This window comes from Cnephaeus nilssonii, assembly GCF_951640355.1.
Source record: "Cnephaeus nilssonii genome assembly, chromosome: 11".
NCBI classification, from domain to species: domain Eukaryota; kingdom Metazoa; phylum Chordata; class Mammalia; order Chiroptera; family Vespertilionidae; genus Cnephaeus; species Cnephaeus nilssonii.
This window is the reverse complement of record NC_137082.1, coordinates 2600718-2668597: the sequence shown is the minus strand read 5'-3', so window position 1 is coordinate 2668597 and position 67880 is coordinate 2600718. Positions and strand designations below refer to the sequence as shown.

Genomic DNA, 67880 nt, shown 5'->3' with positions numbered 1-67880 from the left:
TTGACTAGAGGCCCAATGCATGAAATTTGTGCAAGAGTAGGCCTTCCTTCCCCCGGCTGCCAGTATCAGCTTCCCTCTGGCACCCAGGACCCAGGCTTCCCTTGCAGCCCTGGCTTCGTCCAGAAGGTCATCCAGAAGGACGTCTGGTCTAATTAGCATATTACACTTTTATTATTATTGATAGGTACTTATTTATTGCCATTTTAATTCTGTATGTCTAGGTGTCTCTCTCTGTTTCTTCTTCTCATTACATCAGTCCATTTAGCATTTCTTGTAATGCTGGCTTGGTGGTGATGTACTCCTTTAGCCTTTTATTGTCTGGGAATCTCGTTATCTGACCATCTATTTTGAATGACAGCCTTGCTGGATATAGTAATCATGGTTTCAGATCTTTGCTGTTCATTACCTTGAGTACTTCATGCCATTCCCTCTGGCCTGTAGAGTTTCTGATGAGAAATCAGGTGTCAGCACTATGGGAGCTCCTTTGTAGGTAACAGCTTGCTTTTCTCTTGCTGCCTTTAAATTCTACCTTGGTCTTTAATTTTTGGCATTTTAGTCCCAGCCAGTTTTGCTCAGTGGATAGAGTGTCAGCCTGTGTACCAAAGGGATCCCAGGTTTGATTCTGGTCAAGGGCACATACCTTGGTTGCAGGCTTTTCTCCAGCCCAGGCTCTGGTCAGGGCTCGTGCAGGAGGCAACCAATTGATGTGTTTCTCTCACATCGATATTTCTGACTTTCCCTCTCTCTTCCACTCTCTCTAAAAATCAATAGACAAATATCCTTGGGTGAGGATTAAAAAATAAAAAATAATAATTTTTGGCATTTTAATTACGATGTGTCTGGGTTTGGGCCTGTTTGGGTTCTTCTTGCTTGGGGTTCTCTGTGCCTCCTGGACTTGTGTGACTTTTTCCTTTACCAGGTTAGGGAAGTTTTCTGCAATTATTTCTTCAAATATGTTCTCTATCCCTTTCTCCTTTTCTGGCTTTTCTGGCACACCTGCTATTCTAATATTGTTATGTTTCACATTGTCCCACAGCTGCCTTAAGCTGGCCTCATGTTTGTTAATTGTTTTTTTCTTTTTAGTTCTCTGATTGATTTTTTTCAACCATCTTGTAATTCACTGATTTGATCTTCATCTTCCCCTAATCTGCTATGTAGTCCTTCCAATGTGTTATTTATGTTATGTCATTCTTTATTTCCAACTATTCTGTTTTCATAGTTACTATATCTTTTTTCATGCTGTTGAGCATCTTTACCATCATTACTGTGAACTCTGTTTCAGATAAATTTCTTATCTCTTCTTCATTCATCTCTTCTGGAGAATTCTCTTGTTCTTTCATTTGGGAGTTGTTTCTTTGTCTCCTCATTTTGGCTGTCTGTTTGGGTTTCTGACTATGTATCAGTAGTGCCTACTTTTGGATAAATTTGGGCAGAACAGGTCTCATCAACAGGCAGGGAAAATAATTGGTCCATGGAGTTATAGTCAAGCAAGTCTTTTACTCCCGACAGAAGTGGCTGTTGTCCATGTAAACCGACACCAGAAGGGAAGCTCTATGGAGGCTGTAAGTAACAGACTCACAGACGAGGCTGCCAAATAAGCCTCTCTGGAGGAAGAAATTGGACTCTTTAACCCGATCCTCAGTGTTCCAACTCCAATGGTAACAGTAAGGCCCGGGTTTACTAAAGAGGAAGAAAAGGAATTAGATAAAATAGGAGCAACTAAAACAGGGGATGGAAGATGGGTGCTCCCTGATGGGAGAGAAATGATAAGCAAGCCCACAATGAGGGACCTGATGTCCATACTGCATAGGGGGAGTCACTGAGGTCCCCAACCCATGTGTGAGCTATACTTAAGAATTATGGTTGTGTGGGTGTCTATATTATTGCTAAACAGGTATGTGGGGGATGTGTGACTTGCAAAAGAATAAACAAAAAGGTAATAAGGAAACAGATGAAAGGGGGAGACCACCCAGGTTGAGACCATTTCAGAGCATTCAGGTAGACTTCATAGAGCTGCTAGGGTGGGACGACAAAGATACCTACTGGTAATAGTGGATCCCGTCTCTGGCTGGGTGGAGGCCTTCTCCCCTCAACTGCCACAGCAAGGAGAGTCATCAAAGTAGTCTTAGAGCAGATCGTACCTACGTTCGGTCTGATGGAAGATGTCGACTCAAACAACGGGAGTCACTTCACCTCAAAGGTGTTGAAGGGAATAACGGAAGGGTTAGACGTCATTTGGGACCATCACACTCCCTGGCACCCCTTCCTCGGGAAAGGTGGAAAGAATGAATCAGATGCTTAAGAGACAAATTATGAAACTGATCCTAGAAACCAAATTGCCCCGGACCAAATGTCTCCCAAAGCTCTCCTTAGGATTAGAACAGCTCCAAGGAAATGGGGATTGTCCCCTATGAAATGTTATATGGGCTCCCATACTTGGCAGGACTGCTGACCTTCCTACCATGGACACTAAGGATCAACTTTTGAGGAACTATACACTGAGTGGCCAGATTATTATGCGTTCAGAGATCATAATAATCTGGCCACTCAGTATATATTGGCCATATCTCCTACCCTGTCATCCCTCAGGCTCAGAGGACTCCTCGCCCAGATTCTGCCTCTCAAATTCACAGTTCATCACGTCCAGCCTGGTGACCTGGTGCTGATCGAGACCTGGAAGGAGGACAAGCTCCAACTCAGTTGGGAGGCCCCTACCAAGTGCTCCTGCTACCGAGACTGCCGTACAGACAGCCGAGAGAGGGTGGACTCATTACACTCGGGTTAAAGGACTGGCAAAATAGCAAGGGGAGGGAGAACCAGGGGAAGTATTGGAGTCCCCCAATAAACCTCTCCGAATAGTTCTGAAACGAAGAGCTTAGTGTCCATAGAACATGTTGAGCTGGAAACTGCTCTGGGTTGGATGGTAATGATACTGAATGTAAGCTCTCATACTTTGGTTTCTTGGTGGCAATATACACAATGCTGATTATGAGCATCCAATCAAGCTTGTGAGTAATATAACCAAGACCTCTTCCCCTCAGACTATTAAATTTGATACAGGTCAAGTTTTATCTTGTGGGAATCTGGAAAACCAGAGGAGACTTTCAGGAGAAGACAATGCCTTTGTCCAGAACCAGAAATAGGCTATAGAGGCCTTGTCCCAGTTGGAATTAAGTATGATGGAATACTCAGTATCAGGGTTGGACAGCAAATGCACCACAGGTTAATTCCCAGCTAGCACCCTTAAAACCAAAGCTATAGTTACCTAAAGGCATCCCACCTGACAACTGTAAGAATTTGGAGTGTAACCCTATACTCATAACGGCTACTGATCCAGCCGCCCTGGACCAAGCACACAGGGATAGTAACAAGAGTGGATGGACTAGGAGCAGATGTCTCCAGGACGGATCCCTTAGGAAGATTAGCCCTCCAGTTAATTGAGAAAAAGACTAGCTTTATCGGCAGATACGGTGATCAGGAACCAAGTTAGGAACTAGCACCCCATAGGCCAGAAAATGATTCTAAGAGAATAAAGGTAATTGAAGTCAAAGACTTAAGGCAGACTTAAAATAGAAACTGGGTATGGTGATATGAATGCCTGGGTTGAATGGGGTAAGTTTATGGTCCAGGCTCTTAACAAGAGCGATTGCTTCGCATGTGCTGCAGGACGGCCACAACCACAGGTGGTTCCCTCTCCCCTCGGATGGGATACTGATCCCAAAGGAATGTATTGCATGCCGGCCCTGTACCAAGACAAGAATGCATGGGGAAATGAGACCTGTAGGAGTCTGTCTTTACTCTTTCCCGCTTTGCAAAGATCAGACCCTAAGGCCATCCCCTCTTTCTCTATAGGGAATGTGAACTATTCTTCTTGCCTCTCTAGGCAGGGGGCAGAATTCACTAGACCCATGGGAGAACTGACGACTTGCACTGATGGGCCCTAGTTGGTTTGGCTCAGTGAATAGAGTGTGGCCTGTGGACTGAAGGGTCCTGGATTCAATTCCGGTTATGGGCACATGCCCGGGTTATGGGCTCAATCCCAGTAGGGGGTGTGCAGGAGGCAGCCAATCAATGATTCTCATCTTTGATGTTTCTATCTCTCTCTCCTCCCTTCCTTTTTGAAATCAATAAAAATATATTAAAAAAAATAATGCCCTTTAATTAATAAATAAATAGCACCGATGGGCCACGCACTGGCAATTACTCGACTTTCCATATACCCCAGGCACAGGTCTGGTGGTACTGTGGGAAAGGGACCCTCTGTAGCGCACAGCGTCCAATTGGACTGGGACGTGTGCCTTAGTTCGATTGGCTATACCACTCACCCTGGCATTCCACCGAGAATCCAGACAGAACAGTCAGGACATGAAGAGCCGCAGCAGGATCTTTGGACTCCACTATTTATATTGATTCAATAGGAGTCCTGAGTGGGGTCCTAGTGAATTGAAGGCCTGGAACCAAATAGCTGCTGGATTTGAGTCTGCGCTCTTCTGGTGGTCCACTATTAATAAAAATGTAGACTGGATTAACTACATCTATTATAATCAGCAGAGGTTTATCAATTACACCGGGATGCCCTTCAGGGGGTAGCTAGTCAGTTGGATGCCACTAGCTGGATGGTTTGGGAAAACAGAATAGCGCTAGACATGGTACTAGCAGGAAAAGGGGGGGATTTGTGTTATGATAGGAAGAAAATGTTGTATCTTCATTCCCAATAACACAGCTCCCAACCCAATGGCACCATCACAAAGGCGTTCCAGGGACTGATGACTTTGGCTAATGAACTGGCTGAAAATGCCGGCATTGATGACCCCTTCACAGGCTGGTTGCAGAGATGGTTTGGAAAATGGAGGCTTAATGGCCTCAATTCTTACATCTCTCATCATTGCAGCAGGAGTCCTGACAGCGGTAGGGTGTTCTGTTATCCCTGTGTGAGAGGATTAGCACAGAGACTAATTGAGGCAGCTATTAACAGGCAAATGCCCGTGACCAGCAGAATAACCTGTTATTATTAGAAACCAAATTAGACTCACTCTTCCATGATGAGAAAAGTCAATAGATTCTAGAGCAATTTGAAAAATGAAAATACAAGAGTGAAAATAAGACCAATAAAAGTAAAAAGAAAAGAGGAGGAAATTTGTTAGAAATAGAGCCAGAGGTGGTCCATCTTCAAGGCAAGGCATTTAACCCGGAATGACAAATTACTGCATGGCGGCCTGCAGACATGACAAAGCTCGTGCACCTGGAAAGCCCCTGGGCAAACAGGATGTTAGAAAGAGCTCACCAACAGGGAGGATGGATCACGATGACAAGAGGAAGTAGGTAAAGACTGTATACTGTCAGAAGGCACACCCCAGGAAGGCCTCCTGCCACAGAGACAAAGGGGGTGGAGACAAAAGCCCACAGCCCGCTTTTAAAATAGCCCAATAGGTAAGGTGACCAGACGTCCCGCTTTTGGCGGGACAGTACCGATTTTTAACAATTTGTCCCGCGTCCCGCGGCGTTTTAAAAAAGTCCCGATTTTTGGAAAGAATGCACGACAAGCTAGGGAACGGCGGGAGAACGGGAAGGGAATATACGGTTTTCGGCGGCCATGTGGCTGTTTAGCCAGGATATGAGTTTTATATTATTTTTGTTAATTTTATAATGTTAAACTTTAATAATAACAAATAATTGTTGAGAACTGATTATCGAGAACTGCTTATCAAAGTTCACATTGTTGATCAGTTGTTAGAATTCGACCACCATTGTTTGGACTTAATGAACAATGGCATTTTTTGGGATTGGCAACGAAAAACATTTTGTAACTGTCTCTCAGACGATACACATCGTACTGCGTGCTAGTAAGCTAGTTAAACAAGTGATGTCATCACAAATCAGCTATTCAGATAATTTAGGTAAGTAATTTATTTATTTCATAAATACATAAATTTCCTTGAATTTAGCTGACAGTACTCGTATTATTTATATTTTATAGTGGCGGCAAAAAGTCTAGTGCCGGCCTTGAAAGTGACACTTACGACTTACGTTACGGCAAATTCAGAGGAAAAATAATACAAGTTAGTATTGTTATTATTTAGAAAGAAATATAGGATTAAAATAATTTTTAAAATATAGTTACTTTATAACAATCAAATTAATTTAATTTATAAACTAACAATAAAATATGTTCATGTAATTATGTACCTACTTACTGTGTTTTTAAGCAATATGTATATAATAATTTATACTATAATTTTAAATTATTTTTTTTAGATTTTTAACATAATGAGTAAGAAAAGAGGATGCAAATTCAACAATGATCTAAGAAATGAATTTCCTTGTATTAAAAAAACCAAAAGCGCCGGAACCGGTTTGGCTCAGTGGATAGAGCGTTGGCCTGCGGACTCAGGGGTCCCAGGTTCGATTCCGGTCAGGGGCATGTGCCTTGGTTGCGGGCGCATCCCCAGTGCGGGGTGTGCAAGAGGCAGCTGATCGATGTTTCTCTCTCATTGATGTTTCTGGCTCTCTGTCCCTCTCTCTTCTTCTCTGTAAAAAAATCAATAAAATATATTAAAAAAAACAAAAACCAAAAGCGATTACAATATAGACCAAATTTTTAATCAAGGACCCCCCCCCCCGACATGCCCCCCCCCCCCGAGCCGAAACCGGTTTGGCTCAGTGGATAGGGCGTCGGCCTGCGGACTCAAGGGTCCCAGGTTCGATTCCGGTTTAGAGCATGTACCTTGGTTGGGGGCACATCCCCAGTAGGGGGTGTGCAATAGGCAGCTGATTGATGTTTCTCTCTCATCGATGTTTCTAACTCTCTATCCCTCTCTCTTCCTCTCTGTAAAAAATCAATAAAATATATTAAAAAAAAAGAAAAGAAAAGAACTCCCCCCCCCCCCCCCCCCCCAGTCAATGGTGTCCCGCTTTACCAATGTTAAAATCTGGTCACCTTACCAATAGGTAATAATAAAACTTGGGCGGTGTCTGGGAAGATTGTGCATTCCATATTACTCAGCCAATGAGGAGCCGGGGGAGGGACTTGAGCACTAGGGATAAATTGCTAGTTGTAACCACCCCTGGTGTGCCTGCCATTAAAAGTTTTGCTATTGCTGTACTTTGTGTCTCCTAGTCCATTATTTGAGTTTGGACAGGTTAGCGTGTTTCTCACACAGAGATGGCAAGTAACCTGTGTAAAGCCACTAGGAAGTGGGAGCATGTGGACCAGAACCCAAGTTTCCTGCATTCCCAGCCAGGGTTGCACAGCGATCTGTTTCAGCAACATCCTTTTTTTCTAGTTGTGGTAAAAAGAAAATGACATAAAATTTACCATCGTAACCATTAAAATTTTTTTAAAATTGATTTTAGAGAGAGAGGAAGGGAGAGAGAGAAACATCTAAGGAAAGAATCATCTATCAGCTGCCTCCTGCATGCTCCCTACTGGGGAAGGAACCCAAAACCTGGGCATGTGCCCTAACCAGGTATCGAACTGGTGACCTCTTGGTGCAGGGAATGACGCTCAACCACTAAGCCACACAGGCTGGATTCATAACCATTTTTAAGGATACAGTTCAGTACTTAAGAATATTTGTTTTGCCGAAACCGGTTTGGCTCAGTGGATAGAGCATCGGCCTGCAGACTGAAAGGTCCCAGGTTCGAGTCTGGTCAAGGGCATGTACCTTGGTTGCGGGTACAACCCTAGTAGGGGGTGTGCAGGAGGCAGCTGATCGATGTTTCTGGCTCTCTATTCCTCTCCTTTCCTCTCTGTAAAAAATCAATAAAATATATTTTTTTAAAAAAGGAAAAAAAAGAATATTTGCTTTGTTGTACAATAGATTCCCAAAGGTTTTTCATCTTTTCAAACTGATACTCTCCCCATTAAACAATAACCTCCAAGCCCCCAGCCTCTGGCACCACCATTCTACTTTCTGTATCTATGAATCTGATGATTTCAAGTGCCTCCAATAAGTGAATCACACAGTATTTGGTCCCTTTGTGACTGGTTTATATCACTGAGCATAATGTCCTCAATGTTCACCCATGTTGTAACAAGTGTCAGAGTTTCCTTCCTTTTTAAAGATTTATTTTAGAAAGAGAGGAAGGAAGAGAGGAAGAGAGAGAGAGAGAGAGAGAGAGAGAGAGAGAGAGAGAGAGAGAGAGAACAAATACTGATGGGCTGCCTCCCGCAAGTGCACCGACTGAGGATTGAACCTACAACCTGGGTATGTGCCCTGACCAGGAATTGAACTGACAACCTTTCAGTGCAAGGGATGACACCCAACCAACTGAGCCACACCAGCCAGGGCAGGGCAGCTATTCTGCCCACAGGGTGCCCTCCGACAGGCAGTGTGCTCTGGAGCTGCCCAGTGGCTGGCACACCATAGTCGATGGTTCCTCCTGCCCAATCCTGCTCCATCCTTTTCTCCTCTACAAGGTGTGACTTTTTTGAGAAATCTTTAGTATTCCCAACTCCACTTCAGCATCTGCTCCTGGAGACCGGAGGAATTGAGAATAGGAGTGGGGTCGTCCAAGAAAGCAGGCAGTGAATGGGTTTGTGCCTGGCCAGTGAGGAAGCCCCATCCCTGGTGCAGAGGGGTACACATAGCCCCACTGTCCAGAGCCTGTAACTGACACTTTGCCCGGGGGTGACTTGGGAGAAGGTGCTGGTAGAGGGGCCAGTGGATTGGACTGAACAGGCCTAGGTGGCCCAGGATCAGGCTTCAAACTGATTCAGCTATTTGAAAAGTACAAGAGGGAGGGATAATGGACCTGGAGGGCTGTTAACTAAGTCGCACTGATCTAGAGACGATAATGACAAGTGGAGGGTAATTAACAAACAATTGAAAACCCGGGGGAGAGCCCCAAATCTCATTAGCAGCTTCAAAGGGGCCCACATCTCAGGGGGAAGAGCAGAACAACTCAAGTTCAAATCCAGATGCAAGAGCCACAGTGGCTGAGCTTGAAAAGTTATGCCAATGTCAATGTCTGGGCCTTCCCCATTCCCCCAACCCCCTGTGTGGGGACCTGGTGTGCATGCAGTTTGACTCTTAGGATGCCTCTGAACCTTCTGAGCCTGCTGACCGGGGCCCACCCCTTCCCCTAAAGAGCAACCATGCTCCCCTGGGGAGACAACAGGTGCCTCTCTGGAGCTGTCCCCACACCCTGTCCAGGCCTGTAACCAGAGTTAAGTCACAGTATGGCTGGGCTGATACCGGAGGAGAGGGGCTGTACCCCACAGAGGAGCTGCAGGGCTCAGCCAGCATATACCACCAAAACAGAAAGGGGATACTTGTGGGACTGGACAGGTTTTGGGAAGCCTGGACCCTCTGCCCTGGCCTCTGCCAACACTTTATGCACTGGACTTCACTCTTGGGCCTGCAGCTCAGCCAGGCCGGCGCTCATATACCATCAGGCAGGCCCAGCCTTGGAGTTCACATCCTCTGGCAACTCCCTGGGCCCCATCCTGCATCCTTTGCATGGGGTTGAGAGAGGACAGACTGCAAGGAGGGAGCCTCTCAATTCCCTGCGTCCTCCAGTGCCCAGCTGCAGCCTCAGGACCACTGGCCTCTGTGGCAGATGTCACTGCTGGTCTCTGGCCCCACTGAGTGCTGTGAGGCAGGCGTCTGGGTGGCACTCACCAGCCTCACCGGTGGGGCTCTGGCTCGTTTTCTCACCTCTCAGGACTGGAAAGGAGTTAGGTGTGGCCCCGCTGCACTGGGGCTGGCACAGAGCAGGCTCAGTACACACTGGCCACCGTGGCCACTTAGTAAGAGTGTGAAGTATTGGCTCCAAGTTTAACATACATATGCATAAAAGTGCTCAGGTCATGAGTATTCAGCTCGATGGATTTTCACAAATGGAATGTGCACACCTGAGTAACCAGGACCCATAGGCAGCCAGAAAGCCCCAACCCCCACTCCCAGACCCTCCAGCCATTAGGCCCTGGTGACAACCATCCTGACATCTAACAGCCTACCTGCATTGGCCTGCCTGGGACTCTACACACAGGAATTAGGCCCTTCATTTCAGTGTGTGTCTCTCTCTGCTCTCTGTGCTGCTGAAGTCCACTCATGCGCAGTGATCCCGAATCTTCCATTGGGGCACACACCGCCATGAAACCATCCAAATTGTCATTTGATCTTCAGAACTATCTTCTATCTATACTAATAAAAGGGTAATATGCTAATTAGACTGGGTGACGGGACATCTTCCGGACAGTTAGGGGGGCAATTGGGGGACGGCCAGGAAGGCCAGCAGGGGGGCAGTTGGGGGGTGGCGAGGTCCGCCGGCAGGGGCACAGTTGGGGGCCAGCCAGGTCAGCAGGGGGGCAGTTAGGAGGTGATCAGGCAGGCAGGCAGGTGAGCTGTTAGGAGCCAGTGGTCCCAGATTGCGAGAGGGATGTCCGACTGCCAGTTGCGGGATCGGGCCTAAACCGGCAGTCGGACATCCCTCAAGGGGTCCCTGATTGGAGAGGGTGCAGGCCGGGCTGAGGGATCCCCACATGCACAAATTTCATGCACCAGGCCTCTAGTCCTATCTAATAAGGAGGGAATATGCTAATTGACCATCACAACCTCACACAGATGGCAGTGCCCACAGCCAATAAGGAAGGAATATGCTAATTGACTGCCATGCCCTCAAAGATGGCAGCGCCTACAGCCATAAGATGGTGGCGCCCAGTCCCCTCAGCCCCGCCGGGGTGGCAGGCATGCGGCACAGCTGGGCCTGCCCCCAGGTGGGTCTGGCCGCTCTGCACGCCTGACTACGGAGTCCCCCAGTCCCCTCAGCCCCCCAGCTGCCCAGGGCCGGCCCGAGGCACAGGCAAGCCTTGAATGGTGGCTGCCCAGCCGCCCATGGCTGCCCAAGGCTCAGGTAACCAGGACCGGCAGAGGCTTGCGCTGCCAGCAGTGGCAGCAGCAGAGGTGTGATGGAGGTGTCGCCTTCCCCTGATCGCCGGGTCGCCTCCTGCCCCTGAGGGCTCCTGGACTGTGAGAGGGGGCAGGCCGAGTTGAGGAACCCCCCCTCCAGTGCATGAATTTTCATGCACCAGGCCTCTAGTCCTAATAATAAAAGCCCAGGATTGTAACTTGTAAGGACTGATCACGACCAAAGGCCGACCAACCGGAAGTCAGTGCTGGGTTGCCGTGGTGACCTTCACATGCTGTGGGCTCGACTGGTCAGCTCTCCCCAGCCCATAGGACACTGGCGAGCTGCAGCTGGTGGAAAGCAGTGAGCCCAGGCCGAGCCACCCCGCGATCACGGGGAGAACAGGCCAGGCCAAGCTGCCCCACGATCATGGGGCAAACAGGCCAGGCCGAGCCACCCCACGATCACAGGGCAAACAGGCCAGGCCGAGCCTGGCCAAGCTGCCCCACAATCCCAGGCGAAGAAGCCACTCCGCTGACCAACCTGTGCTAGGGACCTGTTCGGGTGTGTGGCGCAGAGTCCGGGGCCTCTAGCCTGCAGCCACGGGAAGTCTCCCTCTCCCCAGAGTTAGGAGCACCAGCCCAGGTCTACCCAGCGGCCTGGTCCTGACTGCGGGGGTGAGTTCCTGCAGGCTGGGGTTTGATCCCCACACATGAGCAGTAGGAGACCAGTGCCTTTGTTATTGCTGTGTGTCCGGGTTTTAATTGGACAGATGCCCGGCGTCCGAGGCGCCAGCTTAGCAAAATCTTTTAGGAGGAGAATTCTGTCTGGGTTTCCTCAAATTCCCTCAGCCCCTACTCACCCCTCTGAAAAGGCACAGAACAAGTGAGGCCCTTAAATAAAAATCATAGGTCTCCAGCAACGGTGGGCCTCTCTCATCATAGTCATTTGGACTGGATGGCATTTGAGTATTTATCTAGGCACCATGACGGAGAAACACAAGCTCAAGTCATGATCTCTGCCCTTAAAAAATTCACAATCTTATTAGAGTGAGTGGATGATAAAAGCACAGTAATAACATCAGAATGTAAGGCAACAATACAGAGGAACAGAGACAATTGCTAGGATGATTTTCCAATAATTAGTACAAAGAGTATGTGCTGTGAATTAAATAAAAAAAAATGTGTGGAAGTAGCTGCTTCATGAGTATGGCATCCCTTCCTATTTTAAAGGAAGCTGAGTTCCATGTGAACTGTGTACTGTGCTATGATATCTGAGGCACAGGACAAGGGAGGCCCCAAGTGTACTATGCTTTGATATTTGAGTCATTCTTTATTGTTTAATGTGATTTATTTCTGTACGCCTCAGTTTTGTAATAAATTACTAGAATAATACATTTTGCTATAAAATATTACTAGAAGATCAAATGATCAGGTGACATTTATTGTTATTTTCTATAAATGAACACAATCTCTGGTATGCTAAAGTGATAGGTATTATAGAAATATTCATATAGGGAGACCTATAGGCTTGATTACAAGTGAGGCTTACTATCACAACCCAAATTTATTGCTTTAAAAAAAGCAGGGAGCCAACTAGAAACTGAACCAAATATAAGCCCTTGAAGGGCAAATGTAAATTGGATAAGCTTTGCTATTACAGGAGCAAGAAGAAAAAATTCAGATGCAAGAATGAAAACCACATTGCATCCACTCTAAGTAGCTGTTAAAGAAAAAGAATGATATACTATGAAAATACTTAATACAGATTATAAAGACATTTGTTCAAAGAGGATTTCCTAGAGTAGGTGATATTTCAGTTAATTTTTTTTTACATGTGAAGAGGTTAGCTAGATAAGAAAAAGTTGTAGGGGTCCCAAAATGCAGAGGGTGCAGGTGGGGCTGAGGGAACCCCCTCCGTGCACGAATCTCCTGCACCGGGCATCTAGTGTGTGTGTGTGTGTGTGTGTGTGTGTGTGTGTATATATATATATATATATATATATATATATATATATATATATATATATATAAAAGCCTAAGAGCCCGAACGACCGGCCGGTAGCTATGATGAGCACTGACCACCAGGGGGCAGACGCTCAATGCAGGACGCACACTGACCACCAGGGAAGTGCCGCTCAGCTGACTGACACACCAGACACTGGGCTCACAGCTGGCGAGCACCTCCCACCTCTGCAGCAGCGCAGTGGAGCCGGGATGAGCGGGAGCGGGCTTCTAGTTTATTGATAAATAAAAACAACCCCACCCTAGCTGGTTTTGCTCAGTGGATAGAGCATTGGCCTGGGGACTGAAGAGTCTCTGGTTCGATTCTGGTCAAGAGCACATGCCCAGGTTGCGGGCACATCCTCCGTAGGGGGTGTGCAGGAGGCAGCCGATCAATGATTCTCTCTCATCATTGATGTTTCCATCTCTTTCCCTCTCCCTTCCTCTCTGAAATCAACAAAAATATATATTAAAAAACAAACAAAACCCAAGTGTGCAGGGTAGTGTGCTCAGGTGTCACTCGGGCCCCACATTCCCCTTGCCCACACCCCACATTCCATTTCCTCACTCTCACTGTGGCCTTGGTGACTATGTCATGTTTTCCCTTCTTCCCTATGGAACCACCAGGAGGCAAGGACCAGGAGGTGACTGTGCTAGAACCCAAGCCCAGCGGTGGGGGAGCTCGTATGGTGGTGGGGGTAGGCTGGGGTCCCCTGAGCTGCTGGCCTCCCACATTTCTGCTGTGGACTGCCCTGGGCCAGAGGCCAGGTGGGGGCACGGGGAAGAGAGGGGGAGGTGGAGGGGGTAGGAAAGACGAGGGGAGGAGGTGGAGAGAGAAAAGTAGAGAAGGGAGAAAGGGAAGGGGGAGAGGAGAGGGTGCGAGGTGCAGGAAGCTGTGGGCACTGCATTGGAGGAGATGGATTTTAGCAGGATTCTGAGCAGGTGGGATCTGGGGAAAATTCCCGCCCTCCTTCCTGTCTTTACCCAGGACCACAGCTTGGGCTAGGGCCTGAACCAGCTCTCTGGGCTTCCCAGCTCCTTTCCCTGCCTCATGATCTTCTAGTGACACCTTCAAAGCCAGCTCTGACCTCCCCGCCCAGCCCACTGCAACCCCTCAGCTCCCTCCCACTCCTTGGCTCCAGCTCCCAGGGTGATGAACATCTGCTCCTCCCAGTGCAGGTCCTGAAGGAGAGGAGGGGACAGGCCAGGTCCTGTCTCACTGGCTCAGCCCTACATTCAGACCACTGCCTTGATTTCTGCTTATCTGTGGGCCACCTACTATTATTATTTTAAATAGTTTTATTGATTTTTAGAGAGCGAGGAAGGGAGAGGGAGAAACATTGATGTGAGAGTGGAACATGGATAGGCTGGCTGCCTCCTGCACACCACCTACTGGGAGTTGAGCCCACAACTGGGGCATGTGCCCTGACCGGAATCGAACCAGCAAGCTTTGGTGCACAGGACAATGCCCAACCCACTGAGCCACACTGGCCAGGGCTGGACCACCTATTATTAACATTTCTTTATTTTTTTTTTCAAATTTTCTTTCTTTTTTAATTTAATTTTTTTATTGAGGTATTATATGTGTACATATCTTACCATTGCCCCCCCCCACCCCACACCCATACATGCCCTCACCCCCCCAGAGTTTTGTGTCCATTGGTTATGCTTATATGCATTTAACATTTCTTTAAATCAATTCACCTGTTCTGTTTTGCTCCTACTAAGCAATACCTTTGAAAACCATGGTCATGTGGTCATTCTTCCTGAAGTTGTATGTTAAGTCACCTGCGGCAGGATATTGGCTGTGTGACTCTAGCTAGACTGGTGATGACACCCAGAGCAGTCACACCTGCTTTTTTCCCTCCCCTTTTAATCCTCATCCAAGGAGTGATGATTTCCATTGACTTCCAGAGACAATGGAAGGAAAGAGGAGGGAGGGAGAGACATCGATGTGAGCGAGACACATTCAACGGTTGCCTCCCGCATGCAAATCTGCAACCCAGGCACATGCCCTTGACTGGGAATCCAACCTGCTACTCTCTACTGAGCCACACAGGCCACGGCACACCTGCTTTCATTAGGGACTGCTTCTCCTCCTACATACAGTAGGCACTTAATAGGTGGCTCAAAGTCGCAGTGGAAATCTCGCCAGCTGTCTCTGTGGTCCTCTGCTTACCAGGTCTCTGATGTGTGGGCCCCTTGGCCTCTCTCAAAACCCTTTATGGGCACTGTATTCTGGGATCCTCCCATCCACCAGTGAGACAGGCAGGTGAGCTATACTCTCCATTTGGTAAATGGAAAAACTGAGGCAGGGAGCCTGACCTGACCAGGGCTTTTCGGCTTCTCACCTCATCTCTCTACACCCCTTTACTCAGGACTGGGTGGGCACCATGAAGAGCTATTTAAGGTGAAGGTGTTTGGTAGGTGTGTCCCGCCTGGAACACAGGCCACATCAATTGGCTCCTGGGTCAAGTTTAGGTCCCAGCCCAACTGCTCCCCTTCTGAGACCTTTGGCAAGCGCCCTGCCCTGCACTCTGGGCAGGACACCACAGGGTGAATGGCACGACCAGTGTTCCGGGGCCTGTGTGTATGTCTATTTTAAGCCTCTGCCCTGCCTAGGTTATTTGCTCTGTGGCTAATGTCCTCAGGAAGCCACCTGGCTGCACCCACACCCAGGAGCCTTGTGAGCTCCCAGTCTCCAGGAATTGCACCCCACCCTGGTTCTGGGGCTCTGGATCAACTCCCTTTTCCAAGATAGAATCAGCTCCTATTAGTGAAGAATGCAGCCTACCCCCAACACACACAGAGGCTTTGGCTCAGACACCAGAGGTGTGAAGCATAGCATCCTTGACCTTGGGCAAATCATGTTCTGGACCTGAAAGTGGGGGTAAGGAGGATGTGAGATGCTCCGGAGAACTGGGGCAGCACCTACTCCAGACAGGCGCACCCGTGGGGAAGGTTGTGCTGTGCTGAGGGAGAGTCCCATGTCATTGATCTCTCTCACTGGGGCTGGGGGAACTCTGTGGCTAGGCTGCCCTCATTCTTACCAGTGAGTTTTCAGGAGCCAAGAAGCAATTGTGGAACATACAGGTACATTTTGGCAGATAAATTTTGAAGACGTTTCCCTTTTCTCAAACTCATTACTGTTCTCTTACTAGACATTGCTGGGTGCAGGAGAGAGCAGGGTTTACAAAGGGCAGGAGCCTGCCCCCTCGACTATCCTGGAAAAGGGGTCAGTACGCCTACCTTGCTTAGCAGGTAAGTTCTCTGCCGCCGCTCGCCCTAGTACTTACAGAAATACATTCACCTCTTAAGCAAGAACCTACTTAAATACTATGTATAAGCGAAATAACTGTTTCACAAAGCAATACTCTAATGTTTTCTTAGTCTGTTTTATTTGTATAAAATACTGGTCACTACCCATACGTTTTTTTCCAGGACCCCAAAGTGGTCCCTGATCTGATGTGCAGTCAAGAGAGAGAGAGAGAGAGAGAGAGAGAGAGAGAGAGGGAGGGAGGCAGACAAAAAGTGAGCGCACATGCCCTAACCGGCTTGGCTCAGTGGATAGAGCGTCTGCCTGCAGACTGAAGGGTCCCAGGTTCCATTCCGGCCAGGGGCATGTACCTTGGTTGCGGACACGTCCCCAGTAGGGCGTGTGCAGGAGGCAGCTGATCGATGTTTCTCTCTCATCGATGTTTCTAACTCTCTATCCCTCTCCCTTCCTCTCTGTAAAAATCAATAAAATATATTTTTTTAAAAAGTGAGTGCACAGTTACTAATGGAGCTGAGCGCTGGACGGGGAAGGTGAATCCAAACCGACTGAGGGCCGCCAGATCCTCCACATCAGAGCCGGGGATCCGGCCAGGCCTGGGCAGCCGGGCAAGGCGGCAGGCAGGCCCGGTCAGGCGGGTTTTGAGGCCCTGGTGGCGGGTGGTATTTACTTTAAGGCACCGGGAACGCCACCCCAGGTTTGGGAGAGGAGCAGGGTTCAATGAGAAGATGCGTTCAGCTCGTTATATCAGCGACTGACGCGCCGAAAGTGCTATTTACCGCAGCTACCACTGCACCCCATGCCCCGAGAGCGACCCCGGTCCCTGCCTTCAGGATAGGGACCTTCTCCCGTCGTCGCCCCCCCCCCTCCCCGCCCCAGAACAGGGGCCCCAGCCTTCGTCCCGCGGGACAGGGACCACCCCTACCCCGGCTTCACCCCCGCCCCCAGGACAGGGACCACCCCTACCCCGGCTTCACCCCCGCCCCCAGGACAGGGGCCCCGGCGTCACCCCACCGCGCAGGGACTACCCACCTCCACCCCGGCTTCACCCGCCTAGGACGGGGGCCCCGGCGTCACCCCGCCGCGCAGACTACCCACCTCCACCCCGGCTTCACCCGCCTAGGACGGGGGCCCCGGCGTCACCCCGCCGCGCAGAGACTACCCACCTCCACCCCGGCTTCACCCGCCTAGGACGGGGGCCCCGGCGTCACGCTGCCGCGCACCCCAGCCCGCAACCCCGCCCCGCGCACGCGCGTTCCGCACCCCCAGTCCCACCCCTCCTCCAGACCCTCCCGCCGCGTCTCGCGCTGCGGCCCCCACTCCGCCCCCGCGCGGGGCCCGCCGGGAGCCGACCGAGAAGGGCGGGGAGAGGGAGAAAACCAGCTGGAACTGGCGCGGCCGACTGCGCAGGCGAGGAGCGAGGGCCCGCCCCCAGGCAGGCGGCGCGGCCATATTTAAAGGGAGGCCAGCGCGCTGAGCCAATGGGCGGCGAGCGTGCGGGCGGGGCGTGGCGAGGCCCCGGATGTGGCTGCTGCGGCCCCTCCTCCCCCGCGCTCCCCTCGGAGACCCCGGTCGCGCGCGACTGCTCGCTAGCTTGTCCCCACACGGGCCCCTCGGTCGGCGGTGAGGAGGCACGGAGGCAGAGCGGACGACGAGGCGACCGCGCGGAGGCGAGCGGGCCAGGCCCGGCCGGGCGGCCGTCGCCATGAGTGGTTCGTCGGGCACCCCGTACCTGGGCAGCAAGATCAGCCTCATCTCCAAGGCGCAGATCCGTTACGAGGGCATCCTCTACACCATAGACACGGACAACTCCACCGTGGCGCTCGCCAAAGGTAGCGGCCCGCGGGCGCCCCAACCGCCCGACCCCGCCCGCCAACAGCCCGGCCCCACCCCCACCCCCGGGGTCCCCGCAGGATCCCGGCCGCATCACCTCTCTGGGCCTTCACGCCTCTGAACCCTTCCCCCCGCAGGCCGTCTCCCTTGCAGGCCCCCACCCTCGGCCATCTTCTCCCCGGCCGCCCTTCCCCCCCCCCGGCTACCCCTCCCCCTCGCGCCCGCAGGGCACACCCCCTGCCCATCCCCTCCCCCGCAGGCCCTCACCCTCCTGGCACCCCCCTCCCTTCGCCCCTTTTCGTTCCGCCCCCCGCCCCCGGGTGTTGTTTCCCTCCCCCGGGCCTCCACTCGGAGCCCAGGGCTCGGCCGGCACAAAGGTCTCCCCCGCCCCGGCGTTATTGTGTGCCGCCGGCCCGCCCAGCCTGTTGGAGTGGGGCGGTGGGGCGGGTCCCGCTCCCGCGGTGCCGCCCCCTCCTCCACGCCGCCCTCCTCTGCAGGTGGGGGTCGTAGCTGGGCTGCTTTTTCCCCACCTGACTGAGGGGCAGCTGGCGCCGACCACCCGGTCCCGGTGGGGGTGGGGCGAGGGCCGGAGGCCCCTCCCTCGGCCCCGGCCTCCCCAGAAGGGGAGAAAACCCGGCTCCTGCAAGCCCTTCTGGAAAGTATTAAGCAGCCGTGGCCTTGAGCCTGAACAAATACCGCGTCTTATCGGAACCTCACGTCAGCACAGGAGCCTTGGCAGCTAGGTGCCCCCTTTTAAAGTGCTTGCTGACCCTACCCCAGACATTGTCTGTGGGTTTACCCTTTAGTGACAGATCGCTCCCTGTAAGCACTGGGAACCACACTGAGCCTTCTGGGACGCTTCGTGGAAGGAAGGTGGTTGGATTGTGGCTCTTTTCTGAGCTTGCTGAGGCAGGAGGTGGCCTCAAAGTTTCTTTGTCTACATCCTCCGAGAAAGATGGCGAGTGTCCTTTCTATGCCTCTTCCAGAGAAGTGCCGAGTGCAGCCAGGTCTACAGAATCCCTGTTGGTTTGGACCTGGGTAGGCCAGAGATACCACCAGAGGCCTTGAAGCGGGCAGAGCTCCCTCCGATGTCAGAGGGAGCCCAGGCCTCAGGGCTCACTCCTTGTAAAGCCTAGTGCTCCAGTCCTGGCGCAGACTGCGCTGCTCAGGAAGATAGTTCAGGGTCAGGAGGTATGCGCTCCCTGTACTCTCTCCCTTGTACTCCGGGCACTTTGCTACATTTACATGACGTTCCAGTTGGAGAAACAGACCAAAGCAGCCCCTGGTCCGCAGCAGGAGTTGTGTGTGCTCAGGTTAGATAGAGGGCGCCCAGAGATCTAAGGAGACCTGGTTGGGCTCCAGCCCATTGGGGTAGAGAAGTCCCTCCATAGACACAGGAGCTGGTGGGGTGAGTCAAGTTCTGGATCCCCTCTGTAAAGGCTCCGCCCAGGCTGGTGTGGGTAGGAGGGCGGAAACGATACTGTCCATGTATTCACTTCTCTCCCAGAAAAGGGGGGACTGCCCAGGGCTAATGTGTCCGCAGGTTCCTATAAAAAAGCAGCTGTTGGGCTTTGAATCTGTCAAGTGAGGTGTGAGGGGGTTCTGCAAAGCACCTTGTTCTCCTGTGAGCATATTGAGCTTCGTGAGGCTGCCAGGCCCGGGAGTCGTTCCTTGTGATTTTTGTGACCTAGAACTTTTTGGAGCTTTGCCAACTGGGGTCTTACCCATTGACAATTGGAGGGGGGAGTAGTTGAAGTGTGGAAACCGGTGCTGGGCTATGGGTGGCACCCGAGGAAGGGGCTGTAGCCTTAAAGGGTTGGTTGAATGTACTTGGCTAGGACAACTAACGTGTTTTCTCCTCTGCTCCTAAGTGAGGTCCTTCGGTACTGAAGACCGGCCCACAGACAGGCCTGCCCCTCCCAGAGAGGAAATTTATGAGTACATCATTTTCCGGGGAAGCGACATCAAAGACATCACAGTGTGTGAGCCTCCGAAAGCTCAGCACTCTCTCCCTCAGGACCCTGCCATCGTCCAAGTGAGTGCGGGCTCTGTGCCTGTGGGACACAGTCTCTGAGGGGCGCTGGAGGCCAAGTGGAACTTGGTGTCGACTGTTTGGCCAGAGCGCTCAACTCGAGGAATGGCCTTTTAATGAAGAGTTGTTTAGTTTTTGTCCAGGCTGTTGGTGTTGCTGTGGAAAGCCTTAATTTAACTCCTGCAGCATCAGTATTGTGTGTGGAGTGAGACAATGCTGTGTGTGTGTGTGTGTTTCAGTGTGTCAGTCAGTGTCAGGGGGGCGGGTGAGTGCGCCCAAGGAATCGGTGGTCAGTCTAAATCCCCAGCGGTATGGTATGCATGGCATAAGATGCTAGCTGGGACAGCAGGACTTGTTCTGTTAACTCTGCCCAGATGTTAAATTGCAGTGCTGTGTTATGGTGTGTTTTGCCCAGGTTTACCAGGGAGCCCAGGTTAATGTTTTCTCCTGACTTGTAAATTAAGTATTCACCAGCTCCTTTGGAGCACCAACTGCAGGGAGAAACCCCTAAGTGGGCCTGAGAGAATGGGGACTCTTGGCCTCCTTCCCATTGGGGGCAGGGCCAAGCCAAGGATGGTGTGTCTTCTCTCTTGCAGAGCCTAGACTACCTGATGCAGGCAGTGGGGAGCCATTAGAGGGCTTAATTGAGTTAGGAGAAATTTGAGTGAGAATTACCTGGGTAGGTGGGGCTGGGGATAAAATGTGGAGAAGGCAGCTGTAAGCTCCCTTAGACCATCCTGGGAGCTTACCCCCCTTAGGGTCACCCAAGCTTCCAGGAAGCGGGCTGGCAGACTGGGGTGTCTGTCCCTGTCTGAACAGGCCGGGTGACGGGGGCCTGGTGCTGCTCTCACTTGTGTGTCCCCTTGCTCAGTCTTCCCTGGGCTCGGGCTCCTCCTTCCAGCCGCACGTGCCTTACAGCCCCTTCAGAGGGATGCCGCCCTACAGCCAGCTGGCCGCCAGCTCCCTGCTCAGTCAGCAGTATGCAGCTTCCTTGGGTCTAGGTGAGTAACCTTTCTTTCTGCTAACCTGCCATGCTGTGGCCTCCAGGAAGCAGGCTTCAGCTCCTGATGGGGACACTGTGCCCTTCGAGTGCTAGGACGTTCAGTGACTACTCACTGAGAGTAGGAGAGGCAGCAGTCTGGGTCCTGGAACAGGTGAACCAAATCCATGTTCATTTGGTGTCAGCCCAGGTCTGGGGGAGGCCGTGGTACATTGCTTCAAAGACCTGATAACTTCCAGGTGTAATCACAGTGCGTCTGACTCCTTGCACATTTGTAAGCCTGCAAATGTGAAACTTAAATACAGCACTGCCAGGTTACTTCGTCTTCATCCTCCTGTCGAAGCCTCGCTCAGAAATTGTTTTCCCCAGTTGAATAACCCTGGAATAAGACTATCCTAACACGTAGTGAGGATCTGCCTGGGCCTGGCCGAAGCTCTTCTGAGCAGTCAGGCCATTGGGTTGGCAGCCTCACCCACCTCGCTCCTGCTCTAACGATAGGGTGTGATCAGGCTCTCAACGGTTGTGTGGGTCCCTTGCTTCTGAGTCCTGTTGTCTTGGCTGCTGCTCCTAGTGTGGCAGTGCCCTCTCGGCCCAGCTGCTTGTGTTTCTAGAACAGGTTTGTGTGAGCAAAGTGTCCTAGGAGAGATGCTTGGCTCTTTCCAAGCCTGCTAAATGCAAGACAAGTGTCTCATTACTTATCTGTGCCCTTTCTTTTTGCTCTTCTCTCCTTTCTCTTCTTTTAGAGAAGCTGGTAAGCCCTCCAGCCTCAGCCGCAGCCTCCAGCCCTAGCTCCTCTCCATCTCCACAGCCCGTGTCAGAGCCTGACATGTCCTCAGAGCCACACCAGCTCACTTCCAAGGGTAACGGCAGTTTGAGAGAACTGCACGCTGTCTTTCCATCCTGAGAGCAGGGGGGTAAACCATAGATAGCCCAGAGGGACAGTGGCTGTGACAGGATTGGCTGAGCCTGTGGATCAGTTAAACTGCGTTTCTGGTTCAGCACATGGTCCTGACTTACAAACTCTGGTTTTAAAGAAGGGCTAGAAAGAACCAGGGAGCCCTTCGCTTGCTGTGCTGTCACTGCCATGTGTGGGCACTGCCCTCTGCTCAGAGGGCTGTTCCCCTGGCTTTCGGCCGGTCCTCCGTGGTCTGGATTGCCGGGAAAGACTGCAGGGGAGCCTGCTGAGCAGCTGCATGCAGCTCTGGGACCTGGGAAACACTCCTCACTCATCAAAATTGGGCCTCACATGGCTGAGTATGATGAAGCCACTTTAAAGTTGGGTGACCAACCCGAGCTCTTGACAGGTGACCAGTGTGGGCTGATGACTGGCCTGTTAATGCTGGTGGTGGTGGTGGTGGGGGGTGGGGGGGTCTGGCCTTGCCTGGCATTGGTTCTTTGCGTTTTGCTGGGGGTCTGGAGTTGACATGCATGACTGGAGGCAGAGCTCTACCCACACCGTGCAGAGACTCACTCGGTCCAAGATAGTGCCTGTCAGCCTGTGTTTTGCATGTGCCCTGCACGGGCGCCAGTGCACTTGTGGTACCAAGGAGTGATGCTTTCTCCCTCCTTAAATGTTACGCAGACACTCTGTTCTTAGGACCCTGAAAACTGCGCCTAGGCAAGATGGTTTAACTGCTCCACCGGTGTCAGAGAAAGCAAAGAGGCCCAAGGTTCTTGCCTGTGCGTTAGAGTGTGAGGACTCAGTTGGGCTGTGCGGCTCAGGGAAGGCTGTGCTGGGGAGGTGACAAGCCAGAGGAAGTGCTCTGGGGCAGTGCCCATTGTAGGGACACTGCAGTTGCCTGTGACAAGGCTGTTCCAGTCAGCCGTAGGAGTACTTTGATTGGGTGACAAGGAATTTGTCACAGTAATTTCTCTGGTTTTTGTCCCATTGGGGAAAAAATTTGTGATCTTCACTTGTCCTGGGCCACCCCTCTCGAACTAAGGACCCCGAGGTTAGGGCTGGTCTTTTCTGTCTCAGACCTTGGTGCACTTCCACCCACAGACCCAGGACCGGGTGAGAGGGGAGTGGACAGCTGATGAGTAAGGCACATCCCTCTGTCCTCTTTCTTTGGAGGACCCTCTTGTGAGGCTCGGTCTGAGCATGTGTCCTGTGCTCAGGGCTGGGAGTGCAGCTCCACTGCCCAGGGCAGCCTGGAAGCCGTCGTTCTTCAGGACAAGCCTGGACCCTCGAGAGCACCGCAGGCCGCACTCCTCTGTAGTCAGCGCTGCTCGTCTTTTCCGCTTTGTTACGCCTTATGCAAAAACAACAGTATCCTAAGACCTTAACTCCAATGGCTGGCCACTGCATTTTCTGGACAGTCCCAGACTGGGATGGTTCTTGCTCAGTGTGGAACAAACCCTCATACGGCATCTCGGGACCACAAAGCCCCCTTGGGGGCAGAGCTTGTGTGGTTTTTTGAAAGCCATTTCTAAACCACCTGGGAGGTGCTCCTTGTGGCCAGGTGTTTTCCCTCGTGGGGTTTCCTCACAGAGCCTGGGGCTCAGCTTCCAGGCTGAGCTGGCCTTGCTGCTGGGGCTAGCCGCAGAGGTGCGGCCTGCTGAAGGGGCTTGGACTGGGTCGGGTAGACCCCTTCTGGGTGGTTGCCTCTCCTCCTGCTTGAACAGAAGTGTCTGCGGGGACCGGGGAGCTTTCTCCTTTTCTCTGTTGTCAATCTGCCTTCTCTCCCCAACTCAGGAGCTGGTTTTCCATCCATCCCAGTTGGCAAGAGTCCCATGGTGGAGCAGGCTGTCCAGACTGGTTCTCTTGATAACCTGAACGCCAAAAAGCTGTTACCTGGCAGCAAGGGCACAGTGGGGGTGCAGCTCAACGGGCGCCCAGCCCCACCAAGCGGCAAGAGTGCCAGCGGTACTGAAACACTCGCTCCCTGGGGTGTGCTCCCTCTTCTCACCGTGCACACTGCTGCCTGGGGGCTCTGTAAAAGGAATTGCACCCCTCCTAAACACCACGTGCATTTGCAGGGCAGGCCCCTGCCGCATGTCCCCTGGGGTGGTGCCACCTGCTTCCGTCCCAGCTTCTGCTCTGGCAGGCGCTTGCCTTACTATCCCCTTTTGCGCCTTAGATGTAGTTCAGCCAGCCGCTGTGCAAACGCCAGGGCAGGTGAACGACGAGAACAGGAGGCCCCAGAGGAGGAGATCAGGTAACAGCTGCTGCCACGTTTTGGCGTGCTCTCTGCCCCCACCCCTAACCCCCCCGCCTGCTTCTCTGGGCACGGTTTCAGGGGTGCCAGGGCTCGGTGGTGGCTTCAGTGTGCTCTCTTCTCTTTTCCTCTCTTTGTCATCTATCTCGCACTCAGTAATATCATGTTGGTGGCTCATCAGCCATGACTGTTGTTTCTCCTCACAGGGAACAGACGAACAAGGAATCGCTCTAGAGGGCAGAGCCGCCCAACCAACGTCAAGGAGAACACAATCAAGTTTGAGGGGGACTTTGACTTTGAGAGTGCAAACGCCCAGTTCAACCGCGAGGAGCTGGACAAGGAGTTCAAGAAGAAACTGAACTTCAAAGGTCTGAGTCCTTTGGAAATTGCCCTTGTTCTCCATGGAGTATCCACAGAGTGGGTCAGACAGCTGGAGCCGTGAGATGGGGGGCGGGGGCGGGGGTGATGGGGGCCAGTGTGGGAGCTATGCCCTGTAGGGTGGATGGCATGGGCTGGAGGGAGAAGCCACTTAGCACAGAGCACTCATTTGGCTGCTGAGTGACAGCGGGCCTGCCGAGACAGAGGTGCTTTTCCCGCCTCCAGCAACTCAGTGGGCTCCACTTCTCTGTGCAGATGACAAAGCTGAGAAGGGGGAAGAGAAGGACCCAGCAGTGGTGACCCAGAGTGACGAGGCTCCTGCTGAGGAGGACCACCTGGGGCCCAACTGCTACTATGACAAGTCCAAATCCTTCTTTGACAACATTTCCTCTGAACTCAAGACCAGGTCGGAGGGCGGGGGTGAGAGGGGTGGGGGTCCGGGTGAGCTGGTGGGGAAACACACTCTGCCTCAGTTTCCAGGACTGGGACGCACTCTCTTGGTGACCACTCAGCTCTCAGGTTCGGGCCCTACTCACATGTCTGCCACAGTGGACGCATCTGTCCCCGTGGTGGCAGCATGGGAGGCCCTGGCAGTCACAGGCACTGAGGGGTCTGCCCGAGCCCTCAGTGCCTCTCACTTCCCTCCTGGCTTCTCTGCCCTGCCCACTGAGGCTGGGCTGGCCCCACTCCCTAGCTGAGTGACTATGGACTTACTTCCTGATTCCCAGCTGACCCTGGAGGCCTGAGGTTCTTGCTACCTGAGTCAACTTGCCTGAGTGTTAGGAGTGTTCTGTTCCGGGTGCTCTTTCACCTGACGCTTGAGGCTGGGACCCCTTGTGTGATTTGTTTTCAGCACCTGACGGCTGGTTACTTAGGTGTTGCCCCGTGAACAAGCTAGACCAGGAGAGAAATCTGCTGAGCCAGGCATGCTGCAGAAACTCCGATCCATCCACTGGCAAGCAGAGTGTCGGGCACACTGCTGAGCATGGAGGGTGCAGCAGAAAGCAAGCTGGGGCTCCTCACTGCCCTGCGCAGGGAAAGTGGATGAGGAGGGGCAAGATACACACACATAAGATTAAAATGCATTGAGGAGAACCGGGCGGTGACTCGAAATGGGCTGAGGAGTGCTGTCGGCCAAGAGAGCAGGTTTTCAAGCCTGTTCCAGTGGGCAGGGCAGGCAGCTGTCAGAGGTTGGGAGCCCAGGATTGAAGCCACCTGACCTTTTACCACGTGAGTCTTCGGTGAGAGTGGCTGCAGGTGGCCGCTTCCCAATAGTTCAGGTGTCTCAACTGGGGCTGGTGATGGAGAGAGGCTTGGCTTCTGAACTGCTTTGAAGGTGGAGCTAGTCGTTTGCTGGCAGGATGTGAGGAGAGCCGGTTGGCCTCAGTGGCAGCTGGGACACAGCTGCTGTTTCTTTAAATGAGGAGGATTGTTAACAGTTGCGGATCTTCACTAGAGATGCTTGGGGAACACAGGGTTCTGGAGCCGTGCTGTGCTGGTTCCCAGCACCCATAAAGTACAAGCACATTCCCGGGGACCCTGCCTATTTAGCCCAGCCCCTCCTCATCTGGTAGAAGCCTGTTTGGAGGGCCCATGGTCTGCTCCAGTTCTTGGAGAGAGTGCAGGCCTGAGCCCAGCAGCAGGAAGGCTTCCATTGGAGTGCAGTAGTACCATGGGCTTGTCTGGGGGACAGAGGCGTGAGCCCTGTGCCCAGCAGCCTAGTTCCGTGAGGAACAGGCCTGGAGCACCTGCATTGTTGGGGATCCAACTGCGGGGGACTAGCTGGGTCACCCCTCCAATGGCTCCAGGAACACAGTGACTGTCCTTCCTCGCAGGCTCAGAAAGCTGGGATGGCTGCCCCTGCAGTCAGTTTTCACAGTCCTTGTCTGGTTCAGTTCCAGGCGGACCACGTGGGCTGAGGAGAGGAAGCTCAACACGGAGACCTTCGGGGTGTCGGGAAGGTTTCTTCGTGGCCGTGGATTCCGAGGTGGACTGCGAGGGGGCAGGGGCAGTGGCACCACCCGGCGCAACCCGACTTCCCACAGAGCCGGGACAGGCCGGGTGTGAAGAGCAGCCGGAGGTGCGTGGGGGACCTGCGGGTCCTCTAAGGGGAGGGCATGGGGACACGGTACCCCCGCAGGGGGCCTCTTCAGGAAGCGTGCAGAGCCGGGGGCCGCCCTCCAAACCTCCAGGGGGCTCTTGGGGGCCCCGGGCCCAGCGTGGTCAAAGTGGGTTCCTGTGCAGGAAGGCTGGGTGCTTGTTCCTCGGGGGGGGGGGGGGGGGGTCAGCCAGGAGAGCTTGTGACAAGCCAGGGTCTCTGCAGCCTGGCCCTGGCTTTTTCACGAGGTCCCGGGTGACGTGTGCCCCTAGGGTCTGGGTGGTAAGTGGGTCATGGTGAATGGGACCCGGAGCTGCCTGCTGCGGCATGCATACAGCAAGAATTTTCCTGGTGGGCTGTGATGGGGGAGTCTGGGAATCCCTGGCCTGCCATGGGGGGACGCCTGCTGAGCGCACTCACATGATGTCATGTTCCCCCTGCAGGCTCCTGCAGAGGCAGCGGCAGAAAAGAAGCTGAGTGAGGACGCTGCACTTACTGGACAGACAGACGTTGGGTCACCGTTTATTACTTTTGTTTTGACGTCATTGAACTTGGACATGATCCGAGTTAGAACTGCTCATGTTCGGGGAGTGTTTAGGGTGACCTCTCTTGAGGTCTCTGGGTCTTTCCTCTTCAGTTACGCACAGTCTAACCTAAGGTTTTGGTGTTTTGCAAAAAGTTTTCTAGAGCGAAAGCTTGATCCTCACTTTGAAAAAAAATTTTTTTTTTTACAACTTTGACTTTTAAAGTGGACCGTGTGGCAGCCAGGCACAGCTGTCACCTAGCTGGCCCTCGTGCTGCTGGCCTGGTACCCCCACTGCCACTGGTGGGCCTCAGGAGCAAGGCAGGGCCAGCCCAGGGGGTGTGGGGTCAGGTGGGCCCCAGTAGGGAAAGTGGAGGTCCTGCAGATCATGTGTGAGCAGACAGACCACCTGATGTCCAGGGTGGTGGTGTCAAGGTTGGGACTGGCAGGCTGACACACTTGGAGGCACAGAAGGGGCCTGAACATGAGCTGGGAGCTGTTGCTCAGAGCCTGGCTTCCATAGGAATCAGGGTTGGGGTGGCATACCCATCCTTTCTGTCCTGCCAGTCAGTGTTGGACTCAGGCCACTGTTCGAGTCTCATCCACTTGGAAATGAGCCAATCTTTTTTGCAAGCTCGGCTGATAGAGCTCCGAGTTGTAAATAGTTGTGTTTGTTTTGTAGGTGGGTGGAGGGAGGTGGGATGTAAACTGTTGCATGAGTAAATGGGTCACCTTAGTACAAGCATGCTCCCCCCTGAAGACAGGGCATCTTGGTGAACATAAGCACCTTGGTAACTAAATTCCCTAGACAGCTATAAAGATTTTGGTTCCGTATTAAGTTACTGTAAAAGCTTGGGTTTATTTTTGTAGGACTTAATGGCTAAGAATTAGAATGTAGCAGTGGGGCTGCTCTGTTGGAGTAATGTATATTGTAATTAAAATAAACACGCAAACTTTAAAATTTTCTTCTCTGCTTTGAAAGTAAGTGGTCCTGTTGACTCTGCCTGAATCCCCTCACACCTGACAGGCTGGCCCCAGGCAGGCCTGAGCAGGTCGGCCTTAGGGGACCTCTGATGCTCGTCTCAGCTGGACTGGGCAACATGTCAGGCCCGTTCACCGTGGGCCACCCTTTTGGGATGAGTGGCTCTGCTTTCCTGACACAAAGTAGTTTCTAAAACTCAGTTCACAAATGAACCTGATTCAGAAATGGCTCCTTGGCCCATCCCTTACACAGCTTCTAAGCCGCCAAGCATCCCTGTTCTCTGCTTTCAAACCTGTTCCAGGGCTGGGCCCTGGGCTACAGAGCAGCCGACAGGCCTCGTTTCAGACTTTGAAGCATCCCTCCTCTCTGAGGGGTTTTGGGCGACTTTAGAAGCAACACACTGGTTAGCTGTGTCTCCTCCATACTTGCCTGTGGTCCAGTCAGGCGCAGAGTTGGACTGAGCAGCAGGCCTCTGAGGTCTGGGCCTGGCTGTCACTTACAATTTGACAAGTTTTTGGCAAACTTCCATTTTTGGGGGGCAACTAACATCCTTGACCAATGAAAACAATCCTCCCAGGTGCACATGCTAGATTCAGATAACCAGGGCATGAATTTGAAATTAGTTGGAAACAGTTGGACTAAAGTATTTTCTGTGCTGAGATTCTACATATTGTCAATTCAGTTACCATATGTGACCAACCTTGCTGCTCAAGTCTTGAACTGAAAACCATTGACAGTTGCGTTTTAGATTGAACTAAAGTATCTGGGCCTCTTGATTCCTTTTTAGAAGGTAGATTACATGTGCCCTCAAGGGGAATGTGGAGTAAGAAAGCTACTGATGGAGACAGAAAGGGGGACCCTAGAATCCTAGCAGAGTTGTAAGGGGCAACCAGCCCAGGGACCCAAAGGCCACCTGTCACCAAGACCAGCGGCCTCCTGCAGAGTGGCAGGCCAATGGGCTTGTTAGGGTTTTCTGTAGGGACATTAAGACTATGACTTACACTGCTGCTGGCCTAGAGGCTAGGACGACGGGTTTTCTGGCTAAAAAGTGAGCGAGGCACTGGTTGGGTGACTCAGTCGGTTGGAGCTTCATCTTGTACACTCAAGGGCTATGGGTTTGATTCCTGGTCAGGGTGCATGTAGGAGACAACCGGTCCATGTTTCTGAACAGTACCCGCCCCCTTCCTCTCAAAATCAGTAAACGTCCTCAGTGAGGATAAAAAGATTAGAAATCGAGAGGGTGGGTAACAGTAAGCACCAGAAGTCTTAGTGGAGAAAATGTGAGAAGTGTTGACCTAGTAAAACCATAAACACAGGCTAGTTCTGAACACAACTGCTACTATGCAAAATTTTGGGGTAAGCAAACTGGGTGCTGTTTGTGCTCCTGTCCTTGACCTTATGTTAATTAGGAGCTTGAACAAAGGTCAAAGGAACAATCAACCTATTTGGAACGTGAAAAGGAGGGTTAGAAGTGCCAGGTGCCCCTACCTACAGCAGCCTCACACTGTAGCCCTGACACCCCTGGCACTGCGTGCGCTCCGACTCCTTGCAGCCCCCTAGCACAGTCCCCAAGGGACAACCCCCACTCAGTCTGTGGCTGTTGTCTTAGAGCCTGGCAACAAAGACGGGGAGGAAAGCTTTCAGAGACTGACCACGAGGGGTCAACTCCATTTCCTCAAGAAATACTGTAATTCCAGCCCTGGCCGGGTAGCTCGGTTAGATACGCCAAGGTTGCAGGATGCCAGTCAGGGCACATACAAGAATCAAACAATGAACGCATAAATAAGTGGAACAAATTAATGTTTCTCTTTCTTCCACTCAAGTCAATAAAAAAAATTAAAAAAAAAAAAAAAGAGCTACCATAAATCCACCCAAAAGACGCAGGGCCCGTAAAAAGGCAAGGTTAAAAACATGGAGTTTATTGTAGGACACAGACGGGGATGTCAGTGCCTGCACGTTGGTTGGTTCTCACATCACCCATGATTTGCATTTAAAAATTGCTCCCAGCAAGATTTGATTGATCATGATGCTTTCTTTTGTTTCTTCTTTTCATTTTCTTCTTTTTCTTTTTCAATTTCAGCCACGTATTTCTCAATTTCTTCAGGATTTAAAATCTACCAAAAGAGAGAGTTTCTGGTTAGCCCCTCAGCCTCCGAGGTGCCCCAGTGCAGTAAGGCCCCCCACAGGGAGGGGGCTCCTGGACGCCCTACAGCTGCTTCTGCAGGTTGACAAGGCCATGTGGCCTGTGTGGGGATGAGTGAAAAGCAGAAGCCAACCTGCACAGCGGCTGCCGGCTTGTCCGCATGCCAGGAGCACATGTGATCACCATCTGTGACCATGCGGTCAGCCCTGGCGTGCTTGCTTCCCACCCGTTTGTGGGGAGCTTTGCCTGGTGCTAAAGCCACAGCAGCGCGAACCAGCACTGCCCTGCCCGTCCCCAGGAGCGCTCCACTGTGAAAACAGCAAGAGGCACGGGTTTACCTTGAGGGGCTGGTCTCGCCTCATGACAGCCAGTTCGATGTTTTTGCCGCCCGACTGAACCACCTTGGGAGGAGCGGGAGAGAAGAGCATTAGATAGCCACGCCCACCTCAGGACCAAACGGTCACCAACCAGCGGTCTGTGAGGTCCCAGACCGAAAGGTTGGCGACCGCTGCTTTAGAGGATCACCTGTGCACCCAAACACAGCACTGCCACTCGGGACAGGCCGGGCACACTGCAGTCCCAGCACCCACAGCTTCTGCGCTGCCTCCTGCCTCCTGGCAGTCAGACCTTGGCTGGGTCTCTGGTCCCTGCTCCTGCCCAGCAGCTGGGCTCCTGACACCAAGCCCCGGTTCTCTGTACCCCAGCCTAGCCTCCAACTAGCCCCTCTCTGCCTCTGGCTTTCCCCTTTAGCATCTGCAAGATGCTAGACCCCACAACTCCCAGCAGTCCTCCTAATTTCTGCTCTCCCAGTAGCCGGAGCCCCAGGAAGGCTGAGTGTGATTGTGAGCTGTGCCCACTGTGCCAGTCATATGCAGGAGCTGGTTGAGCAGAGCAAACCCTTGTAACCTGCCACCCAGGGAACACCTTCATGGCATGGGTGTCCTCACCGGCTTGCCCAGATGCAAAGGCACACTTACTTCCAGGAGGGCCTTGATCACCAGCTTGATGGTCAGATCGTCTGTCTCGATGGCTTCGTCAGTATAATTCTTCTCCAGAAACTCACGCACTGACTTGGCACCCCGGCCTATGGCGTTGGCCTGAGGAGTGTTATAGTCACAGGACAATTCAGACCCAAACCAACAACTCGGCCACTATGTGGGCCGGCCAGCCGCCACCCTGCTCGTCCTGTGTGCTGTGCTTGAGAGCAGCCTGGGCTCCCGGCCCTGCCCCGATTCTCACCAATAGTAGATACCATTTCGTTGCTGACAGACTCGTGGCCATTTCACTTTAAGCCATGAGTCCTTACAGCTCACTGCCCTTTCCCCCCAAACAGTGCTGTTCAACAGGCTGTGTGCACACACGCACCTGAGGGAGGCACAGCCCCCCAGTGGCCTCCCAAGCCCCTTTACTGTGGTAACACAGCCTGCAACCCCTCTCTGCCAGGGACTCACCTTCCAGGCATGGTATGTGCCCGACGGGTCAGTCTGGTAGAGTCTGGGGGTGCCATCAAAGTCGAAACCCACAATAAGGGCTGAGATGCCGAACGGCCTGCGCCCATTGCTCTGTGTGTAGCGCTGACAGGAAACGGAACACGTCACTGTGCCATCTCAGCACAAGCCCGCCCACGCCCACAGGCAGTCTCCACTGCACTTAGTGAAGGATGAGGACAGCCCCAGGTCCCCTCCTCAGGTTACTTCTAAGGATGAGCAAGAATAGCAACCGCTCCCTCTCTTCTTTTCTGCATTCTCACCCAGCCAGCCAGGCTGGGCCCAGGGCCGCCCCATGGAGCACGGCTGAGGTCACGCGGAGGGTGGGACAGCAGACACACATCCTGGCTGCACAGCTGGTTTGAAAGGTGACCAGCAGTTCACCTTAGGGATGGGGTGGCTTCCAGCCCCTCCCAACTCCTTGGTGACCATCGCTCAGAATGGCAAGATAAAACTATCCCTTCCCTCCAGAAATAGGCGTGTGGACTGCCCCATGCCCATCAACAAGAACGATGCCACCAACATGGGCAATGACAGCAAACACTTGCACAAGCAGGGCTGGGCACCGGACAAGTGCAGGCCTCGACTTCCCTGCAGTGCCGTGTGCCAGCACCCACAGCAGGACACCCTCCAGGACCAAGCAGTGACCACACGTGTGCAGGGCCGAGCCGCAGGTGGGGCCTACCTGCTTCAGGCTGGCGATGTAGCGGGTGATGTACTCCACGGTGACCGGGTCCTCCACCGTCAGCCGGTGGCTCTGGCACTCCACCCGTGCCCTGTTGATGACTATCCTTGCGTCGGCGGTAAGGCCTACAGGACAGCAGAGCATCACCGCGTGGCCATGATCAGAGACACAGATCACATGAGCAGACAGCAAGGGTTCCAAAACCAGTCCTCTAAAGCAGCGGTCGCCAACTGGTGGTCCGCGGGCCGCTGGTGGTCCGTGAGGTCCGAAAGGTAGGCGACCACTGCTCTAAAACTCAGCACGGGGTCCATTGGCAGCACCTACCCCAGACTGGGTGGACCGCTCAGCCTCTGGGCTCACCAAGAGCTGTGTGTGCCAGGCCCCGTGAAGTCAGGCAAGTCACCCTCGTTTAGCACAGGGGAACTGGCATGTTCCCCAAATGGACCCACCAAGGGAGGAGAGCGCTGAGAACACAGCTCCCACCAGCCCCGCTGCACAGGCACAGTAGCTGTAGAAAGCCTGACCTCTCTCTAGACAGTAACTATAATCAGGGACATGCCGATGACAGTGTAGGTGACAGCAAAGCCCTATGTCCTGGGGTAGCTATTCCTGCAGCCTCTGCTCCAGCCACCAGGGGCAGCGAGCCTCCTCACCAAGAAACCACGGCCAACCCTTTAAAGGCCCAAATCCATTGCTTTAAAGGACATGGGTTTACCCAGTTCGTACGTCTCCCAAAGCTCCGCTGGGCCCCAGGCTCACCTGCGAACGCCATGCAGACGTTGTCGTCCAGGGCACAGATCTTCCGCACTGTCCTCTCATCCTGCAGTTTGGCCACCGACTTCTTTTCCACACCAAGGACAACAATGTCTTTTCCTCGAACGCCAACCTTCAAGAAAAACCAACACAGCACTAAGAAAGTGACCTGAGGGTGTGCAGCAGGCATGGAGCTCTGAGCAGGTGTTTAGGGGCCTGGGCCACTGCTGTGGGTGCCACGCCGGCCAACCACGCTACTGATCTGCTGTGGTAGAGCTCCCCCAGCTGTCGTGACTGTGCCCAGTCCTGTAGCTTCAATGACAACACCTGTGGTGTCATCAGTGTGTACGTGTGTCACTCAACCCACTGAATCAGTCATACGAAAGGCCGCACAGCCCGAGACCCTGGGTCCAAGCCAGGTGTTCTGAAAGTCGTGGTTGTGCTTGTGACCTACACTACTACCCACCCTTCCTGTGAATGTGTGCAGGACACCTGTACCTACTATTCCTGGGAGGTTAGCACTGTTTACGCCTGGCACTGAACAGGGGAGAAGGACGCATTAAAACTACTGTGTGTTAATCCCCCACCCCACCCCTGGTCCCTGGCAATGCAGGTGCAAGACAAATGCAGGGCTCCTCAGCCTGGGCGCAGCGGCCCTGGGCTGGCTCACTCTGAGGTGGGGGCTGCCTGTGCGCTGTAAGGTGTTTACCCCTAGATGCCAGAGGCACCCTCTATAGTCTTGGACATCGAACAATGTCTGCACAGGCTACCAAATGCCTCTGGGGGTGCAAAATGACTGGTCTGCCGTGTCAGATTTCAAGGCGCTTTCTTCAGAGCTCCCCAACAGGCAGGCAGGCCCTGAGGTGCTAGGTGGGTTAAGCAAAGCCAGCCTCATCATATGGGGGGGAGGGGGGGGTTAAGGGGGGACAGGGGAGAGGTCAGCAGACTCTCGTTCCAGTGCTCTTTAAGCTGAGTTAGGTCACAAGATGGATTCTGATCTTAATTTCAAAAGATGTTCAAGAAATGGAAACACCAAAATTCACAGAATTGTGCATTCTTTGTTCTGCTTGCTCAAATCTCTGAAATACCAGGTAATAAAAGAAAAACTGACCAATAAGCAAACTGACAAGGACGCCATGAATTTCAAAATGAGAGGTACTGCTCAGGACAGTGGTCAGCGCATTGCCCACCCCCGCCCTCCCGCTCCTTGCCCCGGGGAGAGCCTCCAGCTCAGTGGGAACTACTCAGCTCATACCAAGAACCTCCACTTTTTTCTGGAAGCCCACCTGCACCTGAGGACAACGGTTCTCGCTAGTGGGGAGGTCCCCTAACTGGGACCTATCTGGATGCACTTAAGTCACCTGCTTACTTCACATTCACAGAGCTAGTGAGCAGCCAGCCCAGCCCTGCTCACACGCAGGGGCCTCAGCTCAGCCCACACCCAGCCACACGGGCGAAGGCGGGGGCGGGGCGGCGCGGCGCAAGATGGCCGTCACCTCCCAGGCCCGCTCTGCGCTACCGAGAGGCAAGAGGAAGGCGGCACTTTGAAGCTCATCAATCGTACCCCATTTGCTGGTTTGCAAAGCACCTGACGATCACCAGCTAACACCCCCTCAACGGCCCTTGTTGAAAACCCAGTGTTCGGAGGGCGGTCCCATCAGACTGCCTGTCCTGCCGCTCCCGCCCGGGCACCCACAGTGCACAACGTGCCCTTTCCCTTTCCTTCAGGGAAACCGACGCCTCGGCTCCCGTGACCAACTAACGCCAATCGGACAAAAAGCACTGACAAGGAGGAGCCTGTCGGCGCGGCCACGGCCTGGGCTCAGTGGCAGGACGCACCCGGGCCTCCGGGCCCCATTGGGACGCTCCCTCCAGAGCCCCCTGCTGTCCATTGCCGGGGTCCCGTTCGATTGGCGGCACCCCCCCGCCCCGGCAGAGAGACCAGTCCGGGCCTCGCGGATTCCTAGGTGCACCCAGTCCGGGGGCCTCCCCCGATCCCCCGGCCGAGCCCCTGCCGGCTCACCGCACCTCCCGCGCCCCCGCGCCACGGGCCGCCCCGCTTCCAGCTGCACCCCCGGGACCGCCTGCTTCCGGCCGCCCAGCCCGGTCCGGGCGCAGAGTTCGCCGCTCACCGCGGTCGAGCCCTTCTTCACGGCCTCCTGCGCGTACTCCACTTGGAAAAGGTGGCCGTCGGGCGAGAAGACGGTGATGGCGCGGTCGTAGCTCATGCTGGCGAGCGGCGCGGCCAGGCAGGGAAAAGCGCACACTCACCGCCGCGCGCTCCGCTCGGCCGTGCCGCGCCCGCCCGGCACCACCCACTGCGTCTGGCAGCGTTAGGGAGCGTCGGCGGCGTCCAGCGGACGTGCGCGCGCCGGGGCGGGGCCGGGCCGAACCACCGGCGGCCAGGGGCGGGGGGCGGCGGGGCGGCGGCGGGCCGGGCGCGGAGCGGAGGGCGGTCCCCAGGAGGCGACGCGCGGGGCTGGGCCTTGGGGACTGGCGGTGCGCGTGGTGGCGCGGCGGTGGGCCCGGAGACAGCGCGGCGGCGGCGGCGGGGCGGACGAGCCCACGTCGGGCTCCCCCGCGCCCCCAACCCCCAGCGACTGCAGAGAATGAACACCTTGGGCTGCCGAGCGCAGCGGGAGAAGAAGCCCCGATGATCTGGTGTTGAGCTCGCGCCGCGACCATGTCGGTGGCCTTCGCGTCCGCCCGGCCGAGAGGCAAAGGGGAGGTCACGCAGCAAACTATCCAGAAGGTAGGCGGGGTCCCGCGGGCCGAGGGCGGTGCGGAGTGCGGGCGTGCGCGCGCGGGGCCGGGAAGCGGGCTGCCGGCGGGCGCGGGGCGCGAACAAAGCCGGGGCGCAGCCGATGGCCGTCACCCCGCCGGGCCCCACGAGACCCCCGCCACCAGCCTGCGCCAAGGGGCGGGGGCTGCGGGTAGGGGTGCTGGACGACGGGGCCGCGCGACCCGGGGATGGTGTCCGAAGGGTCGTGTCCGCGGGCCAAGCCGGGCGCAGTGCGGACCCGCCGCCTTTGGGTACCCTGCGCCGCGGATAGGGGCGGAGGGCGGCTGGGCCGGCGCCCTCGAAATGGTGTTCGCGGGATGGTGTCTGCGGGTTGGGGGTCGTGGGCTAAGCCGGGAATAGCCGGGCCACACCAAGCGCAGAGGGGTTTCCGTCTGACTGGCTAAGGCTGTGGCGCAACCCCGCGGGCGGCCCCTGGCCCCAGGGTCCAGCTTGGCGAGTGGAGGGGGCCCAACAGCTGGCCACACTCACCCCTCAGCAAGGTGCTGGCACGTCCCGAGTTTGCGATGCCCTTCCCGTTCAGGCTCATCCGCGGCCCTTTGAGGAGTGCTGGACGCCTCGAGGTCGACCTGCTGGCCAAGCTTTGCTGCCTTTAAGCGCGTGTCAAGTTGTTTTCAGCCTGACCCGGGGCCAGCACCCTCACCTAACAGAAACCTCACGCATTCGCTTTGTGATCTTCTAGAGATAACGTTTACATGGAGTTGGGGCACCTTTAACAAAACCCTTAAATTTTGAAGTTAGATTTAGTATTTTCTGCTGTTTCGCCAACGTTTTTGGTAGATTTGCTTATTTATTTCTAAGCTTGGAATTCATGGGGTTAACAGCAGTATTCCTTGGTTCCCAGGAGCCTTTGCTTTCCCTGAGGGGATTCACCCCAGTGCCCTGCCCCTCTTCTTGATGATGCCAGGATCTGTGAACCTTGTCTGCTTGGCTGGTTTTGACAGATGAGTCTCAGGAAACTCTAACCAGGAAAGAAGCTAGTTGAGAAGCAGCAAAAACACAGACTAAAATCTGGCATTTTTTGTTTGTTTATTACAAAAAACTGTCTTTGGTCACCACCGGCTCCTTGGTAGTGAGGGAGCAGGAAGTATACAGCTTGTCCTTAGATGCGTCACCCCATCTCTGTCTTTGTACTTATGTGGTGCTTACTGATACCAGGCACTGCTCTAAGGCTTTGCAGATATTAACTTATTTAATTCCTTGTAGTAGTTACTAACATTCTCATTTTATAGATATGGAAACTGAGGCAGAGAGAAGCTAAGTGCCTGATGGTTAGTGATGGATCCAGGAGTTGAACCCAGACAGGCTCCAGGATTTGCTCCAACCATGACACCTGATGTGGGAGCACTTGGTGCAGCGTCGAGTGCTTGCTCAGAGACACACTTCGGCAATCGCTAGGGCCTCCGGGCATCTGGCTCTTGGACATTAAGTGTGATGAGCAGAGTCGCTGTTCCTGAAGCCAGCTTTCGCCTTCAACATTCATCCAGTTATCTGCACCTTGCACTCTCTTCTTAGTAAAGCTCCCCACATTTTCCAGGCAGAGCACTGCTCCCGAACATCAGATCAGAAAGAAGGGGACTGCTGCTCATGGGAAATGGGTCTTCAGTTTAAATTGTCATCTGATTTGACCTGATTGAGCCAGCGATGTGTATACTCACCTTGGTGTTTTGACAGTGAATTTATGTACCCAGGAGTCTTTTACTTGCAGTTTGAGAAGGCCATGAGAGGTGTGTGACTCACACTCACAGGAGCTGTGTCCACAGCATGTGCTCATGCTCAGAGCATTGAGAAAAGCCAGGGTTTTTCAGAAGCTGCTTGGTAGTGAGGGAGCAGGAAGTATACAGCTTGTCCTTAGAGCGTATTTGCATAGGATTCTGCCAGGCAAACTCCTACTCAACCTTCAAGGCCCTACTCAAATGTCCCCTCCCTCATGCTCCTTTGACAGTCATGTGCTGAGTTTTGACACATTGCTTGGGCTTCCACGTTTGCATGTCACTGACTTATTTGCAAAGTCCCAACCTGTCAGTGCCCAGTACATACTAGAGTGTCCGTGACACTGGGTATGTCAGTGGAAGTGTTTGGGATAGGTAGATGTATTTGTTTCTTTTGGCTGCCGTGACAGGTTACCACAGACTGGGTGGTTTAAAACCGGAAACATTTTCTCAGTTCTGGAGGCTGGAAGTCAGGGTTGGTTCCTGTTTGGGGCTCTGGGGGAGGATCGGTCCCATGCTTTCCTCTGAGCTCCTGATGGTTCCTGGCAGTCCTCCGTGCTCCGTTGTGTGTGGATGCGTCACCCCATCTCTGTCTTTGTCTCATGTGGCCTCTCTTCTCTGTATATCTAAGCGTCCAAATTTCTCTCTTCCCCTAAGGACACTTGTCATGGGATTTAGGACCCACCTTAATCTGGACTGACCTCATTTATCTGAACTTCACTGTGTTTGCAAAGACCCTGTTTCCAAATAAAGTCACATTTACAGGTACCAGGGGTTAGGATCAAACCTATTTTGAGGGTCACAATTCAACCCAGTACAGAGGCTGTATGGAGGAGGGGTGTTCCAGACAGAAGAACCGAGGAGCAGAAGTGGAAGGTCTGGAAGATCCAGGGAGTTGCAGGTGGTCCTGCCCATGGTCTGCGTGGAGCAGGCATGAGATGCAAATTAGAGGGGCAGGCAGTGCCCGCTGATCTGGGGAGCCAGGGTGGGGTTAAGGTGGAGTAGCCGGTGGTGACCAAAGACAGTTTTGGTGCAGGGTGAGATGCAGGCGGAACTGCGCTTTGGTGAGAAGCACAGGGACCCTGAGGTGGAGATGGGCGGTGTCCCAGCAAAGTCTGCGGACCAGGACCTGCCCTACATGGCTCTCCACTGGTTTGGGACCAGGGAGCCCCTGCTGTCCAGTGCTGTGCTCCTGACACCACTAGCCATCTCCCTGGACTGCGAGGCTGGGTTTGGGCTCCTTGGAGGGGCTCCTGGGCACTAGGCCTTGGCTGGCATGCAGGTGCCTCCTTGCTCCTTAGCACAGGTAGTTGCTTAATAAATTTAAATTTCACCCAGCCGGCGTAGGTCAGTGGTTGAGCATTGACCTATGAACCAGGAGGTCCGGGTTCGATTCCCGGTCACTGCACATGCCCAGGTTGTGGCTCGATCTCCAGTGGGGTTTGCAGGAGGCAGCCGATCAATGATTGCCTCTCATCATTGATGTTTCTATCTCTCTCTTCCTCTCCCTTCTCTCTGAAATCAATCAGCAAGTTTAAGTTTCATTGTTACTGTTTGTATTGGGGCTCTTGATTGGTTTTCTCTGCAGTCTTGTCCTTCGTGCCAGCACCTGAGTAGGGGAGACAGTTCCATGGGGACAGGACGGAGCTGATAGGCAGGTGGGCATCTGGGTGTTTGCCGTGTGGGTCAGGAATAGGAAAGTGAGACCAGCGAGGGCAGGTGCCATGCCCAAGATCTGAGGGCCAGGAAGACGTCAAAACCAGGCCAGCCCTGCTCTGTTGTCCGTGTCGGGGGTGGGGGTAGGGGTGAGGGGCGGGCTCCCTGGGCTCTGTCAGATGTGGGACTTGTTGCCTTCCAGAATGTGGGCTAATTCGGTAAGGAAGGTACATTGGCTGTTTTCAAAAATTAGAGTGTCCCCGTGGCTGCTAATGGCTTGGGGACTCCGAGCCTCCCTTCACTTGGCTAATTGATCATTTTAGGCAGTTGTCACGGAAAGTGCTTTCTCCCCAGGGGTGGGAGGGGGCACTGTCCCCTCACTCCAGGCCTTGGGCCCGCCCTGGGGAGGGTGGGGATGGACCCCCTTAGCTGGGTAGTGGCCTAGCGAGAGCCAGGGTCTCCCTCCTCACTTGTTTCCAGGTTAGATTCTGTGCTGATCAATATCACGCCTGCACGTGAAGAGTCATGGTGCTGCGGTGTGTTACTAGTAAAAATCCGGAGTGATCCGCCTTTTGCTGCCTTTCCACTTCCCAGCGACACCCTCTTGCCCTTCTCATCACTAAACCAAGTGACGCTTTTTAGATGTTTTTAGTTCCAGGCTCTGTCTTGGTTGTCTCCAGCTGCTGTAGACGGGGCACTTAAACAGCAGACATTTCTTTCTCGGTTCCCATGGCTGGGAGTCCGAGGTTGCGGTGCCTAAGGTTTGATTCTTGGTGGCGCCTTCTCCCACTGTCCTCACATGGTGCACAGAGCTCAGGAGGCGGTGCTGTCCTGGCCTCTGTATCTCTGTCTTTCCTCCCAGGTTCTCATTTCCCGGGAGACACCTCCCCCCTCCCTCCCGAGCCCTCCCTTCCCCGTTTCCTGCCAGGTGAGCCGTGGGTGAGCCGTGGGGAGGGGCCAGGGATCTCAGCCTCCTCCAGCCTGGTGCGTCCCCAGGGCGGGCTCCCCGGGTGGCGCGGTGTCACTTGCAGCACCCTGGGGTCTGCTGATCCAGTTATCACTTGTCCCTTTGCTTCTAGAATCCTGCTGATGGCCCAGCTGTCTCAGCCCTGTCCCTCGTCCCTGAGTGTTTGCCTTCCTGTCCCTCACTCACTGGGGGGGGGGGGGGGGGGGGTCGGGGGTGTGGCGCAGCAGTCACCTACTTGGCTCTTTCACCAACATGTTCTGGACTGTTTTCCTGAGTGTTTTTGTTTGCTTGTTTGTTAATCCTCATCCAAGGATATTTTTCCATTGATTTTTTTTTTTTAAGAGAGAGAGTAGAAAAGAGAGGGAAAGACAGAGAGAAACATCGATGTGAGAGAAACACATCGATTGGTTGCCTCCTGCATGCACCCGGGCCAGGGAGGAGCCTGCCCAGACCTTTTGGTCTTCCGGTCGATGCTCTAGCCACTGAGCCAAACCGGCTAGGGCTTCCTGAGTGTTTTTAACTTAGCTGAGACACTATTCTGTGTCCTACTTCTTTCTTTGTTTCTCTCTCTCTGTCTCTTAGTATTTTGTAACATTTTCTCATGCTGACAGATTTTGTAACATTTTTTCAAGCTGATAAATTTTATAACATTTTCTCATGCCCTTAAAGACTACAAAAAACGTTTATAATGCTGCTTAACACCGAACACGGTTCTTCCATAACTGCAGGCCTCCCAGCATTGCCCATTTAGCTCCCTCCACACCCGAAGTGAACATGGGTGCAGAAAATGTTTCAGTCCTTAACACACAGTGTGGTCCTTGGGAGGGAATTCTTGCCTGGAGGCTGGAGCCTTCCAGGGAAAGGAAGCTCTGTTCGTTGTTTTCCTTTGTTAACTGATCTGGAGAAAAGAGTCATAATGTATGAATGACCCGAATGCCCTTTCCTGGTGTATTTGAGCACCCTTCACCGGTCCCCAGGTGAGCGTGGCAGGCAGTTCTGGGCTCACAGCGCCCCCTGGTGGCTCCCCGTGTTGGCAGGCTGCTGGGTCAACGTGGGAATTGCTGTACTTGGGGCACCACCTCCACCGTGGGGACAGAGTGGGAAAGCCAGGGGAGGAGGAAGTTGTAATGTCAATAAAAATCAGCCTGGCTGGCGTGGCTCAGTGGTGGAGCATCGATCTATGAATCGGGAGGCCGTGGTTTCATTCCAGGTCAGGGCATATGCCCAGGTTGCATGTCCAGTGGGGGGCGTGCTGGAGGCAGTTAATCAATGATTCTCATCATTGATGTTTCTATCTGCTTTCCTTTCTGAAATCAATAAAAATGTATTTCTTAAAAAATTAAAGTAAGAGGAACCAGCCCTGAGGACTTGGAGGCTGAGGGGCAGAGGGGGCAGCTGACTGGCCCTGCAACGTGGTGGGCCTGGCCCCGTCTCTTCTCCAGGGCAGTTTGGGCCCCAGGCTCCACAGGGGTAGGGTCCACTATCAGACCAGTTAGGTGGCCATGTGGCACAGGGAGGGAGTGGCGCTGGGATCCTGGGCTGAGGCGCCAGCACAGTGGCAGGTAGGTGGGCCCCTCTGCCCCCTCGCCGCAGGGCCTTACCCGCTCAGGGCCCAGCAGAGCTGAGCCTGTCTGGAGGAACCACTGGGGCCAGATGACTGGGCACAACCTGGTGGGAACAAAAGGCTTTTCCTTTGGCAACAGTCTCTGGACGAAGGCCTTTCTATTGGAAGTGGCTTGCTGTGGGCTGTTATGCTGTTCCCTCCCGAGCAGGGAGATTCCTGCATGGAGAGCCGTGAATGAGCCGCAGGCTTCTCCATCTCTTCACATCCAGGCAGAGAATGGTGCCGCTGGGTCCGCCCCTGGCTGTCCTATGTGCTCACCAGACATTGCACCTGCCAGTACCTGCCGCACGGCCCTCCCACCCTCCCGTTAGGCCGTCCTCCCTCTCCCGCCCCTTCCATCACCTCCTCCTGGGTCTCGCAGCTGCGGTCCCCCGGTGGCCGTCCTGAAGAGATGGCCCTTGTAGGTCTTTGTGATGCTCTGCGGGGATACACGCCGCCTCCCCTGGGAGGGACGGCTGTGTGGCTGGCATTTGTGGACCTCACACCCTCCAGACAGGTCTTAGGGTCCCCAATCCCTGTTGTAGGTTTTTAACACCCCCTAGCTGGACAAATGCACCTGCTCTGGGGCCCTAGATGGGGGAGGGGGAGCATCCCGGGACTGTGGGATCCCATCTGCAGGTGACGAGAGAACGTGGGACCTGCCCCTGGGGAGGGGGCGCTGTGTGCTTAGCATGGGGCTGTGGAAAGGGCTCGGCCTTGCTGGCTGAGTGATACAAATGAGTGGCAATGGGTACATAGAATGCTGACAGCAGGTATTGTCACATCGAGTCAGCAGCTGAGCCCACACCCCCTAACCTCCAGCAGGCACTGTAGATGCACCCACGTCCAGCGCTCACGTCTGCTTCTCCCTCAGATGCTGGATGAGAACCACCACCTGATACAGTGCATCCTGGACCATCAGAGCAAGGGCAAGACGGCCGAGTGTGCCCAGTGAGTGACCCCTCCCGCAGCTCAGCTGTCAGGTGGTACAGACTCTGCCCAGCGCTGCAAAGGCCTCCTTTGGGGGTGTTGAGTGGCCTGGGCGTATTGGGCTTTGGAGGTCACTTAAGCCACTGAGCGTCACCCCTGGAGGGTGACCGCATTGCCCCCCAGGTTGCTCCCCAGAGAGGTGTGGGGCGTTTGAAGGGAAATGGAAGTGTGGGAGGAGAGAGGGCCGCTGGGGAGGCCCCAGCCGCACGCTGCTGGCACCTCTGTGAGCAGTTGGAGGACACACCTGGGGACAGTGGCTCCATCCAGGTAAGACCTCCAGGGCTGGACACAGTAGGTGCACAGGCTGGGCATCAGAGCTACCTGGAGGGAGACGTGTGTGAGTGGCCGTCACACCCCCTGGGCATTCCTCCCAGCACCTCTTCAGGGGCCATGGAGGATCGCGTTAGCTAGGGGCATCTGCACAGGGCTTGTCCACACCCCCTCTCTGAAGAAGCCGGGTGGCACGTCCCCCTTGGCCACCACCTTGAGTTTGTTGTTGGACGGGCACCCACTCCCCACCTGGCCCGTCGGGGACTGCAGGGGTCTCTGCTGCTTGCTCTGTCCCCAGGTGTCTGTGGAGTCAGTGTCCCCGGGGCAGGATGCAGGGCAAGCTGTCCTGGGTGAACTTTGCTTTGGGTTGGCCTGCGGGCTCCCCTGCTTACTACACGCCCCTCGCCTGCAGGTACCAGCAGATTCTGCACCGGAACCTGGTCTACCTGGCCACGATTGCAGACTCCAACCAGAACATGCAGTCCCTGCTGCCCGCCGTGAGTGCCAAGGGGGTGGGGGCGGCTCCCACCCTGCCTGGCACAGTCAGGCACTGCCTCAGACCGCCAGCGAGGGAGCAGAGGTCTGAGGTCTTACCTGGCATAGCCAAGGTCACCAACAGGGGGTGAGAAGGGGCAGGTCCTCCCATTATGAGGGAAGTCAGCTGGACAAGTCCCTGCAGTGACTGCTGGTTGGTGGTCGTTATCTGAACTGACCCTCCTCCCCATAACCTCCTGTTGCCCACAGCCGCCCACCCAGAACATGAACCTGGGCCCCGGAGCGCTGTCCCAGAGCGGCGGCAGCCAGGGCCTGCATTCCCAGGGCAGCCTCAGTGACGCCATCAGCACTGGCCTGCCCCCCGCCTCCCTCATGCAGGGCCAGATCGGCAATGGTGAGCACCCGGGTTGGGGGTTTGGGGTTGTGGTTGGTTCTGGCAACAGTGTCACCAATGCAGGCTCCCAGGTAGCCACACGGGACAGAGCGAAGGTTCTGGCTGCGGGCCAGGTGCAGTGCCGGGTGCAGGGGCCAGGGGTGACACCTCATTCCAGTTCTCCTGCTGAATTTGCACCTCAGGTTAGGGCCACTTCGACTCACAGCACAGGTCCCGTGGGACTGTCTGACGAGAACGGACGTGCTCCTGTCTGCAGCAGAGCTGTTGCTGGCCACTGGGACGGCACAGCACAGCACAGCTACCTGAGCAACCAGGGTGTCGGGCAGAGAGCCCCGGCCTGCCGTCAGAGGTGGCTTTAGATGGGTTGAAGGCGTCCTCACCCATCTCTCCTGCAGGTCCGAACCATGTGACCCTGCAGCAGACAGCACAGAGCACGCTGCCCACAACCTCCATGAGCATGTCCGGCAGTGGCCACGGCTCGGGGCCCGGCTACAGCCACTCGGGACCCTCCTCGCAGAGCGTGCCCCTGCAGGGCCAAGGCGCCATCAGCAACTACGTGTCACGGGCCAACATCAACATGCAGTCCAACCCAGGTAACGCCCCGGCCGGGCCCAGCCCACGTGCACACCTGGCCTTGGGTCCCTCCAACGTGTACAGGTCACACATAGGCTGCCCTGCTAGGCACGGGCTGGTGCTGAGGAGGAGAGGGGTCCTGAGGGCTGCCCCCCTGGAGCTCCCCAGGGTCAGGGGTTGGTGAATACAAGTCAGGCAGTGCCCAGCTTTAGGGGACCGAGTCTGCTCCCCACGGCACCCGGGAAGGCTCTGCAGAGGGTGCCTGGGTTCTGCTGAGAGGACAGGACCGGGGTCACTTGGGTGGGGAGAAGGCATAGTGGGGCAGAGAACTACAAGGGCGAAGGGGTGGCCAGGGGCCCTGGGCGCTCTTCCTAGCGGGGCCCCCAGAGCTGGGCTGTCCACCATGGTGGCCTCAGGGTGCTGAGTACTCAGGGAGCATCAGGTGCAAACTGAAGTGTCCCGTGAGTATCAGACACCGGGTTTCAGAGCCCAGTCCAGAAAAGAGGGTGTGAGGCGTACTCAATGTGTTAGTAATTACATACTGGACATGATCATATTTTGGATCTATTAAGTCAGATAAAGCCTATTACTGAGACATATTTCATCTGTGTTTTTTCACTCTTTTGTTTGCTAATCCTCACACAAGAATATTTTTTCCATTGATTTTTAGAGAGAGTGGAAGGGAGGTGGGCAGCAGTGTGGAAGACACATTGATTGGTTGCCTCCACATGGGCCCCTGACCCGGGCTGGGGATCAAACCTGCAACCCAGGGACATGCCCTTGACCGGGAATTGAACCTGTGACCCTTTGGTCCACTGGCCAATGCTCTAACAAGTGAGCAACACCAGTTAGTTAGGGCTCTTTTAACTGTTTTTGTTTTAATCCTCACCTGAGGATATTTTTCCATTGATTTTTAAAGAGTCGAAGAGAGAGGGAAAGACAGAGAGAAACATCTGTGTGAGAGAAACACATAGATTGGTTGCCTCCCACATGCACCCCGACCAGGGCCTGGGCCGGGGAGGAGCCAGCAACCGAAGTTCGTGCCCTCAACCAGAATCGAACCCAGGACCCTTCAGTCTGCAGGCCAACGCTCTATCCACTGAGCCATACCAGCCTGAGCTCTTTTCACTCCTGACATGGCTCACATCCGTGGTGCTGGGCGTTGCTGAGGGAGAGCTCTGAGCAGGGTGACTGAGTGGACAGGCAGGTGGCGGGGGGGTCCGGATGGCGTGGGAGCCTGTGGTGTCTTCTGAACATCACCATGGTGAGAGTTGGTGCCGAGGTTCGCTGGTAGGCAGTGTGACAGGGAAGGGAGGAGACCATCTCTAGGGGACCCCAGGGGTACAGGGAAGGCTTGCCTGGGAGAAGAGCGCCTTCGGGCCTGAGCGAGGGGGTGAGGTGCTGCCCTGGGAACTTCTCGGGGTTATTCGGGTCTGTCGTGTCGCCCAGTGTCCATGATGCATCAGCAGGCTGCCTCGTCCCACTACAACTCGGCGCAGGGCGGGAGCCAGCACTACCAGGGCCAGCCCATCGCCATGATGGGCCAGAGCGGGCAGGGGAGCAGCATGATGGGGCAGCGGCCCATGGCACCCTACCGGCCCTCCCAGCAAGGTACCACCATGCGCCCGGAGTCCATGTGCTCCCTTCCACGGCTGGGAGGACGGGGTGTGTGTGTGTGTGTGTGTGTGTGTGTGTGTGTGTGTGTCCACATGCTTTTTGGTATTGCACAAGGAGGATGCCGTGTGTGTGTGTGTGTGTGTGTGTGTGTGTGTGTGTGTGACCACACGCTTTTTGGTATTGCACAAGGAGGATGCCGTGTGTGTGTGTGTGTGTGTGTGTGTGTGTGTGTGTGACCACACGCTTTTTGGTATTGCACAAGGAGGATGCCGTGAGTTGGAGCCTAGTGGGGCCACGAAACATTGGAGTTTGAAAGCTGTGTCTTCCCAGGGGTGGACAAGGCTGGAGCGCTCAGTGGGGTCACAGGTGGCCGCGTGGCTGCAGAGGGGGTGGGCAGCTATGTCTAAGCGACAGTCCAGGGTGTAGAGGGCTACGTGTGGGGCAGTGCCGTGGCATCCCCGGCGGTGGTGTGGGGGGGGGGGCATCTCAATTTGTGGCCCGTCGAGGAGGTGTTCGTGGGGCAGAGGCCCCAAGTTCACTCACAGCCCGCCTGCCCGCAGGCTCGTCCCAGCAGTACCTGGGCCAGGAGGAGTACTACGGGAGCGAGCAGTACGGCCACGGCCAGGCGGCCTCGGAGCCGCTCAGCCAGCAGTACTACGCTGACGGTGAGCCCCCGGAACGCCCCTGCCCACACCCACCCTTCACGCCCGCCCACCCAGCATCCCGGTCCCTGGGCCTGAGTGACTGGCACCTGTCACGGCCACTCGTCCCACTACAACTCGTCTGTCTTCCCCAGCGGCGGTGAAGCGGGGCCAGCTGTGGGACACTGAGCAGGTAGCTGTGGCTACTTTAGGGGAGGGACGCAGCGGCCTGTGAAACGCCTCCAGGAAGGTGATGGGCCGGCCACTGCTTGTGTCTGTGACACTTGGCTCCCAGCTGGTCAGTCGTATTCCCGCCGAGGATTTTCCTCTTCATTGTCCCCTCTCAATAGTCCCGGGTTTGGCAGGTGGCATTTACGGTGGTCGGAGGGAATGGCTGGGGAGGACTCCCTGACAGCAAGCCGGCAGGATCGGGTTGGGGTAGCGGAGACTAGCACGGGGCTAACCAGGCCCGCCACATAGCATGAAGGTCTCTGAGGGGCACAGCACCCCAGATGGGATCCCCCATGGCAGACGGCAGATCTGGTGCCAACGGCCACGGTGCCTGCCGCGTGTCAAGACTGAATGTAGTCAGTCCTCGGGGCACCTGAGGGCCGTGTGGCCATCTGCGTTTTACTTACAGGAACCATTGGTGGGCTCCGTCATGGGCGCCATCTGTGGGGAACTGATCGTGCCCGGCTCTGGCCGCTACCCCACCCCATGGCACTGCCCGCCCGACTCAGGCTGCCCCCGCCCCTGGGTCTGGTGGTTAGGTCCCTGACTGCCAGCCGTCGGTCTGCTTGCAGGGCACAGCGATTATGCCTATCAGCAGACGTCCTACTCGGAGCAGAGCTACGACCGGTCCTTCGAGGAGTCCACGCAGCACTACTACGAGGGTGGTAAGCACAGCGCCACGCGGGAGGGTGATGTGCCCCCACTGAGATGCTGGTTTGCAGGCACCCGGCATGCTCAGGGCAGGGCCAGAGCTCTGTGGGGCCGCATCGACTTCTGGAAGTGGGAGGGCAGGCGGGGTCCTGCTCGCCTAGTGTCATGAAACAGGAGGGCTGGCCACAGGGGCAGGGAACCAGACTCTGCTCTGTGGCAGGCTGTGTGCAGAGCAGCCCCCAAAAGCTGAATTTGCCAAGAGACCGAAGAAGAAGGCAGACGAGGCCCGCTGTGGGTAGTGGGTTCCACAGGGTTCTACATGCGGGAGCAGGTCCTGGGTGGCTGCAGGGCATTCGGATCTCCGCACCCTTCACCCCAGACCACCCACTCTGTGCCCCTAGGGATGGAACCACAGGTCAGGAAAGCAGTGAGGAGGGCCAGGGAAGCAGGGTGATCCAAGAGGTAGACGGCTAGGGGATCTGCAGCCCGAGTGTAGCGCCTGCCCGTCCCTGCTGCAGACACCCGCTGCCTGCAGGCCGCCAGTGTGACTCTCCAGACGTGGATTTGGGAGGAAACACGTGCAGTTGGTTCTCGGGTGGGTGCCCGCCGCCCGGCCCCCTGGAGGAAAGGTCCAGCCGCCGCGCTCACTCCCGAGAGGAGCAGCAGTGAACTCCCAGCCGGTGTGGCCTCAGCAAGTGCCAGGCTTCCTGCTCTGGAAGTCAGAGTGGGAAAGTAAGGCTCCTGACAGCCCCTGACAAGCAGCAGAAGTCACCTGCGTCTCCTCCACTCTGCAGGGAACTCGCAGTACAGCCAGCAGCAGGCGGGGTACCAGCAGGGCACAGCCCAGCAGCAGGCGGGGTACCAGCAGCAGTACCCCAATCAGCAGAGCTACCCGGGCCAGCAGCCAGGCTACGGTAAGAGGGCGCTGCCCGGCCCGCGCCCCTGCACTTTGACGGGGTGGTTTAGGCTGTGTTGTGGGAAAGCTGTGAGGAGAGGAGAGTCCTGTTGTCGTGCGACTGTCACACTAAGGCCAATGTCGGTCCATCGTTGCGGTCCAAACCCACAGGGGATTCAGACCTCACTGGTTTCCCAGAATGTCCTTTTCTAACCGGGACCCTCTGGGCCCACAGTCTCCCTGCTCCTTACGCTCCTCTGGGCTCCGACAGTCGCTCCGACTTTCTCTTTGTTGTTTTTTTAAGTCCTCACCCGTGGATATGTTTTTTTTATTTTAGAGAGAAGAAGGGAGAGAGAGAGAGAAACATTGATATGAGAAACATCAATTGATTGCCTCCTACACTCGCCCTGACCGGTAATTGAACCCAAAACCTAGGTGTGTGCCCTGACCGGAACCCACCCGCAGCCTGTCCTTGGTGTGCGGGACGATGCTCCAGCCAGCTGGGCCCAGCCGGCTCTCCTCTCTCCTGCCTGGCAGCTGGGAGGCGGGCCAGGCGGGGACTGTGTAGTTGGTCCCTCAGGTTGGGTTTGTCTGACGCTTTTCTCAGGACGAGACTGGCCTGTGGGCTTTGGAAAGACCACGGAGGTGAGGTGCCCTTGTCACCTCCTGTCAGCGTGACGCCTCCGATGCTGATCTCGGTCACTGGGGTTGGGGGCATCTGTCCAGTTACAGCTGCTCCCTCCCCGTTCTGTAATATTTGGGAGTGAGTCCCCGAGTGCGCCCACACTTAGGGGGGTCCACATGGATTATTTGGCATCCTGTCGGGAAGGTCTGCCTCCTCCACTGAGCCATTAATCACCATTTATACAAAGACGACTTCGTGATCAGGCCCCAGGGCACTTTATTTTTAGTTAATACAGAAATGTCACGAAAATCAGTCACATGGAGAAAATGCAAAAAAGTGAATTTATAAATATAAAGAATTCTATGTAGCACATTTTCAGACTACAGTGAAGTAACACTAAAACTATAACAAGGCCTGGCTGGCATGGCTCGGTTGAGCGTCGATCCAGGAGCCAAGAGGTCACTGGTTCGATTCCCTGTCAGGGCCCATGCCTGTGTTCTGGACTCGATCCCCAGTGCAGGAGGCAGCTGATTGATGACACTCATCATTGATGTTTCTCTCTCTCTCCCTCTCCCTTCCTCTCTGAAATTAATTTTTTTTTAAAAGTAGTCTCTCTCTCACACACACACACACACACACACACACACACACACACACATACACATATAGTAAGAATGGAACTAAATAGTAAACAACAATGTAGAATGTTAAAAATTCTCTTAAGTTACACCCAGCGGTCAGGGAAGAAATATTATACAAAAATTACAGAATATTTTACAATGAAAACAAAGAAAGAATTTCATAATATATGAAATGCTGCCATGTAAATGCCTGTGAGAGAAATATAACAAACTAAATCTCTAAATCCCTTTAAAGGGAAAGCAACCCCCAAAATATAGAAATAGAAAAGCCAGATAAAAATCAGCAAAACAGCCCTAACCGGTTTGGCTCAGTGGATAGAGTGTCGGCCTGCAGACTCAAGGGTCCCGGGTTCGATTCCGGTCAAGGGCATGTACCTTGGTTGCGGGCACATCCCCAGCAGGGGCTGTGCAGGAGCAGCTGATCGATATTTCTCTCTCATCGATGTTTCTAACTCTCCCTCTCCCTCCCTCTCTGTAAAATATCAATAAAATATATTTTTTTAAAAATCAAAACAGAAAGAAGTCATTATTTGTATTAGGTGACGTGGATATTGATCACACGTTGGGCTGTAATTCCGGGCTTTTTTATTTTGTTGTTCCCGTCATCCCAGCGCTGGCTGCGTACCTGTCCTGTTTTCTGAGCACTTGCTTATTTCTGGGCCCGCAATGCTGTCCTCCCGCAGCCTTTCTGAACTCGCCCAGAGCTTAGTGTCCACTGTCTTTTGCATGTGTGCTCACTGGTTGCTGTGAACTCATGTGGGCCACAGGGACCACCGTGACGTGAAGCTCTTGGGGCAGCAGGCGATGTACTGGACAGCAGCTCAGCCAGCTGAGCGCGCTCGCTACACAGACGTGCCCAGGAGGCCTGGGTCTGCTGTCTGGAGCCTTCCAGGGGACTGGGCGTGGTGGGTGGCCTCACCACAGCTGGTGTGTTCCCAGGGCCGGCCCAGGGAGCCCCCTCACAGTATTCCAGCTACCAGCAAGGACAAGGCCAACAGTACGGGAGCTACAGGACGTCGCAGACTGGCCCGTCCGCACAGCAGCAGCGGCCGTACGGCTACGAGCAGGCAAGCTTTCTGGATGTTTCCCCACATGTAGGTCTGCATGTCTGTCAAAACATAACAGGTTCTTCTGAGGTCATGAATAATGAGGTGAACCAGCCGTCTTCCAAGGCCTCTTCCAGGGTGTTATTCTCTGACCCTGTAAGGTTTTAAAAATTACCTGGACATGCAGCTCACCCTGGTCAGACAGCTGGTTTTGTGCATGCTCAACTCACTCAGAGTCTGGCGTTCTCTCCTGCCGCGGAGGCTCACGTGTGCCCTCCTCTGCGTGCCGGAGACACGGCAACTAGACACAGGTGGCCACACTTTTAGAGCTTGGGTCTCGTCCCACAGAGCTGGCTGCTTGGGGGCCAGGAAGGAGCCGGGCAGACAGTGCTAGGAAGAGGACCTAGGGGGGCCGAGGGCTGGCTCAGACCACCATAGGGGCCCTCTGTGCTGGCAAAGCCAGTGACTGCCCTGTCCGCTTGTTTGCCTGTTACACCTCCTTCCTTGTCTCATCCTGCACATGGGCGGGGTGGGGCCGTCCACGTGTGTCTGGGAGTCATCTCTCTCCTGGTCTCTTGCAGGGCCAGTATGGGAATTACCAGCAGTAAGGGACAGCGTTCTTGGTGGAGCCTTGCAGTGGTGTGTCCATTCGGCGTGGACGGACCTGTGGCGGTTCTGACCAACTGTGGCCCGTCGGTTCCCCTTTGCCCCACACGTGTCGCATGTGAAGTGTGCACATTTCATGCTGGGTATGACGCCGAGTGTGCCAGAGGCTTGGGACTGCGCGCTGATGGTGTGACGTACCTGGTGCTGAGTATAGTATCATGACCACGTGGTGAATGGAGGCGTTGATGTTTCTAGCTAGCTTTAGGGTCCTCTTGCCATCAGAGTGTTCTGTGCCCAGCGATGGAAGTCTATAAGATGCCATAGTCAGTGTATCGTATAAACAGATCTTAGGTCCGGCTCTCCTCACGCAGGGTAACATGGGTTGTAAACCTGTCTCACTGGCGACCCCGCAGCTGGACATGCTCACACAGCCCTGGGTGCAGCCTCTTCCCGGGCCTCAGTGGGGAGGGAGGGGCTTTGTGTGTTTTGGGTCTGTTTCTTTTAAAGGCTGCATATGTTTCATGTGGAGAGGCTGTGAACTGCCCGGTACCTCTCGGAGCTGATTCCACCTATGTCTCTCGCTGATTCCATCTATCCCAAAGGTGACATGCTCTCCTTTTAAAATGTAAAGCAGGGTCAGTGACTGTGCTGCAGATAGAGTCCATGAAGGCAGCCATCTTTAGCCTAACCCCAGGAGGCAGTGCCAACGGCAGAGAGGAGGTTCTCTGACATGGCTTGGGCTCCAGCCCATGTTTACCTGATGGTCATTTTTGGGGGTTGAATATTAAATGTGCCCCATTCTAAATTTATAGCTTAAAATAGTGATACCAAATTTTCCACACAGTTGGCAAGTTGTTCGTTTTATGTTATTTCTTCCAGGACCTGCTTGTTTAGATCTCCAAGCAAGCGTTCCTTTTCTTTTAGGGACATCTGAAATTTACAACTCATTTTTAAAAAGAACCCCACTGAAGGTATTGTGGTGTTCCTAGTGAAAAAAAAGGAAAGTTTTTACGTAGAGAAATGTGAATAATTTTTATATTACCAGGACGTTAAATCCTATTTAAATTTTGGGCAGGCATTACAGATAGCTCACTTGGAAAAGTCTGGTCAGAGAAAAAAATCCTGCATTTCCCTAAGTAATACTGACATTTTATCAATCTTAACTTGGGTGATACCTGCTTTTACTGTGAATCCTTTAAAAACATCTTTGGATGAATGCTGACATTTCCAAGAACAACCAAGAAAATACAAAAAATATCCAATTCTTGATACATCAGCTATACTAAGATAGAAGCGTTTATTTTAGAGGTATATTGGTTTTAAAAACCCCTAAACACTGGCAAGGGCTTAAAAATATATATCTATATTAAATGGCTGAGATGAGAGTTCTTATTTGCTAAATGACACAGACATTAGCAGTGTCATCGCCCTTGATTTTGTTTTGTTCTTTCCTGACAGTTGTCATAGAACTAATTTGTAGACTCAATCAGGAACTAAAATTTCCCATTGAAAATGTTAAACATTTTAGATAACAGTGAAACTAGGTTATTTTTATTTCTTGCCATCCTGGGAATATGCCTTTTATGTGTCTAGGGTTGGCTTTTTTAAATGAACACTTTTTTGAAAGAAAAGGACACTTGAAAGTTATCCTGAAACTTCAAACTGAAATGTCTTACATTAAGAATTTCTTGAATGTTGTGTATATATTTTAAAAAGCACTTTGTGAAATAGTTTGTACATTTATTTCCTTATTTATACATGATTTTTGGTGTTAATATATTTAAGGAGTAATAACAGAATGTTTATTTAATGCAGGGGTGGGGAATGTCTGGCCTGAGGGCTGTATAAGGCCCGAGAAATCATTTGGTCTGGCCCTGCCAAGGCAATTAGGGGTGAGTTAATTAAATGTTTGACCAAATGTAGCAGGCTAATTTTTAAGTTGATAATTTTGCATGGCCTGTGAATGATGTTATAAGTACCCAAATGGCCATTGGCAGGAAAAAGGTTCCCACCCCTGATTTAATGTGTTGTCTGTGTTTATGTGACATTGTAGGGAAAAAGTGATGCCAGCAATTCGTTGTCGTTAGCTGTGTAATATTTTCTCTTCTGTGATATGAATGTTTGCAAAAATTAGGCTAAAATGAACTGTTTGTGCAGTGTGGTGGGTGGGCTTTGTTTTTATGACTACTTCTCCAGGTCAGTGCGATGCAGAGGGAGACGTGGAAATGGGTGCTCGTCCTGCCTCCTTTGTCCCTGACACCCAGAGGTCTTGAACTTGAAAAACGACCGCAATTTTCAGAAGTGCCGACAAATTCATATTGGTGTGCAAAAGCTCAGCACCCATTGGGGTTTGTTCTGGAACCACAGGTGTTGAAAGTACTTAGAACTCATGTGGAGAATCGGGAATCACACCAAGGTGTGCATGGTCTCCAGGACCTCCAGGGAAGCCTCCGTGTGCTCCTGTTGTTGGAGCCTAAGTGGGCCTCTGAGTTTGCCAACATATATATATGTTTGAATATTGGGCACCTGCTCAGAATTGCACAAAATGGAAGACCATTTTCATTTCCATTTAAAAATGTTTAGCCATTACTTCATTTCTACTTACTGAACAGGTCAAACTCATCTTATCTGTGAGCACAGGACTTTTTTTGGAGATCATCTTTATTGTGTGTTTTTTCCAGCCGGCGGCGGAGTTTGGTGTATAAATTGTTTATGCTTTTGGTGTAATTAATAAACTGTTTCTTCAAAAGTCACTCTAAAAAGTGAGTTTTCATGACGTTAATGGGATGCTCCATGACTTGTACCTGGACCCAGGTGTCTGTCTCCATGTTGAGTCACCTTCCTGGGAAACCTGGGTTCTGTCCAATGGGCCACCTCCGGGCAGGCTGCCCTGTAAAGTCTGACAACCCACGGTCACTGAAGGTCAGGTATGCGATGGGGAGGGGCCGCTGAGGCCACCTGAGACCACACCCTGATCGAAGACGACGGAGAAGCACGTAGAGACAGGCTGGTCGAGGCGGGGTCCAGAGAAGGTGCTCGGAGGCTGGAGGGAACCCGCCCCGCGCCGGCGGACTGCGCGCGGGGAGGCGCTGCGCGTGCGCAGTCCAGGCCGGCCCCCGGAAGGAATTCGCCGCGGCAGCGGCCCCGGAAGTGACGAGCCCTTCTGAGTAGGTGAGTGCGGGCGAGGAGGCCGCTGCCTCGGGAGGCCCAGGCGGGGCGCCGGGAGGAGGGAGGAGGCCGTAAGCGGCACAGCGGCGCCGACCAGGCGACCCTCCACCCGCGTCGGGACAGTCGCCGCGGGCGTGAGCGCGGGCACCGGGGAAGCGGCCGGGATCCGGCATGCGCACTTGCGCACGAGCGACCCTCCAGCGGGGCCTGCGAACGGCTGCCAGCTCCTCTCGTCCCCGCGATCATGCACCCAATTTAAGGAGCTCCGATATTTCCTTTGGCGCACGGACCTAAATACTAAACATTGTCTTCTGGATGCTTCTTTGTGATTGTTTGTGGCACAGAACAACGTCAGCACACACCGGTTTTTATAAGCATTTCATTAGTTACTGCAAGTGCAGCTCGCCGATGGGTGGGTTTCCAGTGAATTCGCCTCCCACGGCCGCCCTGTGCAGAGGGAGGCGAGTGTATTAGTTCCACTCTGGCCGAGGGCAGAGGTCTCGTGCGCACACCGTCGGCAGGCGAGGATGGGGCGTTCCAGAGGCAGGCGCCTGTGTTTTGTGAAGGAGAGGACCCCGCGGAAAGGAGGAAGGGGAGGCAGAACGCGATGCTTCTAAATGCAAGTGTGCGCTCAGATTAAGCAAAGAGAACATAGCAAAAGTTAAGAAGCGGAACACTGGTTCCTTTGAAGTTATCCTTGGGAAATGGTTGTGTGCATAGTTCACTTCGAAGATTCCTGCTGTGACTACAGGCCCTGCACCCTGCCGGTGAGGCCAGAGGACACTGACTTTGGGCAAGTCGCTTCACGTCCGAGCCCCAGCCTCTCCTGCTTTAAAACTGGCATTAAAAATGTAAGCTCAGGAATCATGGCCCCATCACATAGGATAATTTAAGAAGGTTTCTAAAGGGAGAGTAGGGCCCTGACCGGTGTGGCTCAGTGGATAGAGCGTCGGCCTGCGAACTCAAGGGTCCCAGGTTCGATTCTGGTCAAGGGCATGTACCTTGGTTGCAGGCACAAACCCAGTGGGGAGTGTGCAGGAGGCAGCTGATCGATGTTTCTCTCTCATCGATGTTTCTAACGATCCCTCTCTCTTCCTCTCTGTAAAAAAAACAATAAAATATATACTTTTTAAAAAATAAATAAAGGGAGAGTAGGGAAACGGTAGAAGTGGTGTTTTAACCTGGAGCAGTGACATTGGAGTTGCTCCCACCCCTAGACACCAAGGCAGAAGGGGAGGGGCAGTTACCGGAGACAGCAGTGCAGTCTAGGGATTGAGGGGGGGCAGGGAAGTCACCCTCCTGGCCTCCTGCTCCTCCCTCCAGCCTCTGCCAGAGACCAGGGTAGCCAAGGGCAGGGCCCTGAAGCAGCAGGATGGAAAGTGGGTCTGGAAAAGCAAACAGGGTACCTGCTCATACAGTTATTGTAAGGAATAAATATGAAAATTTCCGTACAAGGTTTAGCAGAGGTTCCCATGGCCCAGTAGAACTGAACTTCACACTTTAGGGAACAAAGTAGCTATATCTGAAGCGTAGCCCTTGCTGAGTGACTTCCCAGTCTTCCTTTTTAAAAAAAGAAAAGGTTTTCTTCATTTCAGAGAGAGGAAGGGAGGGAGCAAGGGATAGAAAGAAACATCAATGATGAGAGAGAACCAGCTGCCTCCTGCACACCCTTTACTGGGCTTGAGCCTGCAACCCGGGGCTGTGCCCTGACCAGGAATGGTCATGGGTGGACAGTCACTGAGCCACATCGGCTGGGCTCTCTAGTCTTTCTAAAGCCCCATCCTGGAATCAGTTCGTCCAACTTGGATCAGGGCTTTTGTACGCACAGTCTCATCTTTTGTACTCCGCTCACCTGGCCCGGTAAACGTGTTGAGGCGGACACATTCCCATCTGTGCTGTCCAGTTTGGCGCCCACCGGCCACACGTGGCTATGAGTGCTTGGAATGTGGCTTGAATGACTGAGTATTTACATTTTCAATTTTTTTAATTGATTTAAACTTAGTAGCCACATGTGGCCAATGGGTAGCTTACTGGATAGCACAGGTACAGCATAGAAGGAAAAGGAAGACCAAGTAACAGTGTGAGACACAGCTGAATGGCTCACCTGGCAGGTACTGGTTCAGGGGGTTTTCCAAACGAAAATCGAAAGGCTGAAGGGGGATGTACTCCAAATTAGGCCAGGCTGGGCGGCCAGGTTTCTGGTTGGCTTTGCCACACTTCACCTTCTCTGCATCCATCTCAGGTTCCATGTCGCCAGGGCGGGGAAGCCTGGTGTCTGCCACCTCGGCACAGGTGGCATCGCTTGCCAGCGGGCTTAGCTGCATGCAGGGTTGGTGGTCAGTGAGTTGTTAATTTTCCTTTAACAACCTGTTTTCAACTCCACTTGTGCCTGTCCCAGCTCACAGCACTATGGCCTGGGGTAGGTCATTTTACTTTGTCTCGGTCTCCTCCTTTTCTTTACAGAATTGTTATGAGGACTAGATGGCCTAATTCTTGAAAGGTGCCAAGGATAGAATCCTGCAGATATTGAGGCAGGGGTTTTGAATGTTTATCATTGAACTTATGTCCGGAACTTTTTGTAACTAGTGTTTCCGCTTGTATATAAGAATACAATTGATTGATGTGCAGGTCGCAGCTGGACACAACGTTGTCGGGATTGTTTGCCTCTGTTCATGATCATTTCCTTTCTGTCATGTCAGATCTGGGTACTGGGGCTTCTCTGGCCTCAGGCCATGATTTGGGTGTAGTCTCACTCTTCTGTTTCCTGAGAAGGTTCATGTGAGATTGCTGTTACTACTTCTGGGATGTTTGATGGAATTTACCGGGAAAGCTGCCTGAGTCTGGAGTTTTGTTATGGAGAATGTTCTTTAATAACAAATTCAACTCCTTTAGTAGTTACCGGTAATTGACATTTTCTGTTCTCCGTTTTCTTTGTGGGTTTTTTGTTTTGTCTTTATTTCTTCTTGTGTCTTTGTGGTAAGGTGCATCTTTCAGGAACTTGCTGAGTTTGAGGCACAAGTGGTTCCTTGGTGTTCTCTTGCCCTTTGATGCCTGTTGTTGTTTGTTAATCCTCACCCGAAGATATTATTTTTTCCATTGATTTTTAGAGAGAGTGGAAGGGAGGGGGTAGGGAGGAGGGAGAGAGAAAGAAAAACATCAGTGTGAGAGAGACACACCGATTGGTTGCCTCTGCAGGAGATCAAACCTGCAACCCAGGTATGTGCCCTGCCTTTGACCAGGAATCAAACCTGAGAACCTTCGTTGCGCAGGCCGATGCCCTAATCAGTTAGCCACACCGGCCAGGGCTCGGGTGACACTTTTTATGTTCCTGGCCATGTGGTTTTTGTCCTCTTACTTCCTTGATCCCCCTGGCGTGTGGGGTTTGTCCACTCTGCTTATATTTTATTTATTTATTTTTATTGTTTATTTTAGTGTGTGTGTGTTAATCCTCATCCAAGGATATTTTTCCATTGATTTTTTAAAAATATGTATTTTTATTGATTTTAGAGAGGAAGGAAGAGGGAGAGAGACATAGAAACATCAATGATAAGAAAGAATCATTGATTAGCTGCCTCCTGCATAACCCCTACTGGGGATGGAGTCTGCAACCTGGGCATGTGCCCTGAACAGAAATTGAACCTGGGACCCTTCAGTCTGCCAGCCGAAGCTCTATCCACTGAGCCAAACCACCTAGGGCTAGTGTTTATTGTTACTAGAGGCCCGATGCACGAAATTTGTGCAAGAGTAAGCCTTCCTTCCCCCGGCTCCCAGCACCACCTTCCCTCCAGCACCCAGGACCCGACCTGGGCTTCCCTCTGGTTGCCAGCAGGCACCTGGGACCCAGGCTTCCCTCGCAGCCCCTGCTTCGTTGGGCAGGTCGCCTGGAAGGACATCCAGTCTAATTAGCATATTATGCTTTTATTATTATAGAAGATTAGGTTTCACACCATTAATTCATTTAATCCTCACAATCCTACAAGGTTAAGTACCAGTTATGATCCCCATTTTGCAAAGAACGGAAGTACAAGGAAATCATCCCGTCAGCTGTGGAGCTGGGCATCAGTCTTAGTGTCATAGGGCCGCCGTAACCAAGAACCAGACGTTGGTTCTCTCATAGTCTGGATGCCAGGAGTCCAAAGTCAAGGTGTCAGCAGGGCCGTGCTCCCTTTAAGACTCTGGGTAGAGCCTTGTCCCGGGTGGCAGCAGCCATGCCTGGTGCTCCTTGTCTCAGCTGAACTGCTCTAGTCCCTGCCTCCCTTACCACATGACCATCTTCTCCCAGGTGGTTTTCCATGTGTGTGTTCAGCAGGCCAGGCAGGGCTGCCGTACGTTTTCCGTTGTCGGTTTTCTGTTTCATTTGTTTCTGGTCTTTATTATTTCTTTCCTTCTGTTTATTTTGCTTTTCTCTTTCTGGTTTCTGGACTTGGAACCTCACATCACTCTTGTTAGCCCTTTCTTCATTACTAAGAGAAGCACTTACAGCTATGGTGGCCGCCCACTTACCCAGTTTCACTTTCCGAGGTCTCAGCTACCCCAGGTCAGCTGACATTCAGAAATGTTAAATGGAGGCCTGGTCAGTGTTGCTCAGTGGATAAGCATCATCCCAGGAACCAAGAGGTCATTGGTTCCACTCCTGGTCCAGACACATGCCCGGGTTATGGACTTGATCCCCTGTATGGGGTGTGCACAAGGCAGCCAATCCATGATGTTTCTGTCTCATCGATGTTTCTATCTCTCTATCCATCTCTCTCTAAAAATCAATAAAAACATATTGTTTAAAAATAGAGTTGGTTCTCTCTCTTTTTTTTTAAATGCTGCCTGGACAGTGTGGCTCAGTGATTGGGCGTCGACCTGGGAGACAGCTGATCGGTGGTTCTCATCATTGATGTTTCTATCTCCCTCTCCCCCTTTCTCTCTGAAATTAATAAAAATATATTTTTTAAAAAGAAATGTTAAATGGAAATTTCAGAAACAAACAATTCATAAGTTTTAAATTGCACCCTGTTCTGAGCAGCGTGATGAAATTTTTTGCTGTTGTTTCTTTCTGTCCCGCCCCTTTTTCTAGCTCCACACTTCCCATTAGTCACTTAGTAGCCGCCTTGGTTATAACAGAGACAGAGACACCACCAGACACCACATCACATGACCTTATTACAGCATTTTGTTACAATGGCTTTATTTTATCATTATTGTTGGTAATCCCATACTGTGTCTAACTTAGTAATTGAACTTTATCATAGGTATGTATGTATGTATATATAGGAAGAAACATAGTATCTATAGGGTTTGGTACTATCCAAGGATCAGGTCTTGGCCTGTGTCCCCATGGATGGGGAGGAGGGACAACTGTAAGTTCCCCTCTGAGCACTACATTACCTGCATCCCATAAACTTTGGATGATGACTCGGGTCAAAATATTTTGATTTTGACTTCTTCTACCTATTGGCTTAGTTAGAAGAGCTATTTCATTTCCAGTTTGACATTTAAGCTGCACAAGATAATAGCGCAGCATTTGCGTAAATGGGTGCTTTAATTTTTTCAGGAATTTTTATTTTAGGCTCGGATTTCCTGTCATAGTTTCATTAGCAGATACTGCATTCGATGGGGGAGTGTTTCCAGGGTTGAGAGAGGTTTGATGACAAACCCTGTGTACACAAACCTGGCCCCAGGTAGCATGTAGGCCAATGGGTCACATGACTCCTCGTGACTCAGGGTCCAGCATGGCAAGTGAGGGGAGAAAGTCATAGCCCGCTGTTTACTTATTTGTTCCAAAAACATGCATGAGATTTTAGTTTGTTTGAAGTTCACGTGTAAACCAGGGACCTTATTTAGCCAATTTGACTTTTGTTAGGGAGCCATGATGTCTGGGAGGCTGTTCTCTGCAGGACCACGGAGCGTGTTGGAGGGCCTGGGGCGCTGGACTCTGGCCCCACAGGCCGCCCTGGGCCGGCTCCTCCTGCAGCACACTGCCCCCCGGCTGCTCTCGCTCAGCTCTGCGGACTGCGCCAAGGAACCCTCCAGAAAGAAACTGCTCTCCGAGAAAAAACTGGTGAGACTTCTGACCGGGAAGGAACTTATCCGAAGCTTCCCTCTCACAGGCGTTGTGAGTTCTCGTTGTCGTGTCTCCATCTGTCCTGATGATCTGATTGAAGGGACACAGGTAGCACTTGAAAATGACGAAATGAAACTTATGTAAAACATGAACGAGGAAAAACGAACAGGAGTGGGCTTTACTTTAATTCAAGAAAGCCCCACCTCGTTTCCTCCTAGGCGGGCTCCAGGTCAGCAGAACTTCCTTGGAGAAGCGCCGGTGCTCAGAGCCGTGACCGTAGCACTGTCTTTGCCCAGCGGGGAAATGGAGCCGGGCTTCACCTCCACGTGCTGGTTGCATATTTTTATTGATGTCAGAGAGGAAGGGAGAGGGAGAGAGATGGAAACATCAGTGATGAGAGAGAATCGTTGATTGGCTGCCTCCTGCACGCCCCCCACTGGAGATAGAGCCCACAACACGGGCATGTGCCCTGACTGGGAGTTGAACCATGACCTCCTGGTTCATAGGTCGATACTCAACCACTGAGCCACACCAGCTGGGCATCCATTGGATGGATTTTGATGTTGGCATACAGCAAAATTATACGCTAAGTTTTTAAAATAGTAATTCATGTTTTTTCCATGTGGTGGTGCCAAAAAATCTGAAAATATTTGTGTTTTCTTAAAAAAACAATCTGTGTATCAGGTGGAGGGGCAGATGCCCTGGGTCTGGTGGAGGGCCGGGTGCTGGCCAATCTGTCTGTGCACACAGCGCAGAAAGCAGGTGGACTCCCAGGACAGGACGGCCTGCCGGGTGGCATCTTGGTGCCTCGCCCTGGCTTCTCGGGTAGCTGAGCTTGTTGTTGGAGCCAATAGCTATTCCACATCACCTGCCTGGTTTCAGTTCTTTAGCTGGCACTGGAGAGACCTGGAGAGAGCGCACCCTCCCACAGGAGCGCCCTGCATCGCTGAGTTTGCAAAGGAGCCCTGTCCAGTCAGGCCAAGAAGATGCCCTTAGCGATGTGTTTCTGTGTGCAGAAGCTGAGACGACACTTTGTTTCAGGAATATTTTCTAAACAATCCTGTTTCCTCAAGTTGGGCACATTGAGTCTGACATTGAATGTGTTTTCCTTACCGGCCACTTCGCACGTCTGCCGGGAACTGTTTCTTATATTTGCATTTTAGGAGAGGTTAGTGATAGTAGCATCATTGACCTCTAATTTTAAAGCCCACGTAGGTAGGAGAGGTGCCCCAGGGGCTGCTTGGTTAGAGGATTGCAGCATTCGTGACGAACCGGATCTGTGCTCTCTGCAGAAAAGGCATTTTGTGGACCATCGCCGGGTGCTTGTCCGAGGGGGACACGGAGGCGACGGGGTGAGCTGCTTCCACAGTGAGCCCCGGAAGGAGTTTGGGGGTCCCGATGGTGGCGACGGAGGCAACGGTGGCCACATCATCCTGAAAGGCAGGTGCTCTGAGGGGCAGCTTGGGCAGGACCGCTGTGTCTGCACATGTTGGGGCAGAAAGTTTCCACCTTCTCATCCTGACAGGAATTTGAATTCAAAAGTTGATGTATGGACATCATTTTTGTAAAATTATGTGAATGTTTACATTTAAAAAATGCACCAAAACCCAACTTGGATAGTGGGGTTTAAAAAGAATTTCAGGTACACAGAGATATCTCACTATCAGGAAATCTAACGTTATAGTAAGATAGTCAGAGGGTAAATGTATGTTACCATCTAGGCAAGTGCTGGGAGGGTATTGATTACTCAGCACCTTTTGAGCACAGATGCTAGTAAACTGGAAACTTGGTAAATAATCTGAACAATAAAATGTAACTACTTTTAAATTGGAAACATTCGCAACTAATAAAATGTAGCTATTTAAAAATTGATAACATTATAGGTAATGTTGAATTTTTCAGAAATTGTACTATTTTTTTGAAAGAAGGTCAAGAATTTATAGCTTTTTAAAATATCACTTTGCTACTTTAGTAACTTCTGCTATGGCTTTGTTCTGTTTCCATGTGCATTCCTAATGTTCCTGAACTAGACAAAAGAAAGTTAACAATATGCAGCCGATTTTTTTTAAAGTAGACTTGTATTTTATTTTTATTGTTGGCACTATTGTTATGGAGACTTTATTTTTAGTTTTTTGTTTTGTTTTTGAAAATATATTTTTATTGATTTCAGAGAGGGAGAGAGAGAAACATAAATGATGAGAGAGAATTATGGATCAGCTGCCTCCTGCACAACCCCTACTGGGGATCGAGCCTGCGACTCGGGCATGTGCCCTTGACTGGAATCGAACCTGGGACCCTTCAGTCCGCAGGCTGATGCTCTGTCCACTGAACCAAACCAGCTAGGGCTTATTTTTAGTTATTATTATTTTTTAATCCTCACCCGAGGATAATTTTCCATTGATTTTTAGAGAGAGTGGAAGAGAGGGAAAGACAGAAATATTGACGTGAGAGACACACATCGATTGGTTGCCTGCTGCACAAGCCCCAATCAGGGCCCGGTGGGTGAGGAGCCAGCAACCGAGATACGAGCTCTTGCTGGAATTGAACCCGGGGCCCTTTGGTCCGCAGGCCAACACTCCATCTACTGAGCCAAACCAGCTAGGGCCCGATTTTGTTTTTAACACAAAGGAACATGTAGGTTTTCTCTTTTAGTCGACCGACAACTCAAGTCACTGTCCTCAGTCCTGTCCCAGTACCAGGGCTTTGATGGAGAAGATGGTGGCAGTAAAAACTGCTTCGGGCGAAATGGCGCTCTCCTCTACGTCCGGGTAAGCCCCAGCTGCAGAGCATGCCCTGCCCCAAGGTTCCAAGCTGTGGTCCACAGGGGCCCGTGGCCTGAACCACAGAGCCATCTCCTCCCACAGAGCAAACCCCAGCCTGAACTTTGTACTGATTTTTATACCATGTGCTGTATGACCTGTTCAAAAAGTTACAAAATCGTCCTGGAAGGATTGCTCAGGGGTTAGAGCGTTGGCCTGCGGACTGAAGGGTTGCGGGTTTGATTGCTGGTCAAGGGCATGTACCTTGGTTGCAGGTTCAGTCCCCAGCCCCAGTTGGGGCTCGAGCAGGAGGCTACCAATCTATATGTCTGTGTGTCTGTCTCACATCAATATTTCTCTTTCTCTTTCTCTGTCTCTCTGTCTCTTCCTCTCTCTCTCCCCGCCAACCCCCTCTCTCCCCCTCTACCCCCTGTTCCTTCCACTCTCTAAAAATCAATGGAAAAGCTATCCTCACTCCTCTGGTGGGAATTTTTTTTTTTTTAAGTCTCAAAATCATTACATTTTACAAAAAGGGAACCCACAGGGTCCCCTGTCTGTCTCACCTTGGCCCAGGAGCCACCCTGTCCCCACCCTCAGGCCCTCTGAACACTGCTGTTCTCACGTTAGCTCAGCGTTTCTGCTGCTTCAGCTCACCTCATGGGTTAGAAACACTGTTTGAAAAGCTGTGTGCACAGTTCACTGGGGTGTCACCAGCCCCGTGAAATCCTTGGAGGGCTGGGACCTTTCTCCTGGAACTCAGTGGCTCTGGAGCGGCTCCTCTCTGGGTCCTGCCCTGCACCCCCTCCCAAACAGAAAACACCTGGTCTGGCCATTGTCTTCCTGCTCCCCACAAACGCTGCGTTATTTTTCAGGTCCCCATGGGCACTTTAGTGAAGGAGGGAAACGAAGTTGTGGCTGACCTCTCACACCCCGGGGATGAGTATGTGGCTGCTCTGGGGGGCGCAGGAGGAAAGGGCAACCGCTTTTTCCTGGCCAATGACAACCGCGCGCCCGTCACCTGCACCTCCGGGGAGCCCGGGCAGGAGCGGGAACTCTTCCTGGAGCTGAAGACCATGGCCCACGCTGGCCTGGTGGGTATCACTGAGAGCCCAGTGGGAGGAGGGGGTGCTTTGCACACTGAGCTGTGGAAAAGCGGTTTCTAGTGGATGGGGCATGCCACCAGCCTGCAGAAGTGGGGCAACTCACCCCACTTGGCATCCTGTGACCTTGAACAGGGGCTGGGCCCTCACCTGTGTGGTTCCCAGTTCTGAGACTCACCCCGATCTCTGTCTGTCCCAGATGGAGGAAATGGTAGCACATCCCCCTGTCTTGCAGGTCGGATTCCCCAACGCAGGCAAGTCCTCGCTTCTCCGGGCCATTTCAAACGCGAAGCCCGCCGTGGCTGCCTACCCGTTCACGACCTTGAACCCCCACGTGGGCATTGTGCACTATGAGGACCACCAGCAAGTAGCAGGTAGACCTCCCGAAGGTGGGGGTTGTGAGGTGGGTCATTCAGAACCGTTAGCAAGCAGCTTTCTGCCTGAAAAGCAGCAGCATCTTTCCTAAGTTAACAGTTGTGATTCTGTGGCCATGTTAGGGTTGAAACTTTCTTCCCACCCCGTGCCAACGTCTGTGGGTGCAACCAGGAATTAGAATGTAAATTTCTGACCCGGGAAGGCTGTTCCTTCCTGCTGCCTCTACTCCCCTTCCTCTCGGGAACTCAGCAGTGCCAGTCATGGAGCCTGCCGTGATTTTAAAGCTTTCCCATTACCGTTCTGAGATAAGGAAACTTTTCCCAGAAGATAACGTACCCATTAAAAATAGCAAGCCCGCTGGTAGGTAGCTCTGTTTCTATGGCACTTTCCGTTCGCCAGGTACTCTGTGATCAGATCTATCAGTAATCAAATTATTAATGGGTTACAGAGGGCTGGGTCCTCCTTTTAAAATCATTTTTGAAGCCAGAAAGACTGGAATGTGTAATTCCAGTGAATAAATATTCCTTAGATGGATCTGTCACTGTGCCTGTCACCCAAATATTTCCAAGCATCTTGTGAAACTCAAAGCTGAAATGTCTTCGTGGCAATTGGCCTGATGAGTCACTGAGACAGTAACTCGATTGACTTGGGTTTAAGGTGTTCCTTGAAAGGAAAGTCTTAGACCTCGGGGAACGGGCCGGAGGTGGCCCGGCCCCCTGCTCTGTCTCCGCAGTGGCTGACGTGCCGGGCATCATCCGAGGCGCACACCAGAACCGAGGCCTGGGGCTGGCCTTCCTCAGACACATCGAGCGCTGCGGCTTCCTCCTGTTCGTGGTGGACCTGGCGGTGCCGGAGCCCTGGACCCAAGTCGAGGACCTGAAGTACGAGCTGGAGAAGTACGAGCAAGGCCTGTCTGAGCGGCCTCACGCCGTCGTCGCCAATAAGATTGACCTCCCTCAGGCGCGAGCCAACCTGCCAACGCTGCAGGCCCACCTGGGCGGGAAGGCCATCGCCCTGTCGGCGGTCACGGGTGAGAACCTGGAGGAGCTGCTGCTGCGCATCAAGGAGCTGCATGACGAGCACATGGCCGCCAGCCTGGCACAGGGCCACCAGCTGTTCAGGTGGTAGCATGTGGCTCTTTGCGGTGGGAGCTACAGGTGGCACCTTCCCACTCGGCTCGGGCCACCTCGAAGGCCCCGGCGGCCTGCTCCCGGTGCTTCCCGCGCCCTCGGCCTGCTCTCTGGCCCCTGAGATGGGCTTGTCCCTGAACTACCCCCTGAGTAGTAGGAGCCATGCTGCCCAGGGAGCCAGCACCGCCAGGTCCGAGCCAGAGGCATTGGTCCGGTTCCTAAGCGCCAGCCCACACATGAGCGACTGTCACGCTGGACCTGCGAGTCCTTGGCTGTCCCCACGCCCTGCAGAGCGGCCGGGGACAGGAGCGTGCTCTGTCGGATGCCGCCATCTGAGCAATGAGGCGCCTCCCCTGTTGTCCTCAGACTGCGCCGAGCTCTGGGAGCTGAACATGGCATTGGCTTCACGACTGAATGCACCCAATATCCGGCCGGAGACGCAGCTTCTGACGCTCATCTGTGCAGAGAGTTATTAGCTGATGGTGGCCGGGCTCCGAGAGGACATGGGCCGGGTCCCCCCTGCGCTGTCCCTGCAGGGAGCAGAGAGACTGCTGGGCCTGCACGCACCACCAGCCTATTGTCAGCACATAGAACCCTGGGGGCCTGGCCAGCTAGTCCATGGAGATTCTGTCTCTGCTGATGGGTGGCAGCTAAGAGGCTGGTGCTCCATAAGCCACCCTGCCCACTGGCTGCAGGGGTCGGTGAGGGTGGCGCGCTGCTGCCCACTCGCTCATCCACCAGAGCACACTGCAGCCACTGTTTCCCCAAATAAAATCTGATGCTGCTGACTTGTCCCTGAGGGCTCTTCAGGGAGGAAGTGGAAGGGGCGGGAGGAGTCAGGAGCGAGTGGCAGTCGGCACACTGAATGGGTATTCAGGAGTTCAAGTGTGCAGGAGAGCATGAGCCCTGTCCTGCTCCCTGTCTGCACGCCAGGGCCCTGTGTTCTAGGACCAGCGGTGGTGTTCGCGTCCGGTCGCTCGCTCAGGCCCACAGGCTTTCACAGGACACGAGGCCGTTGTCCAAGGCCTTGTGTCTCGGTGGCTGCCCGGGGAGATGTGCCTTCCCTCCGGGACCCAGGAACCCTGCACGGAGAAGGCCTGACAGACGTTTGGGGAATAAGGTGTGAATGATGGCCTGTGTTAGCTGCGTCCAGGTTTCCTGTACTTTGAAGATACTTGTAAAAGGCAAGTGGTGGGTGCCGAGTGGCTCACCTCCTGTGCCGCCGCCACTCCTGCCCCTGCCAGCCCTCTGCCGTTTCTGTGAGTCATCTGTCCTGAGGCTGGTCAGCTGTTTCTTCATTTCAGTCTGGGCACCCGCGCCCACCTCTCATCCACGGACCAGGACTGCGCTTTCTCACGTCCCCTGCCCCTCGCCCCAGTGACTTGGGTCTGCATGTGAGGCTGGCCGTGTGCACAGTGGCGCGAGGCGCAGACCTGGTCCAGGAGCTGCCTGGTCCTGCGTTTACTGCCTCATTTTCTCTGCCTCTGGGCACTGCTTCTGTCCACGGTGGCCGTCACCTGGTTGCCTCTCTGGAAGCAGGTCTGAGGATGGGGACCTGAGCTTCAGGATGCAGCGTTTCCTAAATTCCCCAGTTTCCAGCCCTAATTCCAGAGTTCCCGTGTCTAGCTGCAGGGCTCCCCAGGGGGCAGCCGCTGCCTTGCCCTGTCCCCACCCCCCACAAGG

At 53.4% G+C, this 67880-nt stretch overlaps 4 protein-coding genes across 9 annotated transcripts; 3 read left to right on the top strand and 1 right to left on the bottom strand.

Annotated features, from left to right (window-relative positions):
- The first annotated feature begins 17639 nt into the window (after positions 1 to 17639).
- On the top strand, positions 17640 to 28111 carry LSM14B (LSM family member 14B). 4 transcript variants are annotated; one of them, XM_079785167.1, is made up of 10 exons: positions 17641 to 17960; positions 19833 to 19996; positions 20865 to 20994; positions 21737 to 21853; positions 23689 to 23859; positions 24074 to 24151; positions 24358 to 24519; positions 24785 to 24935; positions 26425 to 26609; positions 27071 to 28111. In XM_079785167.1, the coding sequence occupies exons 1-9, from the start codon at positions 17834 to 17836 to the stop codon at positions 26594 to 26596; spliced, it is 1272 nt and encodes a 423-aa protein (XP_079641293.1). In that variant the 5' UTR covers positions 17641 to 17833; the 3' UTR covers positions 26597 to 26609; positions 27071 to 28111. The 4 variants fall into 4 exon arrangements, with proteins under 4 accessions (XP_079641295.1, XP_079641296.1, XP_079641293.1 ...); XM_079785169.1 differs by lacking the exon at positions 21737 to 21853 and having other exon boundaries at positions 17640 to 17960; XM_079785168.1 differs by lacking the exon at positions 24074 to 24151 and having other exon boundaries at positions 17642 to 17960.
- A 1919-nt stretch (positions 28112 to 30030) lies between these two features.
- On the bottom strand, positions 30031 to 35537 carry PSMA7 (proteasome 20S subunit alpha 7). Its single transcript, XM_079784110.1, has 7 exons — positions 35333 to 35537; positions 33207 to 33333; positions 32448 to 32572; positions 31727 to 31849; positions 31253 to 31372; positions 30614 to 30676; positions 30031 to 30246 (listed from the first exon to the last, which is right to left on the bottom strand). Exons 1-7 carry the CDS (start codon positions 35426 to 35428, stop codon positions 30154 to 30156), a joined length of 747 nt encoding a protein of 248 aa, XP_079640236.1. The 5' UTR covers positions 35429 to 35537; the 3' UTR covers positions 30031 to 30153.
- Positions 35538 to 35586: 49 nt separating this feature from the next.
- On the top strand, positions 35587 to 54360 carry SS18L1 (SS18L1 subunit of BAF chromatin remodeling complex). Its single transcript, XM_079784109.1, has 11 exons — positions 35587 to 35952; positions 42813 to 42889; positions 43611 to 43695; positions 43943 to 44087; positions 44483 to 44680; positions 46110 to 46271; positions 46838 to 46942; positions 47722 to 47814; positions 48595 to 48714; positions 50901 to 51028; positions 51589 to 54360. The coding sequence occupies exons 1-11, from the start codon at positions 35884 to 35886 to the stop codon at positions 51613 to 51615; spliced, it is 1209 nt and encodes a 402-aa protein (XP_079640235.1). The 5' UTR covers positions 35587 to 35883; the 3' UTR covers positions 51616 to 54360.
- Positions 54361 to 54692: 332 nt separating this feature from the next.
- MTG2 (mitochondrial ribosome associated GTPase 2) lies at positions 54693 to 66957 on the top strand. 3 transcript variants are annotated; one of them, XM_079784379.1, is made up of 7 exons: positions 54693 to 54784; positions 60633 to 60830; positions 62126 to 62273; positions 63486 to 63601; positions 64465 to 64683; positions 64928 to 65066; positions 65801 to 66957. In XM_079784379.1, exons 2-7 carry the CDS (start codon positions 60639 to 60641, stop codon positions 66193 to 66195), a joined length of 1209 nt encoding a protein of 402 aa, XP_079640505.1. In that variant the 5' UTR covers positions 54693 to 54784; positions 60633 to 60638; the 3' UTR covers positions 66196 to 66957. The 3 variants fall into 3 exon arrangements, with proteins under 3 accessions (XP_079640505.1, XP_079640504.1, XP_079640506.1); XM_079784378.1 differs by lacking the exon at positions 54693 to 54784 and adding an exon at positions 54798 to 55632; XM_079784380.1 differs by lacking the exons at positions 54693 to 54784; positions 60633 to 60830 and adding an exon at positions 54798 to 55632.
- The last annotated feature ends 923 nt before the right edge of the window (positions 66958 to 67880 follow it).

Excerpts from the sequence above, each read along its gene's own strand:
- LSM14B (XM_079785167.1), top strand. The coding sequence starts at position 17,834 with ATGAGTGGTTCGTCGGGCACCCCGTACCTGGGCAGCAAGATCAGCCTC. Across the intron at positions 19,997-20,864 it reads AGGACCCTGCCATCGTCCAA|TCTTCCCTGGGCTCGGGCTC; the intron begins GTGAGTGCGGGC and ends CCCCTTGCTCAG. Across the intron at positions 24,152-24,357 it reads GCCCCAGAGGAGGAGATCAG|GGAACAGACGAACAAGGAAT; the intron begins GTAACAGCTGCT and ends TTCTCCTCACAG.
- PSMA7 (XM_079784110.1), bottom strand. The coding sequence starts at position 35,428 with ATGAGCTACGACCGCGCCATCACCGTCTTCTCGCCCGACGGCCACCTT. Across the intron at positions 32,573-33,206 it reads CGTCTGCATGGCGTTCGCAG|GCCTTACCGCCGACGCAAGG; the intron begins GTGAGCCTGGGG and ends GCTGTCCTGTAG. Across the intron at positions 31,850-32,447 it reads ACATCGCCAGCCTGAAGCAG|CGCTACACACAGAGCAATGG; the intron begins GTAGGCCCCACC and ends GTTTCCTGTCAG.
- SS18L1 (XM_079784109.1), top strand. The coding sequence starts at position 35,884 with ATGTCGGTGGCCTTCGCGTCCGCCCGGCCGAGAGGCAAAGGGGAGGTC. Across the intron at positions 35,953-42,812 it reads CGCAGCAAACTATCCAGAAG|ATGCTGGATGAGAACCACCA; the intron begins GTAGGCGGGGTC and ends CTTCTCCCTCAG. Across the intron at positions 42,890-43,610 it reads AAGACGGCCGAGTGTGCCCA|GTACCAGCAGATTCTGCACC; the intron begins GTGAGTGACCCC and ends CCTCGCCTGCAG.
- MTG2 (XM_079784378.1), top strand. The coding sequence starts at position 55,486 with ATGGTTGTGTGCATAGTTCACTTCGAAGATTCCTGCTGTGACTACAGG. Across the intron at positions 55,633-60,632 it reads TTAAAACTGGCATTAAAAAT|GGAGCCATGATGTCTGGGAG; the intron begins GTAAGCTCAGGA and ends GACTTTTGTTAG. Across the intron at positions 60,831-62,125 it reads TGCTCTCCGAGAAAAAACTG|AAAAGGCATTTTGTGGACCA; the intron begins GTGAGACTTCTG and ends TGCTCTCTGCAG.